The sequence below is a fragment of the Macaca mulatta genome, chromosome 16 (assembly GCF_049350105.2).
Source record: "Macaca mulatta isolate MMU2019108-1 chromosome 16, T2T-MMU8v2.0, whole genome shotgun sequence".
Lineage (NCBI taxonomy): Eukaryota > Metazoa > Chordata > Mammalia > Primates > Cercopithecidae > Macaca > Macaca mulatta.
Genome location: NC_133421.1, coordinates 16,595,506 through 16,667,594, shown reverse-complemented (window position 1 = coordinate 16,667,594; position 72,089 = coordinate 16,595,506). Strand labels below are relative to the sequence as shown.

The window sequence follows — 72,089 nt, the reverse complement described above, 5'->3', positions numbered from 1 at the left end:
AGTTTTAAAAAAGGGCTCCGATGCATTCCCTTTCCTGTTTCATCTCTAGTCACATGAGACACACAGTTCAGCGTCAGCAAGGAAATGACAGAGAGAGATTACAGCCTTATAAGCCCACTCTAGGTGTATAGATTACAGCCTTGTGAGCCCACTCTAGGTGTATAGATTACAGCCTTATGAGCCTACTCTAGGTGTATAGATTACAACTTTACAAGCCCACTCCAGGTGTATAGATTATAGCCTTGCGAGCCCACTCCAGGTGTATAGATTACAGCTTTGCGAGCCCACTCTAGGTGCATAGATTACAGCCTTGTGAGCCCACTCTAGGTGTATAGATTTACAGCCTTGCGAGCCCACTCCAGGTGTATAGATTACAGCCTTGCGAGCCCACTCCAGGTGTATAGATTACAGCCTTGCGAGCCCACTCCAGGTGTATAGATTACAGCCTTGCGAGCCCACTCCAGGTGTATAGATTACAGCCTTGCGAGCCCACTCCAGGTGTATAGATTACAACCTCGTGAGCCGACTCCAGGTGTATAGATTACAACCTTACAAGCCCACTCTAGGTGTATAGATTACAGCCTTTGCAATACCACTCTAGGCATATAGATTACAATCTTGTGAGCTCATTCCAGGTGTATAGATTACAACCTTACAAGCCCACTCTAGGTATACAGATTACAGCCTTGTGAGCCCACTCTAGGTGTATAGATTACAGTCCTACAAGCCCACTCTAGGTGTATAGATTACAGTTTTACATGCCCATTCTAGGTGTATAGATTACAGCCTTGCGAGCCCACTCCAGGTGCATAGATTACAGCCTTGTGAGCCCACTCTAGGTGTATTTGTCTCCTCTGTACATCCTCTCTTCTGCCTTCTTCTCCAGCTTGCTTAGCTTCTGCCTCAAACCCAGGAGGAGAGGAAGCAAAGGAAAAGTAGAGTGCGGTACATAGCTGCATGGAACTATATGTTAATAAACACTAAGTAGTTGTTTTTTTGGTTTATTTGTTTGGAGATAGGGTCTCACTCTGTCACCCAGGCTTGATCCTCTCAGCTTAGCCTCCAAAATGACTGGGACTACAGGCTCATGCCACCACACCTGGCTAATTTTTTGTATTTTTGATAGAGACAGAGTTTTGCCATGTTTCCCAGGCTGGTTTCGAACTCCTGAACTCAACCGATTGACCCATCTCAGCTTCCCGAAGTGCTGGGATTACAGGCGAGAGCCACCACACCTGGCCACACTAGGTGTTTTGTTTCTGTCATGGCTTTCTGTCTCTTGGTTCTTCTCAGCCACAGGATTGTGAATGGAAGAGTTTCAGAGCAGTTCTAGAAATGGGAAGAAGTTAGACACTGAGTGAAGAGAAAGATCTGACAAAAATACATTGTTTAAATTATATGGCGTAGGGGAGGAAAATATCTTTTCTTTCTACCATGCTAAGCTCATTAGCTCAGGCCCTTATAACAAGAGTTTGCTAAGAGAAAAGCATACACATTATTTAATATAAATTTTATATCACTCAGGTGCCTTCAGAAGTAACTGAAAACTCGAAGAAACAGTTGAACCTGAGTATTTTTTATAGTAGGTTTGGTGAAGAGTGGAAAGTTGTGGACAAAGGGGAGTGAGCTAAGTGTAATAAACTGGCAGGAACTTACCAAGACCAGCTTGTGTAGATTCTTCTCTCTGTTTTCGTGTCTTCAGAGAGAAGGACACTCCTGTCCTCTAGTTAGAGGGAGGGCACCTCTCACATGAGGGTCTTTTGACCTGCTTCTGGGGAAAGTCAGAAGATCCTTTGGAGGTTTTATGACCTGCTTCAGGGGAGAAAGACAGCGTGAGGGTGACAGTGACCTTCCTACTTGTGCGGTTTTCTCGAGTTTCTTTATCTGAAAATATTCAAGATGTCAAGGTGCCATATTTTGCGGGTAGTGTGTCCTGAATTCCCCAAATTAAGAAGATGTAAAATGTATATCAATAAACTTACCTTGTTTTTTGATTGAAAGTTAAGATTCATTGGTATGAACATGTGTTGCACTATGCAAATAACTGTTGTAACTTTCAACCCGGGCACCAGAACACTGCTGCACTGGATCCACTTGGTTCAAGAGAGCCAATTGCACGCATCTCTTCCCCAACTCTGACTTCTGTGTCTACATGTTGGTAATCTGAAATCTGCCATGACGTGGGGAGTATTTACACCAAGGACATCAGTAAATACAAGGCTTCCCCCACTCCCGCAAAAGGGCTGAGTTGCTGTTTTTGACAGGCATTATTATCCTTGCTTCTGCCACCAAACCAGTTGTACCAATCTCCCCATTTGTATTTCTTTTACTCCTTTTCTGTGTTCGGGGAGAAGCACAGTGATTTTTCATTTACTGAGTGTCCACTCTGTGCAGAACTGTGCCGGATCCTACGGAGAATTCCAGAAGACATGGACAGTGCTATCAACCACTGCCAGTCAGTTAACTGTAGTCTGAGGCAGAATTAAACGAGTCTCATAGAGAACTGCCTGTCAAATACTGTGAAGGGTTGATCCCCAAGAAAGAGGTGGCATATGAGTTGTTCTTTGAAGAACAAAGTTGGATTTCAATTAGCAGACGAACTGGAGGATGATAGGCAGAGGGAGGAAGGGTATCTGAACAGGGGAGCAGCAAGAACAAATGGGTGAGTTTATGAAATGAAAGTGCTGGAGTGTTCGTGGAAGGATGCAGAGTCATCTGTGGCTAAAATAAACAGCTTGTTATTCATAAAGGGCAGTGGTGAGGGTAGATTTTTCAGAATTTTAGTAGTTTTCACTTTTTATGGTGATTACCACTTTCTCATCTATATAGCTGTTTCTTTTTTCTTTTTCTTCTTCTGTTTTTTTTTTTTTTTTTGACATGGAGTCTTGCTCTTGTCATCCAGGCTGGAGTGCAATGGCACAATCTTGGCTCACTGCAACCTCTGCCTCCTGGGTTCAAGAGATTCTCCTGCCTCAGCCTCCTGAGTAGCTGAGACTACAGGCACATGCCACCATGCCGGGCTAATTTTTTTTTTTTTTTTTTTTTGGTATTTTTAGTACAGACGGGGTTTCACCATGTTGATTAGGCTGGTCTTGAACTCCTGACCTCAGGTGATCTACACACCTCGGACTCCCAATATATAGCTATCTCTTAAGTAAGAAAGTGTTAATTTTGTGATGAACCATTGTGCCAGTTACCAAGTTTTCCAGCACAGAACACTCCCACAATTTGGTTTAATTTTATGAAACTCATTAGCTCAACATAAGCTACAAAAAAGCAAATCATTAAGCCTTTTATTGCTTACAACAAGAGGAATCTTTTGTATATTTTATATTTGATGGTATTCAAAAACCATATCCATAAGGACTATTTCTACCAGTAAGATTCTGGACCAAAGGGAATGTGCATTTTAAACACAGATTGAAACAGCTGCATTTCCCGCTGGAACTTGTGCAGGTATACGTGTAAGAGTACTTCTTTTATCACAATCTAATTCACATGGGGTATTAGCAAAATTTTAAAACGCCAATGTGAATGCTGAAAATTGTATGTAGTTGTATTTTCAACTCACTAATTAGGAATGAGTTAGATCAATTTAAGATCATTATTGGCCACTGTATTTCTTCTTTTCTGTAAGCTCCTGCGTCCCATGCTCATTATTCCATTTGCTTGTTCACCTTGTTATATTGATTTGTATAAATGCTTTGCAAATGAAGGGAATTACCATCTGGCTCTCCTGTGTATTGCTCTTGTTTTTGTTCAGTGTGTTGTGTGCCTTCGATTTTGTTTAGAATGTCATTTTTCTGATGAGAGGAATATTTAAAGACTTTTCTGTCCTCAGTTTTATTCATCTTTTTCTTCCTGGGTCTGCACTTTGTGATCTGCTAGAAATAACTTGAAAATTATAATTTCTTTCCTGATTTGTTATAGAAAACTGATGGCTTCATTACCTTAAAAACTATTTGAATGTCCTTTTAAAAAATTTATAATAGATATTCGTTTCCACAGCAAGTTTGTGACGGGTTCCTTCATTTAATTTGCATGTATTTTAAAACTTAGCTATAGAAACAGAGAGATGGAGAAAACATATCCTAGTCCTCAAAGAGCTCTCATTCTTGTGAGGAGGCATATAGCTAATTGTAACTACATATATTGTATAATTATACATTTTCCAGTTATATATAACTACATTATATAATTCATTTATGAGAAAACTAGGGAGATCCCTCTATGTTAATACATTATACATTACACACACACACACACACACACACACACACACACGATAGAATTCATTCATTAAAAACACACACACACGATAGAATTCATTCATCATAAAAAAAAGAAACAATCAAAACTAGGGAGCCCTTTCATGGGGGAGTGTGGCGGAGAAATGGATGAAAATCTGTTTTAAAAGAAACATTCTGTCTAAGGTGTTTTTAAGTAGTTTAGGGCCCGGGAAGAAGTCCAGGGGCTGAAGTCGCTTCAGGAGCAGATGGGCTGCAGGCCTGTGGGGACTTGGGGGTAGGGGCTGAGCTGCCAATTAGGCGATTCCCTGGGGGTCTGGGCTGCCCCTTTTCATGTTCAGGTGAATTTGAAAACCTCATTTCTTTTTCACAGAAGAAACTGCTCATTGAGGTAGCGAGGATGCTGACAAGTGTGAGGCAAGCAACCTCCTAGAATTATAAAGAGTCCCAGGAGAGTTATCCTTAAGAGGAGACAAAGCTAAGAGATTTTTGAACCCAGAAGCACTAGCCAAAAGCTCCAGAGCTGTAGACAAACAGATAAGCTTTTCCTCGGTCTGGAAAACTGTAGTATTTCTCAAAGCAGGGGCTACAACGTCCAACAACCCCGCAACCTGCATACCCGTAACGGCTTCATTCACTGTGTACGCATAACCGAGTAGGGGCTGAGGGATCTCACTAGGTGAATGTCCATGGCCCCATTTTAAAGAAGAAACTGAGAGTCAGAGAAATTAAATAACCTACCCAACGTAAAATCTCAGTGAAACCAAGACAACAATCGGCAATTTATGAGCTTAGTGATTCCCAGCATCTGGATTTCTGGTATTTTGCTGTGGATGAGTATCCAGTTTAAATATGAAATTCACATACTCTCAGCTCTGTTCCCTTCCCTTGGTTCCGGGCTGACGTTTTTGGCTTCAGCCCTGTGGGCTTAGAACTGAACTCTTCTTTCTATGAAACCTTCCCTGTTGATGGTGGAGTTGGTTCTGCCGATGGCTAAGATTTTAACATTTCTGTTTTGGAAAGCTCCTTCTCAGATCTCGCTGTCTCCAGCTATGCACTCTTCTGGTCTGATGGCTCCAGCCTGCTCCTTCCCATCCCTGCAGCCTTTCTCTGGTCCAGTCCCCCAGGTGCAAAATTATCTGGAGGTCATCTTAAAAGGATCTTGTTCAGACCCCAGAATCTTGAATTCTTTTATTTCTCTTTAAGTAATGAAAAGCTATGGCTTGATCTGAACAATTTCAGTGGGCTGCAAGCTTAAGCGAAGTTATGCTTTGGGCAAAAGGCCTTCTTACTCTTGCTGCTAAAATCATTCCTTGTCAGTGCTTACAGCCATTCTTGAAGCTCAACCTCATGTGTTCCTTGTATGCTATCTCTGGTTGAAGGGGCGTTGGGTACAACAAGTGAGCGCTTGTTCCCTCAGATCCCAAGGGAAAAGAGGTGTTGGCTGCTGCTAGGAGGTTGCCTGTTTGGGGGAACTATTGGAACAGAAGACAGCGTGCCCTGTCTCAGGCCAAGGAGGGGCGATGGGAAGACACAGAGGGACTCCTGGCTGCCCACCTGGCCTTTTAGTACTCTACATGAGGCCACTCCCCATCCATCTTACTCCTCATCGCTCCATCACAACCTGTCATTACCTATGCCCTGGGTATCTCTCCTTCCCGGACATAAGTTCTGTGAGGGTAGAAACCATGCCTACCTGATTTACTGTTGTATCCTCAGCATCTAGCAATGTGTCTGGCTCCTAGTAGACATAATATATATTTGCTGGCTGAATGAATGCAGTGAAGCCATGTGTGTGTGTATATGTGCATGTATATGCATATATGTGTATATGTATACCTATATGTGTGTACTGTGTATGTCTGTGCATATGTGTATATGTATGTGTGTGTGTATGTATGTATATGTATGTGTGTGTCTGGGTATGTATGTGTATGGGTGTATATGTATATGTATGTACATGTATGTGCGTATGTGGGTATATGTATGTGTGTATGCATGTGTGTATGTGTGTAAGTGTATATGTATGTGTATGTGTATATATGTTCATATATGCACTGTGTATGTGTATGTGTGTATACGTATGTGTGTGTGTAGAGAGAGAAAAGTATTCCATGCAATAGGGAGTAAGATGATACTTACAGGGAAAGGGTTCAAATTGCAATACTGATCACTTGAGAATAAAAAGAAAAGAGACAATCTGTAACTATTTGGTTGGGCTACATAAAGGTAACACTTATTGCTAGTGTAATTAGTGGTCTACCAAACAGTCATTTAACAACCCACCCCCCCATTCATAGGCAGGACCCACCTCCTACAACAGGGATACCTGTGGAGTACTTTTCCAACTTCCCTTGCAGCTAAGACAGAGCATGTGACCAATTCTGGCCAATGGGAACTCAGGATGAGTCTGCTGGAGGCTTTTGGGAAAGGTATTCTCTTCTAATAAGAGAGACACAGAGGTGCAAATGTCCCTCTTTTCAGCAGGGCCTTGCTGTGTCTACAAGTGACCATGAGTGTCAAGTTAATATGCTGAGTATGGGGGCTGGAGTAGAAAAAGAAAAAGAGCTTGGGTTCTTAATGACAGTGTTGAGCTAACTTTGAAAACATCCTGCTTCTGGAGCTCTTGTTGTTTGAAATAACAAATGGTCTTACTTTTTAAGCCACTCTTGATTCTTTTGGAAGAAGCCGTCCTCACTGATGAGTTCTTGTACCCATTCACATGAACCATAGACCATTCCTAATGAGCATTGTGTATATTAGTAAATGTAGATGAACTGGTGTGATTTGGGGGAGACTTTAAAATCTATTCATAGATGCTCTATGACATATACTCATATATTGTAATAATCAGTTCACAACTTGAAAGGGGGTGACATTCATGTAAGGTATGTTTTCATCTTCTATCTTTCTACAATATCTATAAATTAAATTTCGTGAAATTCTGAATGATACCAGAGCCACTAAAAACAATCATATAGGCCTGTGTATATCACTGTGTTACCTCTGAGACTATAAACCAATATGGGTTTTTTTTTTTTTTTAAAGCCTTTTTGTTCTGTTTTTAATCCAACTGAGAATCAGGATTCTGGTTGTATGATAAAAATCTGGCTCTGGGAAATGGGGAAATGTGTATGAAGGTCATGGGGTCTGGGGAGATTCCACATGTGGAGCTTAGAGACAGGGGTAGGGATGTAGAGATTCCAAAGCAGTTTCTAAAGAGCATGATTTATAATGAGCAGGTTCTTAGGATGGTTCTCAATGGCCTTTTATGATCCTCATGAAATAAGAGTCATGAATTTTAGGGGGATTTCCCTCTTCCACTTCCTCTGCAATCTCCTTATAATGATAATACTCAAGTTAGGCCGACATGGCTCCATTCACGGACATAGAAAAAAACGTGGGTCAAAATCCACTTGCATAAATATCTTCAAGCCAGTCACAGCCTGCTGCTTGCTGGGGGCTGTTTCATGCCATGCATGCAGTACCAAGCTGCCGCCACAGGGTGGTGGAAATGGCCACAAAATGTGAGCTACTGGCTTGGCCTGGTCCAGACTGAGTGGAAACAGATTTATAGGAAATGTAATTGCTTTGCTTTGCACAGCTCACAATCAATCTGATGTCTTATAAATGTGCAATTTCCTACATTCTTGAGCAAGCTTAGTTCTGCTTATTAACATAGAAAAGAGACAGACTATGAAGTGGCCTTAAGAGATGAGAGATTGAGCCTCGAAATGAAAGGCAGGGTGTGGAAACAGGAGACACGCCAAGGAGGCCAGGAGCCTGGGTTCTACTTGTCCCTCTGGTGTCATCATCTAAGTCACTTTACAGCTCTGGGCTTCGTGGTTTTCTCAGAAGAGGTGAGGAGAAGGGGTGTGATATTGATCAGCTATCAAATTCCCCTCCTATCTGAAGTCCTCTGATTTATGGTAAGGTTATTTACACAGCCTTAATGTGAGGCAAAGATCTGAACCAATATCGTGGTGGTAGGAAAGGAAAAGAAAATTGTAAAAGGTTATTGCTTCAGGATACTTGAAGATAAATAAGTGTCAAAAGTCAAAAAGTCAAATCAAACCAGACCTCCAGGACTCAAGGCCCTTGAGGAGGACAAAGCTTGCAGGAGGCTTACTCTTTTGTGGAATTTACTGTTTTACTCCTGAAAAAACCAGTCAGAGTTAATTTCTCAATTGTGGCATCTAACCAGAGCGCATGTTCGTTTAATTGTCCTGTAGTAGTGAGAAGCAAGGAAAAAAAAAAACCACACAGATCATGTTTAGTGAGTGAATGTTGTTGAGTCACAGAACACTGGGGAGAGCTTTTGGCATTATTCATTTCAAAAATACTGTAATGAGAGGTGAGCAGGAGCTGCATTTCATTCACGCCTTCATTCATTCACTTAGTTTTTGAGACAAAGTTTCGTTCTTATTGCCCAGGCTGGAGCGCAATGGCGCGATCTCAGCTGGGTTCAATTGCTTGAATCTCTGCCTCCCGTGTTCAAGCAATTCTCCTGTCTCAGCCTCTTGAATAGGTGGGATTACAGGCACCTGTCATGACGCCTGGCTGATTTTTGGCATTTTTAGAAGAGACGGGGGTTTCACCATGTTGGCCAGGCTGGTCTCGAACTCCTGACCTCAGGTGATCTACCCACCTCGGCCTCCCAGAGTGTTGGGACTACAGGTGTGAGCCACCGCGCCTAACCTCATTTAGCTTTTATTGAGTGAGAGAAAAGCATCCCTTGTGGTTACAAATCTCCTTATGGACTTTATGGTCAAGTAGGGGAGGCAGAGAGTTGAACTAATGAGCAGGCAGATAAATAAATACGGGATTGCATAGGATGTGGTGAGTGTTCTTCGGGCTGCTACAGAAGCCAGTAAGAGGGTGGTCACTTACCATTGTATCATTGAAATATTACATTGTATCATTTCAATGTATCATTGAAACTGAAGTTTCCTGAAGCTTTTCTGCTTCCTCATCCACATGGTCTTTGTCTTGTTTTGTTAAATGAGTCATGTATGGTTTCCATAAATATATCTTAGATCGCTTCTATGTCTTAGGCAGACTGCTAGGTCCTGGGGCTATAAAGATGATTAAGACTGTGAAGTCGACTACCAGCATTGAGTTGTAGTCAGTGCTTATGCTCTGAAGCCTACTGCTTACCACCCACTAGCCAGCGACTTTGGGCAAATGAATGTATTTCTTTAAAGCTCAGCGTATGCATCTATATAATGGGAATAACGATAGAATCTAAATATAGACTACTGTAAGAATTTATATATAAATATTTTAAGTTGAATGCATGCAGAGTTACATCAAGAATGCAAATATTAGCAATCATCAATATTGTAATAAGTGTAAGAAACATCAAGGGCTTAGCATAGTGGTTAGTGCAATAGAAAGCACTGAATGTGGCCCCTGGTTGCCACTGTTAGTCTTTCAAGAGCTCATGGTCTATTGTGGGGGACAAATGTGCTGGTACAAATAAATAAATAGTAACAAAAGGATAGAACACCTAGGGATAGATTCCGGACTGCCTTGGACAGGAAATGACTCTTGAATCGAGTTTAGGAATTTATCAGACTTCCCAGTGGAAAAAGAGAGAGAGAGAGAAAGAAAAAAAGGAAGTAGTGAGTCAGGGGGAGGAACATTCATTCTTTAGAGAGAAAAAAGCCAGGGCAAGGCCAGGGGTGCTATGGGAAGACCAGCGAGTCTCATCTGCATTTTCAGGCATTAAGATAACTCAGCACCAGGGCAGCAAATTGAACAAATGCTTTCCATTGACATAGAAGCCAGAGGTGGACACAGCTGGAGTGTGTGTGTGTAAGTGGACAAACACGGCCCCCTCTGGCTCTAAGGAAAATGAGTTTACTTCTGTGTCAACATGAAGCCACGCAGCTGGTTTGACTGAATTTTTCACTGCGTTAATGATGTTTGGATATCAGAAAGAAACAACCTAAACGAGATGAATGGGCAGTCCCTTTCTCCTGCGTTATCTCAGGAGCTATCTCTGCAGCAGGCGGCTTGGATGGAAGTGGTGTCTCGGAGAGTTCCTGGGTTGAGACTGGGAAGCTCCGTACATTATGCGTAAAGAGAAGCAAGAGGGACACAGTGGCTAAACTGTAAATAAAGCCAACCGTGGGTATCTGGGTCAGATTAAATCACAAGGTGAGGAAATCTGCTCTCACTACCTCTTTGAAAAATCTGTTATTTCACTTTGGCATTGAGTGACGGATACCATTTGATCAACATCACATTACAGCTGTAGTAAAATAATGAGTCAGCACCTTTCCAAAATTGTTGACTTTTTCTTCCAAATTTCTGCAAAATGAGTTAATTAGAGGTGCTGGAGCACCTTGCTGGCTGGTGACCACGCTCAGTGGAGCTGGGGAGACCCTTCTTCTCCAGAGGACTGCGCGCAATGCTTGTAAAACATTCAACCCTTGCCTCCCATCCCTTTTTAATTTCCTGTTGGATACCATCAGTGGATAGGAGAGAAAAGGCACGGTTGAACCTTTCTAGACAAACCTTCAACACCCTGCTATAGATGCGAGTTTCTGAGACAATGAACACAATCCATGTCCTCATTTAATGTGCATGTTCTTTGGCCTTCAGTTGCATTGAAGCTTTTTTAAGTATCACTGACATTCACGAACCTCAGCTCTTACTTTGAAGAGCTCAGCATCGTTAACAAGTCATTAATTAATTAACTTCTAATTGCAAAAATATCACATGTGAATGATGGAAAGAGTGTAATGTAGGAAAACTCAAAAGAGGAAATAAAAATCCCAGCTCTTCTGTCTTCCAGAAGTAACCTCTGTTAACCTTTTATTATATTTCTTTCCAGCTCATTTGAGTACATGTGTTTATAGCTATTGGAGATTATTCCATACAGATGACTTCCAAAACTCACTGTTCATTTAATTTATCACTACGTTTCATCTTGTCATTAGGTATTCTAGTCCAACAGTGTTTTGTATTTTAAAGCACTCGTTCAGTTAGATTATAAAACTAATCTACAATATTCATTGTAATATGCTGGAACAATACTGAGACTCAAAGGCTATTAGTTCTTTTAGAAACCGTTTTTATACCATTTAGGCATTGAAAAGCATGGAAAATATGGAAAACTTTGCAATTTATTCTACGAGGTTAGCAGGGCATAGCTAAGAAAGCTTGACAAATGTATCCCATAAAAACAGAAAGCCACAGACAAAAGTCATTTTTAAATATATACCAAGGCCGAACCCTAAGACAAACATTGGCAATAGAATCAGCAATACTCTTGAAGAGGTAGGGTTTTTGTTTTTTGGTTTTTTTCAGAAACCAAGAAATGGTTCAGTCTTAAAAATAGATTAATAGTAATGAATGCATTAACAGTTTGGAAAAAAAAAGACCATAAAGGTATTCCTCACATACACTGAAATATTTTTGAATGGTTGCTAGAAAAAAATTGATAATTAGCAACCACAATATACTTCCTGACCAAGAAAACGACATCTTTCTGAAATAAACCACAAACATCAAGGCCGGACGTGGTGGCTCACCCTTGTAATCCCAGCACTTTGGAAGGCTGAGGCGGGTGGATCACGAAGTCGGGAGATCAAGACCATCCTGGCCAATGTGGTGAAACTTCATCTCTACTAAAATACAAAAAACAAACAAATAAACAAAAAAATTAGCCAGGCATGGTGGCACACGCCTGTAGTCCCAGCTATTTGGGAGGTTGAGGCAGGGGAATTGCTTGAACCTGGGAAGCAGAGGTTGCAGTGAACCAAGATCATGCCATTGTACTCCAGCCTGGTGACAGAGTGACACTCCATCTAAATAAATAAATAACCACAAACATCATATTCAAAGGCAAGACACTAAAGGCATCAATGCCAATTACAAAACTAGTATGTCAGGTTCCCTCTAGAGAGCTAGTCTTCTAGAAATGCATTGAATTCAATCCTTTTACTGTATACCAGCAACAACCAGTTGGAAGTTAAAATGAAAAAGTTATAATGAACAACATCAACCAAATATATTAAATATCTATAACTACGTGAAGAAAACTACAAAAGGTATCCGAGATACACTAAATAGGGCTTTACATAGATAAGTTTAATTCCTGCTCATTATCCTATACGGGAAGACTTAATATTGTAAAGATGTCAACTTTTCCCTAAGTTGATCTATTAATATAAAATCCCATTTTTTAATCATGAAAATAGCTTTTGTTTTTTATCATAAAAGAACATGTTTATTGTTCAGAGCTTCAAACAATATGTACAATGATAAAGAAGAAATTGTAATTAATAAAAAAATGCATGAAACTAAAGGCTACTTCTGAAAATATTTGTGAAAAATTCTTTTGAAATTTATGTATACATAATTTGGCAGGATAATGAGGTAAGAAAATTTGCACTTAATTCTTGCTCCATGGCCTTTAGCTCAGTTCCAAGAGCTGGGAGGTTCCTTTGAAAACTTAGTAATCCCAGGGATCAAAGGGATCCTTCCGGTCTCGTTTTCCAAAGGCTAGACTCTGGGAGGGGAGAAAGCTCTGTGCTCTGGGGTAGGGCAAGGGACGTTGCGCTACAGAGGGGAGCCCCCCACTTTGGGATGGAGACAGAGATCCAGATTTACTGCCATTGGAGGGACTCGACTTTTGCCCATCTCCATAAAACTCAATGAGGTGAGTTCTCTCTTTTCTGCACTCTGGAATTGTTTGCATATGCACATCATCTATTTCCTAAAGATACAGTGAACTGAGCTGTAAAATCATTTGAAGCTGGTTCTTTTTTTTTTCAGCAGTTGCTCAATGATGACCTCTCCATTGTATTCTCTGGTACAAGTTCTGTTCCAGTTTTTTCACTCTTCTTGGGTTCATCTCGCAATATTTTATTTTAGTAGGAAAATGTATTTTCTGTAGCTCTTCAATGTTGTTGCAGATTGTCCGCTGTCATCTATTTCTTAATAAATTCTTCAAAGTGGAATTATCGTGTCAGTTTCAGTGTTAAATGTGGTCACATGGCACAGCAGAAATTCTGTGCCCATTTTTAATCCCACCAACACAGGAAGCATCTTTTTTTTTTTTTTTTTGAGATAAGATCTCACTAAGTTGTCCAGGCTTAAACTTCTGGGTTCAAGAGATCCTCTCACCTCAGCCTCCCCAGTCTCTGCGACTGCAGGGGCAGGTTTGTGCCACTGCACCCCACTGGGACCATCCTTTTGACCACAATATTTGTATCTTTCCTGACATAATAAGCAAAGAAACTAGAATACCTTGCTTTTCTTTGTATTTCTTTGATTACCAACGAATTAAATTAGAATTCTGGGTTGAATAGAATCTTTTTCCAAACAGCAAATCATGTTTTAAAATAGCATTTCTGAAACATGTTGTCTTTCTATGCAGAGCTGAAAATTTTCATGTATCACTTACTCAATTTTTTGATCTTGTGCCATTCTGGATTTTCTATTCTCATTCTTTTTTTTTTTTTTGAGACAGAGTCTCGCTCTGTCGCCCAGGCTGGAGTTCAGTGGCCGGATCTCAGCTCACTGCAAGCTCTGCCTCCCGGGTTCATGCCATTCTCCTGCCTCAGCCTCCCGAGTAGCTGGGACTACAGGCGCCCACCACCACGCCCGGCTAGCTTTTTTGTATTTTTTAGTAGAGACGGGGTTTCTCCGTGTTAGCCAGGATGGTCTCATTCTTTACCTGTCTGTGCAATCCTGTACTGAGGTTACATTGATTTTAATTATTTTAAGTACATGTGGCTTTCTGGTGGAATATGTTCCTTTTGCTATTATTCTTTATATATTTTTTAAAGTTCTCATCTATTTCTCCTATGTATTTCTTCTTCTGGTGAATTTAAGAATTTTAGTGATGACCCTTGCCTTCTCCCACTCTCTTGAAAAAACTCTCTGACGATAACAACAAAAAACCTCTTGGATTTTAATCAGTAGTGGATTAACTTTTGCAAGTTATTTAAAAATGGAAATATTTGCATAATTACCTTCATATAGATAGTTACGGTATGCTTATGCATATTTTGATTTTTTTTTTTTTTGAGATGGAGTCTCGCTTCTTCACCCAAGGTGGAGTACAATGGCACAGTCTTGGCTCACTGCCACCTTTGCTTCTTGGGTTCAAGCGATTCTTTTGCCTCAGCCTCCCAAGTAGCTGGGATTACAGGCTTGTGCCAGCATGCCCGGATAATTTTTGTAGTTTTAGTAGAGACAGAGTTTCACCATGTTGGCCAGGCTGGTCTCGAACTCCTGACCTCAAGGGATCCACCCACCTCGGCCTCCCAAAATGCTGTGATTATAGGTGTGAGCCACCATGCCCAGCCGCATATTTTGATTTTATGTTACTTAACCAAATGTTGTGCTACAAGCTTTTATAATCCTGCCATATTGGAAACCAGGCAGGTTACCTAGTTTTCATATTTTATGCTTTTTACTAGATTTTTGTCTCAGAGTCATGCTAACTTCCTAAAATGGGATTTCCCCCACCCTCCTCCACCACAATTTATATAGTAGAGATGTAATCTGTTTTTCAAAGTTTGTTAAAATTCCACCACAATCTATCTGATCCAGGATATTTTAAGAGTTGTATTGAACAATTTTTTTCAGATACTTGCAAATATATTTGTTTATTCAGGTTTTCTACCACTGAAAAGAATGAAGCTGTATGTTTCAACTTTTATAGTAATCAGGTTTTCAAGTAGTGTATATGTGTACTTAATATTTTGTGTATGTGTACACATACATGCATATACTATACTCATAAACTTATTCTTCTTCCTATATTGTTATATCTCCTTTATTTTTCTAAATGTTATCTGTTTGTCTTTTCTTCCTTTCCTTATTTTTTTTAGCTTTTATTTTAGGTTCAGGGGTACATGTGAATGTTTATTATATAGGTAAATTTGTGTCATGGGAGTTTGTTGTACAGACTATTTCATCACCCAGGTACAAAGCGTAGCAGCCAATAGTTATTTTTTCTGCTCCTCTCCCTCTTCCCACCTTCGACCCTCAAGTAGACCCTAGTGTCTGTTGTTCCCTTCTATGCATTCACGAATTCTCATCATTTAGCTCCCACTTATAAGTGAGAACATGTGGTATTTATTTCTCTATAACATGTGGTGTTAGTTTGCTAAGGATAATTGTCTCCAGCTCCATCCATCTTCCTGCAAAAGACATGATCTCATTCTTTTTAATGGCTACATAGTATTCCACGGTGTATGTACCAAATTTTCCTTATCCAGTCTGTCACTGATGGGTGTTCAGGTTGATTTTATGTCTTTGCTATTGTGAATAGTGCTTCAGTGAACATTTACGTGCATGTGTCTTTATGGTAGAACGATTTCTATTCCTCTGGGCATATACGCAATAATGGGATTGTTGGGTTGAATGGTAGTTCTGTTTTTAGCTCTTTGAGGGATTGCCATACTGCTGTCCACAATGCTTGAGCTAATTTACACACCTACCAATAGTATATAAGTGTTCCCTTCTCTCCACAACCTCACCAGCATCTGTTATGTTTTTATTTTTGAATAGTAGCCATTTTGACTGATGTGGGATGGTGTCTCACTGTGGTTTTGATTTGTGTTTCTTTAATGATCAGTGATATTGAGCCTTTTTTCATACGTTTGTTGGCTGCATGCATGTCTTCATTTGAAAGGTGTCTGTTCATGCCCTTTGTCCACTTTTCAATGTTTTTTTTCTTGTAAATTTGTTTAAATTCCTTATATATGCTGGTTATTAGACCTTTGTTATATATTTATCTTTTCTTTCTCTATTTTATTCTATTTGGTAATTTTTTTCTACTTAGTATTATTAAAGAACTATTGTTGGAAAATCATGTGGGCCAATAGATATAGATCTGGCTCTTTCTTTTTAATGCCTGAATAGTATTCCCCAATACAATTGAATCATGCTTGATTTAAGCAGTCCCCTAATTAATGACACTCAGGTTGTTTCCAAGATGTATGTAAAAAAATGATGCTGTAAGTAATGACACTGTAACTCTAATCTCACTGGTGCTTTTATTTTTATAGATTAGATCTCTCAGTGTGAGATTGTGGGGACAAACATCTATATATTCTGATGTTCAGTGGATATTGCCAGAACATTTTGCAAGGATGTTGTACTAATTTATACTCATACCAACAATGTACAAGAGTGCCCATTCAAACTTTCTGCAGCACTGGATCTCATAGCTTATTTAATTTGTGCCAGTTTTGAGGGGGAAAAATGGGAACATCTTGTTGCTTTATTTGTGTTTTCTTGATCACTAGTAAGGTGAGAATCTTTTAATATACCTATTGGTCATTTGTAGTTTTCTGTTCTGTAGCTTGCTTGTTATAGACTTGGCACATTTTTCTGTTACCTTGTCCTTTCCTTTCTGATCTATAGGCCCTTTTTTGATTTTGGGAGATTCACCATTTGTCTGTCATTTGAATTGTCAGGGTTTTACTAGTTCTGTTAGTTTGATTGAAGATGCACTGTCTATTTCCAATGTCTAAGAACAGATTCTATTTTTTCCTGTGAGTGACTTTTATATGTAGAAACTAGACTCACGAGTCTGAGTACAAAAAACAGCAGGCTTCAATGCCATCTTTCTTATTCCTAGTCATACGGGGCGGAAAGGAGAGGATCCCTAACTCTACGCGGAGTAAAGTGTTACAACTTCTCACCATGCTGACGCCGTATTGGAAACTAGGCAGGTTACTAGTTTCATATTTTGTGCTTTTTACCAGATTTTTGTCTCAGAGTCATGCTAGCTTCCTAAAATGGGATTTCCCCCACCCTCCTCCACCACAATTTATATAGCAGAGATGTAATCTGTTTTTCAAAGTTTGTTAAAATTCCACCACAATCTATCTGATCCAGCATATTTTAAGAGTTGTATTGAGCAACTTTTAAGGGCCTTGATTGTGTTTCTCAGAGTCTGTATGTTCCAAGGAATGGATATTTTCCCCCCTCTTATCAATTACTCCCGCAGTTCTCAGCTAGTACAAAAGTCATCAGCAGGAACTTGGTGTGTGTTGGTCATCCCTCTCAGCTCTTGAGATGGGCTGAAGGACCCTGACTTTTGTTAGCTTTTCTAATTTGAAGCTGCATGGAATTCTTCAGAAACTGCTGGGCCTTCAGAGGCAGGACTGCCCAGGCCCAGGTCACCCACTGGGTCTTTGAAATGATCTGGTAAAGGGTAACCGCTGTCTTAAGTTTCAAACACAACATGTATAGATAAATACAGACTGTTGCTAATCAAGGTACAACAGGGATCCCCAACCCCCAGGCTGTGGACTGGTACTGGTCCGTGGACTGTTAGGTACTGAGTTGCACAGTGGGAGGTGAGTGGTGGACAAGTGGGCATTACTACCTGAGCTCCGCTTCCTGTCACATCAGTGGTGCCATTAGATTCTCATAGGAGGCGAACCCCATTGTGAACTGCACATGCGAAGGATCTAGGTCGTGTGCCCCTTATGAGAATCTAATGCCTGATGATCTGTCACTGTCTCCCATCACTCCCAGATGGGACCATCTAGCTGTAGGAAAACAAGCTCAGGCCTCCCACTGATTCTACATTTATGATGAGTTGTATAATTATGTTATCATATATTACAATGTAATAATAATAGAAATAAAGTGCACAATAAATGTAATGCACTTGAATTATCCCCAAACTATCCCCCCACTGACCCCCAGTTCATGGAAAAAATAACTTCCACGAAACCAGTCCCTGGTGCCAAGAAGGCTGGGGACTGCTGGTATACAAGCCTGCTGTATATTTAAGTCTTACAGGTTTCAACTAATTTAAGAAACAATTCAAATTGTTTCTTAACAATTTAATGTGATGAAAGAGAGAAAGTCTCATTGCAATATGGGCTATAAAGGAAGGGCCCAGGCTCACAAGGGGATTTTTCTGGAAACCTTTGCCATTATACCCATTGACATTTGCCTTTTGACTTTGCAACTTTTTGCCATATAAATAGTTAAAAATTTTATGTGGCAAAAAGTGTCTTTATGGATTCTTGATTTCTATAGGCTTGCTTGGAAAGATCCCTAGAGCTACATTCTCCTGAAACTTCTTCTAGTGCTTTTATTTTACATATACATATTTAATCCATGTGCAATTAATTGCTGCATATGTGCTGAGCCTGGCTTTGCTTTTGTCTAGAATGGACAGCAAATCATGCTAGCACCATTTATTAAATATTAGAATGTCTGAAGAACTACTAAAAAGGCAAAGAGAGATTTATTTAAATATGCAATTATTTCTTCTTATAATTGCATTTTGGAAACGGTAAATTTCAAAATGAAAAACGGAAATTCCAATTTCCAAAATGGAAATTTGGAAATTTGCAAATGGAAATTTTAATGTACTCCTTTCAAATTGGACAAATTAAATAGCAAAATATAAGTAGGTTTATCTAGTGTTTGAACAACACAAGCTATAAAGTAATATACAATTAAAATTCGGCTATTCAGTGCACTCACGCTTGCAGAAACACACTGATAGAGACAACATGTCTTTCTATGACAAGAAAAGGTTATTTTTTTCTTATGCTTATGGAACACTTACAAAAGTTCAATGATGTACTTGACCAAAAGAAAACTTTAATAATTTACCCAAAGTGCAAAGTTGATAGACCACATTCTTTTATCATAATTCAGTACAACTAGAAATGAACAATGAAACCAAAATGGACCAAAAGCGATTTTTGCATAAATTAAAAAAACACTCTCACAAATAACCCATTAACCAGATCATATCTAAAAAAACAAGTTTTCTTTTTTTTTGTTTTTTGTTTTTGGAGATGGAGTCTCACTCTGTCACCCAGGCTGGAGTACAGTGGCGCGATCTCTGCTCATGGCAAGCTCCGCCTCCTGGGTTCACGCCATTCTCCTGCCTCAGCCTCCCAAGTAGCTGGGACTACAGGTGCCCTCCACCACGCCCAGCTAATTTTTTTGGATTTTTAGTAGAGGGGGGTTTTATCGTGTTAGGCAGGATGGTCTGGATCTCCTGAACTTGTGATCCGCCCGCCTTGGCCTCCCAAAGTGCTGGGATTACAGGTGTGAGCCACCATGCCCAGCCAACAAGTTTTCTCAAAAATAATAAAAATAAAATATTTCATTAGCAAAATCTGTGGGTCATGACTAAAATACCTAGAAAATTGTATAGTTGTACACGACATTATCTTTAACAAAAATAAAGACACCAAGCTAATGAACAAAGCATATATCTCACAAATTTTAAAAAAATCCAAAATAAACCAAAGGAAAGCAAGAGGTGGGTATTAGGGAAGATAAGCTTATATTGATTCACTAGAAAATGACGGAAGGGTTTGAAGAGATAAATAAAACCAAAAGTTGTTACTTCAAAGGGCTAATAAAATAGTTTTTTCTCTGCTGATTCTGGTGAAATAAAAAGCAAGCAAGCAACATCATGCCATGTTAGTAACAAGAAAGGAGATATAAATATGGAAGAGATTTAAAGAAATATTAGAGACTATTATGTGCAACAATGTGGCAATATATTTTAAGATCTTGAGGGCACAAAAGGGCTCCTATTAAAACATTAACTTCTGAAAAGGATCCAGGAAGAGTTAAAAAACCAGGACAGACACAGAAAGGACTAAAATGATAATTACAGAGCTAGTATTTAAAAAAAGGAAATAGGCTCAAATGGTTTTACAGCTGAGTTCAATATATTACAATGGATAATGCCTATGTTTATTTGAATGATTCCAGACTGTACAAAAGACAGAAGCCTCCTCATTGATGTGTGTATGTATGTGTGTGCATTTATACATATTATACATTACATATATGTAACATAATGAAGGGTAAGAGTGAATACCTATTCTATTTTATGATTGCCTGTGTTTTTTTTTTTTAAATGAAGTAACATTTTCTTAAACATCTTTGAGAATATAAAGTTCTTCAAAAAGTTTTCTCAGTACGAGTTAGTTACACTGATGCTGCTTTGAAGAAAGTAATTTGCTTCGATTCCTCATATTGGTCTTCTTTTACACCATTCACTCTTAGAGAAGTAGGTCTTTGTCTACACGACACTGAGATTTTGTTCGTAGATTCCCTAAGCGTCTATGTGAATCTTTTTGAAATCTTTCAGGACAGGCCAACAGGAAGGGAAATTTTATACTGAAATCTCCTTTGCTAGGTTAGATCCTGTGGTCCCCCGTGGGCTAAGAGAGACCTTCAGGTTGAAGGAGGCTGCCCCGGGTGGGGAGTTTCACCTTCCTGCTGACTGGCCTTCCACAATACCGGCTTTGGAAGCCTGAGCTGGCTTCTTTCTCCGACACATCCTGATGGGGTCTCCTCTGCAGTCAACTCTTGCTCTTCCCAGGTACATAAAATATTGCTTGCTCTTCCCAGGTACATAAAAATATTTGCTGCAAATGACATTACATTTGTTTTTATCAAAATATGTAAAATCTCAATTCTAGGTGATGACATATGTCAAAGAAGTGAACAGTCTACCAGGAAGTCCTGTCAGTCAAAGCTCTTAAATGTATCTTTGGAAGAGACCTCCTTACACGCGCTCTGTTGCCTCCACAATAGCCCCAGCCCCATCGTCTCTGTCCTGGACCCATGATGCGCCCCAATTTCTTACCGTGATTCTACTTCTTTTCCCTTACAATCCCCTTCCCACCCAGCATCTAAAATTGTCTTGGCTAGGTGCGGTGGCTCACACCTGTAATCCCAGCACTTTGGGAGGCTGAGGTGGGTGGATCACGAGGTCAGGAGTTCAATATCAGCCTGGCCAAGATGGTGAAATCCCCCATCTCTACTAAAAATACAAAAATTAGCCAGATATGCTGGTGGACGCCTGTAATCCCAGCTACTTGGGAGGCTGAGGCAGAGAATTCCTTGAACCTGGGAGACAGGGGTTGCAGTGAGCCAAGATCGCGCCACTGTACCCCAGCCTGGGCAACAGAGCGAGACAAAAAAAAAAAACTGTGTTTTAAAAATACAAATCAGATCATACTCTTCCTGAGTTTTAAATGCTTCATTGACTTTTAAGTGTATTAAAAATTAAATCCCAGCTCCTTACCAAGGTCTGCAAATCTCCACACTAACTTGTTTGGACACAACTCTCCAACCTTACGTTGCACCACTCTCTCCCTTGCTGAACTCTCTCCATTGCCAGAATATCCCAAACTTTATTTCATCTCAGGATCTTCTCTTGGTCCGGAACACTCTTCCTGCTGTGCAACTAGCTCATTCTCATATTTTCAGCTCTCTCTATTATAGCAGCCTGTTTATTTCCTTTCTTAAGGCTTCAGAACCAAAAATTATGCTTTTGTTTTCGTGACTGTCTTGCCCATTTTGAGAGGCAGATTTCTAAGAATGACCGTCAGTGACCTTCACCATTATATGCTCCCTCTCCCTTTGAGTGTGGGTGAAAGCTGGGAATATGATGAGATATCATTCCCATGATTATGTTATATTATAGGGCAAAAAAGAGATGATCCGGGTGGGCCTTACAGAATCACAGGAGCCCTTTAAAAGCAGAGGATTTTCTCTAACTGGTCGAGAAGAGGAAGTTAGAGGAAGTCAAAGCATGAGAAGAACGGACGGATCATTGCTGGTTTGAAGATGGAGGAACTATGGGATGAGGAATGCGTGTAGCCTGAAGGAGCTGAGAAAGGCCCTGACAGATAAACAGCATGCGACTGGGGACCTGAGTCCTATAACCATTAGGAGCTAAATTCTGTCAACCACCTGAATGAACTTGAAAGTAGATTCTTCCCCCCAGAGCCTCCTGGTAGGAGCAGTGCTTGGCAGACACCTTAATTTTGGTCTTACGAGGGACCCCAGCTCACCTTTTGACCTAGGGAACTGCATGCTATAAATGAGTTTTGTTTTAGAACTCGAATAATTTGTACAATGACAGAAAGCCAGTATACCCAGGTTGAATGTAAACTCCGTGAGGCCAGGGATCTTGTCTGTCTTGGTGACTACTATATCATTAGTTCCTAGGACAGCCTAGCAGACATCAGACACTGAAAACATATTGATGAATTGGTTTCACAAGTGATTGACTGATGGACAGCAAGTATTGGGTGGAAAGCCAAATAACATGAAGGTCTTCCTGTGCCTGGGTAACTGACCCTTCCCCTACTTACAGCAGTTAACTGTTCACCATTGATACAATCTGTTACACATGCATCTGTTACAAGATTGCATTCACCTTTATGCAGTCTTAGTTTTTCAACCTTAACTCTCCTAATTATCTCTCATAACTTTTGAGGATCAATTGGATCCATTTTATTACGGTATGTTTGTTGTAACAGAGAGGACATTGGATGTCTTTGTTTTACTTCACTGTTATACTCCTTAGGGGGCTTGCCTTGGCCATAACTTGCAAAAGTTATGCAAGCTTTTGGGACCTCAGTTTTTTCATTTGAAAATTAGAGATTATGGGGGTCCATAAGACAGACATAATTAATATTTTTTAAAAATGATCTTGACATTACAGCATAAAGGCGTTATAAGTTTCATTGTTTCCTTTCAAGTACTCATTATTCTTCAAACTACCATCTCGTGAGCTCTATGATCATCTGGAAATAAAATATGCCATTTTACCACAAGGGGGTGTATTTGACCTTTGTAGGCAACAAAGCTTAATACTTAAAGCTTCACTTCATAGAGATGGACTTTTCAGAGGGTTTAATATGCATGAGATCAATTCCAAATGTCATCATCAAATTATTTAGGAAAGTTATTCGTGTGTCTGTGTTGTGTGTGTGTCTGTGTGTGTGTGTGTCTGTGTGTGTGTGTGTGTGTGTCCAGGAAGTGTATATATCCCTCCCATGTGTTTTCTGATGACTATGAAATGGGAACCATATTTTGACAACATTTTCTCCATCAAACAGTAAATCTTTGGCATTAAAACAAAAGATTGTCCCACGAAGAGGACAAGGGTTTTCATTTGGAATTCATTAAAAAAATCTCAACTCAAAAGTATTGCTAAAAAAAAAAAAACATGTCTTGCCTTTGGAGCAAGTTGAATGACTCACAGGTGGAAAGTCCAAGTCAGAGCCTCGAGTCCAAGGACATCTTCCTTTCTAAATTTCTTCTTTTGATAATTCAGATTTTTACTTTCCACTTCTCAAATAAAGTTCTTCCTATTGTCCTTTTCTCTACACCAGGGAAACCCCATTTTACATTCTGTATTCCAAGCGATTAAGCCTGTTTTTTTTGTTTTTGTTTTTTTTTCATCTATTAACAGGCTTCCTGGCTCATGCCATCAAGTCATGACAGATGTCAAGCCTTATACAGTTACTGTCTTCCTCTCCATTTCCCCAAAGCCAGAACAGAAGCTCAAGGGAAGTCAGAGTTTGAACTTAAATCTTTCTTGGTCACTTACTGGTTGAGTTGCCTTGGAAAAGTTATTCAAAGCTTCTTTGTTTCAGTATTTTTTTCTCATCTAAAAGTTGGAGGCTGTATTAATTAACTGCTCACAAGCTTGCTGTGAAGTTTAATGAAATGATATTAGTGTGGCAATATACTTTTTGAGAAATACAGTTATGTTTTGTTTTCCTTTGGTTTTTCTCCTCCCCCACATCCATTCTACCAAAGTAAACAGCTCTTCTATGTTTCTTTGCTTTGAAAAAGAATTTCAATTATAGCAGGAGTTGCCTGCAAACCACTTCCCTTCCCAGCTTCTGCTTTACTAAATCCTGAGCTTATTGATGAAAGTCCACTAAGAAATCCTTTTTGAGGGATACCAGGAGAGAGGGAATGTGGGAGGGAGAGAGAGATTATCAGTTTGTTTTTATAATAAAAGGAGAGCACCGAAGCCAGAGTGGGGTAAGAGCACATACCCACAGAGTTCCTCCTAAAGTCTCAAAACCCAGGGGTAAGTAAGGGGAGTTCTTTTCAGAATGTGCAGGGAAACTGGACTCTGGGTTCTGAGGCTTTCAGCCCAGATGCAGATTCCTGCACTTAACCCACAGGTAGTATGGCAGCAGCGACCCTCTAATCTCAGCACATCACTATAGACTCATTATGATTTCAGCAGGGTTACGACTAACTGTAGACTAGAAGCCCTTCCTATAATCGCTAGATATTGAACAAACCTTCTTGATTCTGTTGCAATTCTTAGAGAAGGGAGGGATTCTGAAATAACTGAATTTTCTTGCAGCCTACTTAGCAGGGTTCAAAGTTCAATTTTATTGAACTGAAAGAAAATACAGAAATAGGTATTTCCTGTATGTCTGAGTTGGTGCACTGAGAGTTACTCCCGATAAATTTGTAAAACTCTTAGGATCAAACACTTGGTTAATAGTAAATCTACCATTTAAAAAAAAATAATTTACTTTGATTTCTTGGACAAGTTGCTTAACTTTCTCTACTGATGGTATGATTTCTGCTCTCCCCTCATGATAGAATGTGACTGTGTGATCTATATATCCCCACAAGCTCTAACATGTTCTCAGATAACAAATATTATTCAGTGCCTACTCCATGCCAGGGACTGTGGCAAGAGACTGGAGAAATCATGGTGAACAAAAATAATCATAGTCTCTGCCAAGATGAATTTTATAGGTCAGAGGGAAGGCAAGATGCTAGTAAAGTAATCCTATATGCAACATAACTTACAATTGTAATGCGAGCTATGAACGAGAGGTACACATAAATCTGAAGCAGGTTGTGTCAAAATAGTTTAAGCCAGATTATTCTGAGAAGTTCTGTTAGGACATTCGATGGCATGGGTCTGCAGGATAAGAGAGAAGAAATGTCAAGAAAATTCTAGGTTTCTGATTTGATTGACTGGATGATGGTGATACCATTCCCCAAGTAGGGAATGATGCAAGAAAACTTGTTTTGATTGGAAGATCATTGATATGGTTTGGCTGTTTGTCCCCTCTAAATCTCATGTAGAAATGTAAGTCCCAATGTTGGAAGTGGGTAGTAGCAGGTGTTTGGGTCATGGGATCAGAACCCTCATGAATAGCTTAGTGCCTTCCCCATGGTAATGAGTGCATTTTTGCTCTATTAATTCATGCAAGAGCTGATTGAGCTGATTGTTTTAAAAGAGCATGGCCTCTCTCTTGCACCCTCTCTCACCATGTGACCCTCTCTCACCATGTGCCACACTGGCTTCCCTTTGTCTTCTGCCGTGAGTAAAAGCTTTCTGAGGCTTCACCAGAAGCAGATGTTGGTGCCATGCTTACACTCTGCAGAATCGTGAGCAAAATAAACCTCTCTTTATAAATTATCCATCAGGTATTCCTTTATAGCAATGCAAACTGGACTAACACAATCATTATGCTGAATATTGTTCATTTGTCCCTTTAGTTCCATTCCCTTTCCACCCTGATCTGAGCCCTAGAAGGTTGACCTCTATGCTTCAACAAGCTTCCATATTTTATAGTGTCTGCTTTAGTTTTGCCAATGGTCAGGAGGTCACAGGGGCAGAGAGGGTGATATCAGAGTATTTATTTCACCAGCTCTCTGTTCCTTGTTGGTTTATTTTAACCATGTCTCCACCTTGGCAAACAGACCTTTTATTAACATATTTTTTTTTTTTGTAAAATTCTTCTTATTTTCAATAGGAGGTGCAATTTCTTCCTGCCAAGATGTCTGACACAGCAGTGAGTTCACTTTTGCTTACGTTGAGCCTCAGGAGATTTTGAGATGTCCATGAGGGTAGATCCAGCAGGTAAATGGAAATAATGGACTGGAACTCAGAGGACAGGTCTGAGCTAGAGATGTAAATGTGTTAGCCATTTACTAACAGGTGATAATTGAAGCCAGAGGCATGGCTGATGGTGCTTTGCAATAGAGAATAGGGTAAGCAAAGAAGACCTAGAACCAGTCTTGAAGAAATCCAACAAATACTGGTTGAATAAAGGAGCAAGATCCTGCAATGGAGCCAGAGAAGAACCAGGAAACCAGAAGGATATCCAGGAAGTGAAAACAGCATTTCAAGACAAAAGAAGAAAGAAGTAATTAGATTAACATTATCAAATACCAATGAGAAATTAAGTAAAATTGAGGATTAAAAAGAGTTTATTGCTTACAGTGACAAACAGTTTTTTGATGACCTTAGGAAGGGCTGCTTTAGGAAGTGGCGGGGACAGAAGCCGTTGAGAATGGCTTGAAAAATCAGGAACTGGAGATAGTAAGTAGGTAACATTATGAGAAGTTGGAATAGAAAGAAGAGAACAAAAGGGTGATGGCTGGAGAGAAGGTAAGAGAGTGAATGATTTTTTTTTTAAATGGGGGAGTTGAGTTGATAATAAATACAGTACTCCAATTTGAGAGATAAATTCAATAAAACTCACCTTTATAATTTCCTCCAAAATCTCTATGTTATGTGATGGCAACATAGCAGAGCAAATAAGATTGGTTTCTCCTTAAAGGTTGATCAGTCTTTGGAGACAAACAGCTCACAGAGTTTAAATAAGTGCTTTACGTACTATTAGCAGTCTATTATAAAGGATACAACTCAGGAATAACCAAATAGATTGGAAGCAAGGAGATGTAAGATATGAGGGGAGGGGTGCAGAGTTTCCCTGCCCTCTCTGTGCACACCATCCTCTCAGAACCTTGATGTGTTCACCAACTTGGAAGCTCTCCAAACCCCACCATTTAGGAGTTTTATGAAAGTTTTATTATGTAGATATAATTAAATAATTGGCCATTGGTGATTAACTCAATTTCCAGCACCTCTTCCCTCCCTGATGGTCAAGGGGTAGGACTCAAAGTTTCAACATTCTAGTAATGTCTTGGCCTTCCTGGTGACCAGCCCTGTCTTGGAGCTAGTAGGGACCCCAAGCGAACAATCATCTAATTAGCTTACAAAGGAACAAAATTACATTCATCACTCTGGAGAGTCTGTGGGTCTGGGGAGCTGAGTGTCAGGAACTGGGGACAGAAACCAAATATTTATTTTGTATTATCACCAGCTGTCATTCACAAGAGGGCCTGAGAAGGGTAGGAGGCCTTGACCCACAGGGTAGCAGTCTTGAAGGTGGGCTTTTACTTTTTGGGGGATATACAAGTCTTAAAAATGTATAGAGAAGAGAGATGATCATGTTGATGAAAGGGAATCTACTTACGAATGTTGCCCATGCCACAGGCCACTTGCTTCTCAGAGACCGGAAAGATAAAGATGATTTAAGGAAGGAAGAGTGATGAAGCTATGAAAAGACTCTGAAACGGAGAGAGAAGAGGGAAGTTGAAAACTTAAGTGTGATGACTTCAGCCTTTTAGAGAGGGAGGTGACGTCCCCAGGAAGAGTGAGACCCCAGCAGGGACCCCCAGCTTCTTTGTGTTCCATCCATTCTTCTTGGAATCAGGGGGAAATATGTTCCTTATTCTTGCCAACCAACCGGTATGGCTGCTTTCATTGCTGTTTCTGCATCTTTGAGACTCAATTCCTTGAGTCTAGGTGAAAAAGGATATTCACTCTCTGCAATCCCAGCCTAAGAGGCTTGCTTGGCTGGAAAGCTTGATTTTCCTGAGCCAGACTATCCCAGTTTCACAGCAATGAGCTCTCAGACAAATACTCCCAAGTGAAAACCAATAGAAGCATCCATCTGTGGATAAAAATTCTCAGCATAAACTAGCGGCCAAAAAACACACTTGTGAGGACAATCCACAAAGTCAAACCCTTCCTGTCTCTGCCTAAGGGCTGCTGCTAAAGAGAAACACTCTCATTCTCACTCCTGGCCAAGAGTGGAAAACATGCATCTCAACTCCAAGCAGAAGTAGCATTCTTGTCTTGCAGAGAGAGGTTCACAGGCAGGTTGGGAGGCAGTGGCATTGATGGTTGGCCAAGGTCCCCTAGGTTAGTGCACAGGCTGGATGGGTTACTTCTGTAGAGAAAGTCTGGGATTTTTTGTTCTACAATTTCCTGTGAAAAGTACTTACTGTATTTTTTATTTTGTATTTTTAAATAATAGCTTTATTACAACATAATTTGATGTTTTGATATACATAGTGATAAAAGAAAACCTTCAGCTGAATTAAATTTAAAGGAATTTAATTAAGCAATGAACTGTTCACCAATGGGGCAGCCTTCTGAGGCAAAGTATACTCAGAGAGTCCATAGCAGCCACATGGTGGAAGATTTATGGGCAGAGAATGGAAAGTAATGTACAGGAAATGGAAGTGAGGTACAGAAACAGCCAGATTGGTTACAGCTTGGCGTTTGCCTTATTTGAACATGGTTTGAACAGTTGGCTACATTTGATTGGCCAAAACTCGATGATTGGCAAAAGTGTAGGCTACAGTCTTTTTACACCTCCAATGGTTATAGTTCATTAGGTACAGAGAAACCTTTAGGCTGAAATTAAAATATGTAAGGGGGCAGCTTTAGGCTAAACTTGATTAAACTATTCCCCACTTTTGGTCATCTTGTTAATTTTGAGAGACTGACCAAAACTTTAGTCATTGATGTCATTATCACTATTGTAAATATACTTATTTGGTCTGGAAACCCACTGGGAAATAGCAGAACAGTGGGTTTATAAGGTGGGGACAAGGACTTCAGTTTATTTATTTTATTTCATTTTTTTTGTAAGAGTTAGTGTAGAGGGTACCTCTTTATGCTGGAATGTCCTGTTTACAGGAGGAAAAAAAAAAAACCTGGTCTGTTCTAGGATCTATGTTTTCTTAAAGTCTTAGTTTGATGTGACGTTTAGCACCAGCAACGCCATATTGGTTTGGTGTGATCTGTTGGGGCCTAGTGCATGTGCTCAGTCCTAAACAATGGCCTCCCATAATTTTGTTTAAAATGTCCTCCTTTTTGGTCAGGTTCTCACTTAGGTGACAGTGTGACCAAAACTTAGGGCCTCAGCACCATTCTCAGTTACCATCATTTTGGGTTTCTGGTGTCAGTGTGTCATTCATAGGTTATGGTGCCCGCATGGCCACACATTTCTTTCAGTTCTTGTCATTCTGGCTGAAGAGAGACCATTTGACATGACAGAGGTGGCTGCATGCAAACATTTAAAACTTTTGAGAGAATACAGTGCACCAGGGAGACTGCTATTGTGACTATTGGGAGGATAACACCAAGAGTTTGGAGTATGCTCCTTACCCAGGGTCTTTATAAATGAAACCACCTAAAATTAAATAGATCAAATAAGGAGCTAAAGAGTTTACTCACTCAACTAACCAGTCTCTTTGTTAATCCCCTACAACTGAATCTCTATAATACCCGATGAGATATATTTCTCCACAGGCCACAAGTGCCAGCTGCTGTACAAATACTTCTGTGTAGCCAGTAAGTAATCTAGAGCAATTCTATTATTTAACATAACTTTCACAAGATAATTTAAAGTCTGTTGTGTAACCATAGGCTTTACAGTAGAATCTGCTATAGAGCCTATCATGAGGGATACATTTCTAATCACTGTCTCTTTTACTCCAAGCCATGGAAAAAAGTCCTAATAAATGATGCCCTTCTAGAAGAGTGAATGCCTCCTGGCAATGTTCTGTTTAACCTATGACGTGGATTAAGAGGAGTGACTAATGCTGTTTCTGACTGATTATGAGGCAATGTATATACCATTACAATTTCTCACCTACCTTGGGTCTTCATCTTTCATCGATCGAGATAGAAGGCTATCCATGTATAAGGCTGTCTGCAAAATCCCTCACAAATAAAAAGTATAACCCGTAAGTGCACACAAAAGACCCCCCTCCCTTTCACTTCTATTGTTCACAGAGGCATAAGCAAGGGAAGACTATTCAAAGATAAGCGTCTCATGATAGTAAAGAAGTCTTGATCTGTGATCTTGGGAAAAGTTGTTCACATCAAGGATGCTATCTCCTTCTGGGGAGAAACTTCTTTGGTTCGCTTTACCTTAAGGATTCTAATGGGTGTACAGTTCCAAGAGTGTGGAGGAACCTTCTCAGGTGTGAGATTATGAACCCAAGGTTCAACGTCCTACAATTTTGTTGCAGTGTGTATGGCAAGGGCATTCTTTCTCTGACATTCTCAGAAGATCCAGTCTTTACATTCTAGATTGTGAAGGGGTTGATTGTCCCGTCAGTGAAGCATAAAAAAGCTTTCTTTACCTGGTGAAAATATACTGTGCCATATATAATAATCTACTGTTATAACATCATCCCTCTTGCATGGGAAAGCTTTTATACGAGCAGAAAACATGCATTGAAAATGACAATGGAATGAAATCCCTCTATAAATATTTAAACAGTTCATCAGGTAGCCAAATGTGCTTGAAGCTTTAACTGTCTTCCCAGGAATATGGGATTGACTAAACCAAACGTTGGCCATAAACTATTTTTGCAATTTAGAAGTCACTACATCAATATATATTTAATTTGGATCATTTTATCCTTTCCATGATGAGTCACAGAGCACAGAACTTTTAAAAAGAAAAGCTTTAAGGACTCAAGAAGGGCAAGGCTGTCATCTTGGTTCTCCATGAGTCCCTGCTTAACATTGGACTTACATCCTCTTGAACACCAGTGATTTCTCCAGTTCAGGTGCATAGAACTGATAACTGATAGGTTTTCATAGGTAATTTGACATAGACCATGGAGTTGATTCAAATTGCATATCTAAACAATTTCAGTATTGGCTGATTTAGCATGAAAATCTGGCAAAGTGTTTTCTTGGTATTCAGTTAATTTTTATTCTACCCGGGTTAACAGTTTTATAAACCAGTCAGTCTTTTCATTGAAGTTCCAGGAATTCTTAGTCCAAATGATATGATTCTAAAGTTACTAGAAATCTGTATTCAAGAATGCTTTTCAAGGTCTTTTCCATCCTTTCAGGAACCTCCTAAAAGACACCATATGCTAGGATTTTGCTTGTAAAGTTTTCAGAAACTGCATCAGCATTAAGCAATGAACTGTGGAAATGACTTTAAATAGTTATAAAGACACAATTGACAAGGAAATTTGGTTATTTCTGTGGTCTACAATAACTTAGCATAATAACCATAATTATGATTGATAACATGTACTCAGACATATTAGAATTTTAGAAATCCCATACAATTTTGGAACATATATTAATATCATTCACTAAAATATAACCTGGAGAAGGTTAAACATTATTTTTTATCTTGACAATGTTTCCCATGTAACTTCACATGTCAAATAATCTGTTGACCTCTCTTGTGGATGTTTCAGGGGACCTCTGCAGCATCCCAAAGTTAGAGGTCAGACAAGACAATTTTGAAGCTGAAATTTGATTTGGGGAAGCTTATCAAGTATGTTAAAGGTTTAGAGTACTTGATATTATGAAACAGAATACAAGTCACCGTAAGTCATTTACTTAGCCAAAATGATGACTCAAAAAACTTTAAAAAGGCAAAAACATTCACTCATTGATAGGAGGAAGACTTCACTTTCCAAACAATCTGTCTCTTGTCTTTCCCTTCTTTTGTCTGTATTTTATTCAAAAGGCAAACACAGTTCTTCTATTATCCTTTAATATCCACAAAAATCTGCTCAATAGAGAAAGTCAGGTCACTCCACTTTAGCGAGGCCAGACAGCCAACATACCTGGTTTTTAAACTTTACCAAATGTAACCTTACAGTTGAAACCAACAAGCCTTAACTAATGTTATGACTTAACCAGAAGTGTACAAGGTATTTTCAAAGAGGTGGTTAGCAGTTTTTATAAGATCTAAAATCTTCAAAGGTAGCTCAGAGAAAGGAAGATTCAAGAAGAGAAGCTGGAAGTTGTTCATGGAGGGCCAAGAATCAATAAACGGTAAAGGTCACAGAGATATCAACCAGAAAGTACTTATTTCCTAAGACAGGATTGAACCCCAGTTGCTGCTGTGAAAAAGCAAAGCCTTAGCCACCAAGCTACAGCACTGGGCAGCCTCCACTGCTCTTCCCGGCAGAAGTCCAGAGCAGCTAATGTTGAGCTTGCAAAGGCTATGACATGAACCCAAAATTCCCGTTCCCTGGATGGGATTGAGAATGGTGGAGAGCAAGAGAAAGTACCGCCACTTGATTACAAGGTCAAGCTCCCAAGGACATAAAACAAGACAAGATGGAAACCTCATCCAGTTGTTGTTTGTTGTTTCAGGGACCTGCAGCAAGGTTTCTTACTGACCAGCTTGCTGGGATGTCTTGAACAGTGAACTAATGGGGTCCCAAGCCCACGTTCTGTCCTAAGGTACTCCTCTTCCTGACAGAAGGATACAAAAAGACAAATTCGTAGCACAAAGTACGCTAGATTTGCTACGGCTTAAGACTAGCTCTATGAATCCTTTTTCTCATTAATTAAAACTTTGCAAGAGGTGATGATTTTTTACCAGTCCCACAACCGGTTTTCACAGAGAGAGACATAGAGAAAAGCATTGCCTGCGGCAGGGTGGGGAAGGTGAAGAGCTCAGGGAGGCCAGAGAAAGACTCACTCATTGCAGCAATACTGAATCGAAAGTTCAGGCAGCCACTTGTCAGTCACAAAGGGATCTTTTCCAGCAGTCCCATCAGCTCTCAAGTTTTCCCCCTTGGGGAAAGAAAGTTCCGTATGTTCCATGGTTCTGTACATGCCTAATCCTGTCACCTATAGCTGTCAGCAAAGACTGCAAGGCAGATTTAAATTTTTTTAAATCAATTAATCACTTAAGCTTTTTATTTGCCTTTTGTAAAGTCTTCAGATAAAAATATTGAAATCTTTTTAGAAGCCTCTGCATATTAATAGGCATCCCTAGATGAGCCTAATTTGGAAGCTTCATTTTCAAATGCACTTCAGTGCAACGTTGTTCATTTGGAATGTTCCACTATGAATTATCTTTAGTAAGATTTCGCTATTTCTATAAGATTTTGCTGCTTCCAGAGCCTAATACTTATGGATATATAAGGCATAAGGAACTCAGTTCTTCAGAAATTAAGGATCCCATTTTTATCTAAAATATTGGTTTTCCTTTCAGGTTTCCTTGATTAACTTAGCCAATGATTTAAAAAAAAAAAAATATTTGAGTGCACAACAAAAATGAAACAAAGGGGTAGAACACGAAAATTCCTGTGAATTTCCAGCAGCCAAGTTTTATACCCTCTGCAACATTGCCATTTACTACTGGTTTCTTTCTGACCCAGATGTAAGAGGCCTCTAACTGGATGCAAGCCAGTTAATTACCAGATCAAATCCAATCCTGAACCCAGTCCAGTTTCTGTCATGACTTCCAAACCCAGTTTGGATCAGAAATTTGCTCAAAGGAACTCCGAGAGCTCAAAACACAAATCTGTGCAGCTTTGGAAATTGAGAGAACTTAACCACGATCCCCGGCTGCTCCGAAAGATCAATGGACACAGTTGAGTTCAGGGGGTACCTTGCTTGGTCACTCAGCACTCCTGGGGGGTCCTTAGAAGCTCTTCTTTGGATCCCATCCTCATCCCCATCTGATAAAAGAAAAACATCAGCTGAATTAAATTTAAAGGCGTTTAACTGAGCAATGAACCATTCACACACAGGGCAGCCCTCAGAGTCAGAGTATGCTCCAGCACAGCCACGTGGTGGAAGAAGATTTATGGACAGAAAAAGGAAAATGACGGACAGAAAATGGAAGTGAGGTACAGAAACAGTTGGATTGGTTATAGCCCAGTGTTTGCCATATTCGAACATGGTTATAACAATTGGCTACAACTGATTGGCCAAAACTTGGTGACTGGCACAAGTGCAGGCTACGGTCTGTTTATACCTCCACTTGTTATAGTTCACCATGTACAGAAAATCCTTTAGGCCGAACTTAAAATACGTAAGGAGGCAGTTGGCCAGGCACGGTGGCTCACGCCTGTAATCCCAGCACTTTGGGAGGCCAAGGCAGGCGGATCACAAGGTCAGGAGATCGAGACCATCCTGGCTAACATGGTGAAACCCAGTTTCTACTGAAAATACAAAAACAATTGGCTGGGCATGGTGGCAGACGCCTGTGGTCCCAGTTACTTGGGAGGCTGAGGCAGGAGAATGGCATGAACCTGGGAGGCGGAGCTTGCAGTGAGCAGAGATCACACAACTGCACTCCAGCCTGGGCGACAGAGTGAGACTCCATCTCAAAAAACAAAACCAAAACCCAAACAAAACAAAAAAGTAAGGAGGCAGTTTTAGGCTAAACTTGATTTAAGCATAATGAGGTGATTACTGCAGTCAAGCTAATTCATACTCATCACCTCACTTGATTACTCTGTGTGTGTGTGTATGTGTGTGTGTGTGTGTGTGTGTGTGTGTGGTGAGAACACTTAAGATCTACTCTTTCAGCATATTTCTAGTATACAATGCAGTAGTATTAACTATTGTCACAATGCTGCACATAAGATCTCTAAGAACTTATTCATTTTCTGTGACTGAAACTCTACCGATTCCATTCCCTACTCCCCAACTCTGCCCAGAGACTGACCATCCTACTCTCTGAAAAAGATATACTGTACTGTAGAAAATAGTTATTCATCCAGGTACAATTTGCAGTAAGACTAGGGCTATCAAAATGTCCCTCTTTGTGGTTCTTTTCTAGAATTGTTATTTTACCTTAATTCTAATTACCAGGTTTGTCAAGGGTCTACTTTTCTTTACTTATAGGATAGATAAGATTTAAGAGCACCTTCCCCAACTGCCCACCCCCCACCATGAGGCTCAAGAAACAGGTTCCATTTTGTACTATATTATCGAATGTAAAGAAAGATTTTGGCCAGGCACAGTGGCTCACGCCTGTAATCCCAGCACTTTGGGAGGCCGAGACAGGCAGATCATGAGGTCAGGAGATTGAGACCATCCTGGCTAACACGGTGAAACCCCCATCTCTACTAAAAGCTCAAAAAATTAGCTGGGTGTGGTGGCGGGCGCCTGTAGTCCCAGCTATTCGGGAGGCTGAGGTGGGAGAATCGCTGGAACCCCGGAGGCAGAGGTTGCAGTGAGCTGAGATCACACCACTACACTCCAGCCTGGGTGACAGAGCGAGACTCCATCTCAAAAAAAAACAAAAAAACAAAACAGAAAAAAAGATTTAAAAATGCAGGTGGAGATTTCTAATCATTTGTCGTAGATCTTACTGAAGAAGTTGGTTCAGTATTTACAGTTACAAAGTAACAATAGATGTGAATTTTGTTAACTTCCTTTTCTACCTTCTACCATAATCCCACCTCCACCCACATTTGAATGATTGTTCTAAAACTTTGGCCACAGAGGGTTTTGATCTCCTTTACCCCACAAACCTCTGTCTCCAGGTCAGCCCTCTTTGGACAGTCTTTCTTCAGGGTCCTTGTGTCTACCACCTGGGAGCGTTGTTCATGTCCTAGCCTGCGTGTTGCAGGCAGGCTCCTTCCCCAAGGTAGATTTTATCAGCACTTGGAACTCTGAAGATCTCAAGTCTTTAGCTCTGAACTTTCTTTCTTTGCTTATAATCTCTTTATCTTCAATGTCTTCCTTGTTCTTGCCCTATTAAATCTTTTCCTTGGCCGGGCGCAGTGGCTCACGCCTGTAATCCCAACACTTTGGGAGGCCGAGGTGGGCAGATCACAAGGTCAGGAGATTGAGACCATCCTGGCTAACGCGGTGCAACCCCATCTCTACTACAAATACAAAAATTAGCTGGGCGTGGTGGTGGATGCCTATAGTCCCAGCTACTCGGGAGGCTGAGGCAGGAGTGAGCTGAGTTCCCCCAACTGCACTCCAGCCTGGGCAACAGCGAGACTCCATCTCAACAACAACAACAACAAAAATCTTTTCCTTTCCCCCTCTGGTTCTTTGGCCTCCTCCTTCATCCTTTGAAGTCACCTTCCTTCATTTTCCACTTCCTTTCTCTACTTGTAGTTAGCCATTTCAATAATGCCTTACATCACACCCAATGGAATAGAATGGAATCTTCCACCATTTCTGCCTCACTAATCTCCATTCCAGACCTGCTCTTGTTCTTTGGTCTTAGACATTATTGAATAAAATTTAACCACATGTGTGTGCACACATGTGTGCTAATCTACCACATTACAGATCTTCTGTTTAATTCAACAAGCATTTATAGAAGACTACTGCAGGCAAGGCACCATAATGGGCTTCCAAGGGATACCTTCAAGTTCCAGTAAGGGCAAAACGTTGTAATGAAAGTAAAAGAAGGGTTTCAAAAGAAGTAAAACTCTGGAAACTCAAAGGAAGAAAAATTTACACCTGCCTTTTGAGTTTTGCCCTTGATTGTCTGTGTTGCTGTGACTTTGTTTTCCTTTTGCTTTGTTATTATCTACCTCAACTATAAATCCTTGAGGATGGTGATTTCTGCTCTAAGAAACCCACGAGCAACATATACGCAATTCCCGAACATCTCTAGCAAGTCCTTGATTGTGACCTTGATCATGAATTCTTTATGCATTAATCCATTGCTTATTGGAGTTAGTTTGCATCTTGCAGAGAACATTGCACTTGGTGAGCTACATATTGGACCATAAAGTGTAAATATGACTTTTTATTTTTTCCTAGTTTCCACAGCCCAAGGATAGGTGGTTGAGGAGCATCCTACCATCTCCTGGTTCTGGGGGAATAAAGAAGTGTGAGTGCTATAGGCATCTTAAATATGGGTAACATATGAACCTAATAAATGTTAATTTTCCAAGTAGAGGTGTTGAGAGGAGGAGGATAATGGGGGCACAGACCAAATCTCCATAACTGGTTGCATGTTCTAATTTTAGTTTGCTTACATTGGATATTTACGGGTGTGTCTTTAGCGACTGAAAAGTACTCTTTTTCCAGCTATGGAATTTATACCTTGTTGGGAAAAAGTACAAACTTGCTCCCACGGTGAGCTAAATCCTCAGAGTGAACTGGATATTATTTGTAGCTGGAGAGAAAGATGAGGTAGTTTACAAAATGTTCAGAGAGCTGAGGGAGGAAATTTACTATCAACTGTTTAAAATTTCTCTGTTAACTTTGGCATGATGGCTTTGGGGGTGAGAGTTTAGAAATTTACGGCATTAACACAAACTATGTGCTCGGTCACTGTGTTTTGCCACTGAACTGGCTTAAAATGGCGTCTCACTAGTTGCTTTTTATGGATCTCTTTTAGTTTCCCATTAAAGCAGTTTTGAACACAGAGTAAGACTAAAGCTCTTCCTGATGAACAACCCAAAGCTGGAACATGGAGCAAGGCAGATGGGGCCGGTGGGAGAACAACTAGGTTTTCCCTCCTGGTGAATTCAGACTCTATGTCATGATGAATAATATTCCCACTGAAATACAGGTAGGGAGATATTTCCTATCTCACCCCAGGCTCTGAGTCTGGGGAGGAATCTATTTACCATATAGTTTTTGCTTTTGTAATTCTTAAAGAAATAACTTTCAGAAAATTAAAAAACAGAAAGAAAGGGAGGAAAGGCTGGAGGGCTTGGCCATGGTGGCTGAAGGGCTCTGGGGCAGTGCGTGCTGGATTGTGGATTCTAAGCACTTGAACACTTTGAGACATCAGAGCATCCGGCAGGAGAGATGAGAGACAAATACCACCTGACTGCATCAGAATGGTATTAGGTGGGTACCTGCTGTACTGGGCCAGGAGCTGAGCATATGAGCCTGCACTCCAGATATGGATTGGAGAAAGGATTCAGATGACTCTGAAGTAGGCAGTGAATAGGGCCAAGACCAGTAGAAAATATTTGCATCTTTTGTAAACCTAGTCTCTTAAAAACCAAAACCAAACCAAAACACAACTCTACTCTTACTCAAATATGCATAAAGAAAAAATAGGAATTCAACGTAGGGAGCAAAAAAAAAAATTACTGAGTCTACTTAGGCTCATGATTTGAAATACCATCTGGATGCTGATGAATCCCAAATGTGTATCTCCAATCCGGCCCTTTCTTCAAAACTCCAGGTTTATATATGTAAATGCTTATTTAGCATCTCCATGTAGCTATTTAATTGGTGCAAAAGTAATTGCGCTTTTTGCCATTAAAAGTAATGACAAAAACTGCAATTACTTTCGTGCCAACCTAATAATGGATGTCTCAAACTCATCACATCTAAAACTGAACTCCTGGTGTCCCCCTTCCCTGAAACCTACTCTACCCATAGCCTTCCACATGTCAGTTGATGGAAGGTTCATTCTTTCAGTTATTCAGAACCCAAGTCTCAGGGTCAAGCCATCTCCTCTCTCATATGTGACATTAAATCCATTAGGAAAATCCTGTTGTCTCCACCCTCAAAGCATATTCAGAAACTCTACTGCTCTCACCCTGACACCAACATCTCCATCTCTTGTTTTGATGATTACAATGGTCTCTTGCCCATTAATTACAATGGCCAGAATTATTTAAAAATGAAAGTTAGAACACCATTCCTCAGCTCAAAACCATTCAATGGCTCTCCTGGGTATTTACAGTAAAAAAGCCCAAATCTTTCAAAAGCTTAAGGAGATCTACCTTATTGGCAACCTATTGGCAACCATTCCTTCTCTAGCATTATCTCTCTGACCTTATCTTCTACTTTTCACTTCCCTTTGGAGATCCCAGAATTTCCTTCTGTAATTTTTTTCATATAAAGGCAATAGGAAGACATTCTCTAAAAGACAAGTTATCACTGACGTGTCCTAATGTGTCTTTCTTGAAGATGATTATTTAAAATAGACTCCAACCACCTGAGAGAAGCAAAAAGAAGCCGTAAGATGGTATACAGTCTGATAAAAAAAGAATGAGTGGATGTGATAAACATATAGCAAATAAACATGAAATCAAGTTTGAATAAGTTGCTTAATATGGTTTCCAAACTAAATACAAATGTCAAAGACTGGCTTTGATATATTTAAGAAAAATTAAATTTAATAATTTAAATAATATGTAATATTTAATAATTTAAACAACATTTAAGATTTAATAAATTAAATAAGATAAATAATATATTTAAGATAAAACAAAATTTAATTATAACAATGTTGGTCTGAAATCCCAGACTTTGCTAACTAAATATAGCAAGGAAGAAGAGGAAGTGAGCAATAAGTAAGTGTGGAATTTGAAAAAATGTTAAACTGCATATTTGGAATAGGAAAGGCTTTAAAATGCCATTTTTATACTTGATTTTGCAGTTAAGGAAAAAGAGGTCAAACATAATTTTTCCAAGTATAAAGCTAACTGCCATTAGAATTAAAAACAGAATATAATGAAAATATGTAGCCAAAGACAGAAAACAAAGAAAATAAAACCAATTAATGTGTTTATAGCTAGAAATCATGTAACAATAGAAAGAAAAATGAGTAATAATAATAGTTATCATACATTTTATATTTAGTATGTGCCAGGACCTGGGCTTAGAAATTTACAGGCATTATCTTTCAACCTTATAAGTACTTTTATTATTATCCTTTTATTAATGAGAAATTTGAGGCTTAATGATATTCTATTATAGATAAGAATTTAACATATGATAAAGGTGACATTTTGAAATGTTAAATAAAATATGAATCCTTAAATAAATGTTCAGAGGAAAATTCATTAAGCATTTACAAAAAAACAAACTTCACAACAGATAACAAAACAAATCCTAAATGAATTTGGATTAAATGACACACACAAACTAAAAGAAAATATGAGTGAGAGTATCAGTGAGATTTTTTTTAATCTACAAGTCATCAGATACCTGAGTCACAGTGTCTTAACACATGAAGGCTTTGCATATATCATATCATAAGCATTCTGGAGGAAGGGGATTGCAGGTTGATTCAGAGGTCTAACAATGTCACCAAGGCTCTTATATTCTTTGATTGTGCTGTCCTCTCATCTGTTTTGACTTTTTGTCTTCAGGCACACCCTCTCATGGAAGCAATAGGACTACCACAGCTCCAAGCATTCTGTTTATATGGGACTTACTCTTCCAAACAAGAAGGAGGGAGCTAACAAGGACAGTAGGAGGCCACTCTTTGGTAGATCTCTCTTTTTATGACCAAAGAAAAATCTTTCCTGGAAGCCCCCCAGAATAGTCTGCTTTCTCTCATTGGCCAGGGCTGAGTCACATGACCACTTTAGCTGCAAAGAAAACTGGGGAAGTGAAAATCTAGCATTTTTACCTTCTGAATTGAGAGACAATTTATAGGGACTGAGTGACAGAGAAATAATTAGAAAATTCCCTACCATAGTGATTTTTTTTAATGGAAAGGGAAAATCCTGTTAAGCATACAATAAGAAACTTAAACATAGCCCTGACTCCAAAAATATTAAACACTCTACTGTTTTAAGTAAAAACATATATAAAGAGGGAAAATTTTTATCAAAAAAGAAATAACAAAAACTCACAAGCAAACATACAAATTAAATGATAAATTGGTAAAATGTATTAGAAGCATCTAACATCAAATGAGTCTGAATATATCAAGATACCCTTAAGATTTTAATCTCTTTGCATTTCTTTCCCTCATTTACTTGTAAGTGACTTGTCCTTTAACCAATCATATATATCAACATGACCTTCAATGGCATTGGAGTTGTTATAGTGGGAATGCCAAAGAGAAATACCAAATGCTCATTCTTAACTTTCAAATTGGCATCAAAGGGGAAAACCCAAGAGAAGCAAAGTGTAAGTCGTAACAATAGACCAGAAGAATACTCTGGAAGGAACCAGGCCACCTGTCATGCCAGAAGAAAGGGATCCGATGTGGGGAGGGGGTAGGACAAGAGATATGGGACTTGGGCTTCATGGAAATTGGAGTGGCTGGTCCAGAGTGCCCAACTGGGGTTAGCATGGCTGGAAGGGCATACTCTCCAGTATCTCCGGGCAGTGCCTTGGAGCCCTGTGGAAGGTGAGCCGTCTCTCACAGACCATTCCTCACCCTTCCAATGAGCATGATGTTCCTGTTGAGGAGTCAAGATGCTGTTAGTCTTGCTGCCACGCAGTGAGGTCTTCCTTCAACAGACGCCTGAACATCTACTGTGCATTGTTCAGCACAGATGCCAGCCTGGGCTTCTCAGCTTTGTCACGCCCATCCAAATTGCCCTGCATGCCCAATTTCCCTCTTACTGCCCCTTTTCAACCATCCAGGATGTTTGTTAAATCCCCTAAAACAGAGAGTAGAAGTCCTTAGCACCCAGCTGAACAATGAAGGTTTACAAAGCAAAACCACAGCACCTGAATTTGGGTGCAAATGGACAGTGGTGAAAGTAGTGAAATATTCCCCAAACAGCTGAAATATTATGTGAAACCTTGTCCATGTCATAAGAAAAGTCAATTTCCTGAAAATGTTTGGTTATCCAGTTTCAAATGATGTAGTTATTTCTTAACCTTTTGAAACCCATGTCCATATTTGATAAGTATATGATATTTTCCATCCACGCTTCCCAGGTTCTGATTAATCCCTACATCTTAAAATCAATTAGAGGCAGATGATAGTCTTCATAGTTGTACCAAATAATATTTGGCTGAGTTTGTAAGAGAAAGTCAATATGCATTTTTTGACTGTAAATCATTTTCAGATTATAAATTCACACCTACACTCAGGAGTAAATCAACTCCAGGGTACACACACACACATACACATTTGCACACACACATTCAAGATAGAAGCTGAGACCAGAACATTCTTATTTTCACACTGTATTAAGTAGAATTCATTGTTAATTACATTTTATGTAGGACCAGTGATGGGACAAGACTAAATGACCAGTTACTTGTACATTATTTCTCAAAACTAAAACTCCTAGACAAGTAGGAGTTTCAGTTTGAATAGGAAAGTAAAATCTTGCTGTGTGGAAACTCAGTGGATAGTGGAAAAGGAAAGTCCATTTAACGAATACTCCTGAAAACACAGGTCTGAGCCCACTGAGCCTGGTACCCTGACCTTCGGTGGGCACCATAGACTCACATTGTCAGAAGAGGCAATGCCAGGGAGCCAGAAGAAACAAGCATGTCATTCCATATCCTCTCATTATCTCATATCCTGCAGACGTAGCAGGATGGGCTCAAAACTTCCAGAGGAAAAGGGTAATGAGAAAACTTGGTTAGCAGAATGGGTTGAGCAATTGTCCTCCTTACAGCAAAGCCCTGGGTGGGCTAAGGCACCCCTGGCATTGTTTAGGGAAAGCAGTAAGGTAAAATTCATGGTTTCCCACACAGGCTGTTCTTTCTGGGCTAAGTGAATTCCTATATGGCTCAAAGGTGAGAAAATCTCATGTCATTTGCAGACTGTTAGAGTTGAAAAGTGCTTGGTTGCCATCTAGCCCAAATCCATCATCGTGTGGCTGCAGGTGATGAAAGCAGTGCCCAGAGAGGTTATGTGAGCTGCCCAAGTCCACAAGACAAGAAAAGAGGAGGGATTCCGACAAGAAGCGCCCAGTTTCACTCCTTTTTGTTACTTTTACCACTGCTGAAGCATCTGCCTCTCCACTGAAATCTGTCTAGTAGGGTTAGTTCAGTTTTCTCAAAATTGATTGTCTTCTCAGTTGAAGACAATAAGGTGGCTTACCAAGACTTACCAGACAGGGCAAGTCTGGTAGAAAATGTTGCTTCCTCTTTTCCTTGCAGGGAACGGAATTTTTCACAGGGCAAGTGGATTCTGTTGACCTTTTTGTTCCTTTGCCTTTGAAGACATGAAGTGACTTTAAATAACCTGCAAGCTTGAAAATGGTATTAGAGCATTCGTCTGCAGAGAGCTAAAGTTCTTTATGCCTAAGACTTCTCTGAGGCATACAGCACAGGCCCTTACCATCTTGCAAAGTAGGAGAGTGAAGGGAAGTGTGCATGGTCCACTGCTAGGTGGGTAAGACCGCTTAATTCTGGGATGTGGTTAGTAGACCCACTGAGCTCTCCAACCAAAAAATGTGCTCCAATGTGGCATTTATCAATAATAACTGTGATATTTTTGGTACTTGTGTTTACTCTTCATTCTACCCAACTTGTTTAGTGCTAAGCTGGGAAGAGTGGATCTATATTTTGAGGACACCGAGACTAGGACAACCCACTGTTTTAGTGACACCGTTTTGCTTGCACGTTGAATTTTACTAATGGAAATGTGTATTCTCATTGGGACATTTTACTGCAAAGGGGTCATTAAAGGTCTTTAAAGAATCAGTAGGTCATTAAAGAATGTGGAAAACAGTGATGTAATACAGAGCAATGGAGACCATGTCTCCTGACTTCCCTCAGCCAGGGCAGCTGGTGTCTAAAGGCCATCAGTGTCGTCCACGTACTTTCTGTCGTTCCACAGAAAGAAGGGGTGGAAGTGTAGCCACTGTTTCTCTCAAATGACTGTTTTCTGTTGCTATGGTTTGCTCTGTCCAGAAATCCTGGCCTCCCTATAACAAAACATTCATTTGGGTTGAGCCAGGGACTGGGACTCAGGTGCTGTTGGTGGGTGGAGACAGCCCTCACCTCTTCCTTTATCTTCTTCATTTTTCTTTAGACCTTAGATGGCAGTGAGACCTGGGTAAGCCCCTGCTCATTCATTATTTGGCTCCATCAGTTTAAGTGTAGGCAGCAGAATGTCTTCCCATAAACGGAACTAAAACCAGGATTATGATCCCTACCATACTTAGGTTATAAAAATATACCAGATGGATCTAGGGTAGTGCTGTCCTAGGCCAGACTGTGCAGGAACAACAGTCCTCGTGAACAATTTATAGAGACAGGACAGGAAGTCAGGCTTAGCAACACAGACCATGCTTCTGGGGGCAGGGCTTGTCCTCAATATGGGGACCATGTCGTTCCCAGCCGGTTAGTGAAAATCCCAGAATCCTGGATTCACTTCTGGCTACACTACAGGAAGATTTGATGCAAAACGAGCAACAGTGCTTGGGGTGTATGTAGGGGCTACAGAGGTAGAAGCCTCAGGCAGCAGCTTGTAAGTGATCATTCATTCATTCATTCTTTTACTTATTCATTCATTCAACTACTCATTTCACAAATACTTATTGAGGTCTAGTACTGTCTTCATAGGTTCAGGAGGTGTGGACAAGCATAAGAGATGCATTTATTCATAGAATTTACAGTCTAATGGGAGAACTTGGACAACAGACAAGGAAACATGTACGAAATACCTAATTGCAGGGTGATAGAGGGATTTTTAATGCCATCACCCCTAGGGGACATTTATACTGTTCAGAGAGGGAAATTCCTGATGGTATGAGGGTGGGACCTCAGAGCGTTTAATTTAGTCTAAATATAGAGCCTCTAGCACCCAGGCGCTTGGGGAGTTTCCCACCTGTGGTTCCTTTAGCATTACACTTGCGTGTTTCTTCATTCTGATCATTTTCTGAAAAGCCATTTATTTATTTACATATTATTTATTTATTTTTAAACACTCCCCCTCCCCTCACTTTTTCCTTTTGCTTTAACTCCCCCACCCCAGCCCTGCTCTATTTATACTTTCTGGGTGTTTAGTTTTGCACTTAAGTCTTTGAAAATTCAAGGTTGAGCCTCAGTTCTGACATCTAGGTGATAGGAAGTGCCCAACTTTGCTCCTTTTTGTTATTTTTTATCAGTGCTGAAACATCTGCTTCTCTGCTTAAGTCTGTCTAGTAGGGTTGGTCCAGTTTTCTCAAAAGTGGTCTCCCCCAAGGGGTCTTCAGGCTTGCTGCATGCTATAGTCTCATGTCTGCTCTCTTCCATTTCCTTCCTGGAAGTTCTCTGGGATGCTCGCAGTGAGAAGAATGTCTGAGGGCAGAGGGACACCACATCCCCCATTCTGTCCAAAGACTCACCAACCAAACTTCCTTTTCTCCTGTAACAACCACAGTGCCTTATGAGAGACAGAACGTACTGGCATTCCATTGCAGGTCATGAAAGTGTTTTGTATGGACATATTATGCCTCCCGGTGTTTGAAAAGGCAAGGGCAGATAATGTTAAAACGAAAACTTTAGACATATTAAACTTAACAAAGTTTAATTGAGCAAAGAACAATTTGTGAACTAAGCAGCTCTCAGAACCAGAAGAGGTTCACAGAGCTCCCTCCAGCAGGCAGAATTTATCGACAGAAAAGGAAGTGAGGTGTATAAACAGCTGGATTGGTTACTGCTGGGTTTGCCTTGTTTGGGTGGGGTGTGATCAGTGCAGCCTGTGATTGGTGAAGCTCAGCTGCTGTGATTGGCTGAGACTCAGCTGGTTGTTACAAAAAAATATACTCCTACTTACACTTTCAGTTTGTTTAACTACTAAGTTAGGCTGCATTTTGTTAAGTAGGAACATGGGTATAGATGCTGCCTGAGGTCAATTAGTTTAATTTAATACTAAGCAAGTGCTCAGCATGGCAGCTTTCTAAGCAGCCTCCTGAGGCCTGTTGTCTAGCACCAGCCAGCTGCTTGGCCCTGTGGGTCTTGAGTTTGCTGGAAGGGTGCGGGGGGCAGGGAGGGTGGGGAGGCAGGGTGGGGTTGGGTGTGCTTGTTTCCAAGCAGGCAAGTGTCTGATTGCTCATCCATTATGAGGCAAGAGAATAGAGTCTGGAGTCAGGGAACCTAAGGCCGATTCGATTTGCAGTGACTTCCTAGAACTGAATCAAAAGGAAAACCCCACCTCTTCACACCCAAGTAACAAAAGGATCAGAGGCTACTTCCTCTCCAACGCCTTCCCTGACTTCTACTGCATTGCAAATGAAAAATGGAAAGTACTTCTGATGGATCCCCTCCCACAACCAGTCTTTGTTGGCATAGGATGTAACTTTGTAGCTTTGCTTCGGCCTCTGATTGGTCCCCTCCTGCAACCAATCAGACTGGTTCAGGCCTTCATTTACCTATAATGTAACCAAGTAACCAATGGGAAACTCTAGAGGGTGTTTAAACCCCAGAAAATTCTGTAACCAGTGCTCTTGAGCCACCCGCTGAAGCTCGCTCCTACTCTGTGGAGTGTACTTTCATTTCATTAATTCTGTGCTTTCGTTGCTTCATCTTTCATTGCTTTGTTTGTGCGTTTTGTCCAATTCTTTGTTCAAAACAGCAAAAATCTGGATACTCATAGTCAGGATCCTCCACTGGTAAAATTGTGTCGTGCAGCCCATTCACTTTGCTGAGAGCTGTGAGACATGCCTCAAGTCCCATGGTAGACAGCAATCAAGTAGAATGGGAAGTGAGTCCTCTTACTTTCCCTCTACCTCTTTTCTATAATCCCCACTGATTCTTGACACTGATCATAAGGAATACATCACGCAAGGCATAGGTGAGATAGGAACACTGGGTGGTCACAGGGGAAATAGAGAATTCCAGGCAGCAGTTTTCACTGACTAACAGAGAAGCCAGCTGTAGGAACAAGGGATGGGAAAAGGACCATAACACCCTGACAAACAGGACGGGGGTGAAACTGGTTTGACTCAAGTTTACCCCAGACTCAACTGTATGCTCTTTTTTATACTAAACCACACACCCACCAGCGCCATGACCATTCCAGGTATACCCATGCTTGGTGTAAAACTGTGTAGCATCCCAATTCCAAGAAATTCCCATCTCTTCCCAGAAATCCTTATGATTATTTTGCACCTTAATTAGAGAAAATGATGCAGGACAGGCAAGCCCCAAAGTTGGGGCTTAGTCCATAAGGGTTCTTGGCTTTCCCCAGAAAAGAATTCAAGTTGATTTTAAACAGCAATCATTTATTGAACCAGAGCTGCTCCACATGAAGCAGGGCTAACTCACAGGCAGTGCACCTGGAGTTAGCACCTATGCACTGTGGGCAACTGCATTTATATTCACCTAAACCCACTTTCAATTATATGCAAATTAAGGGATGGGTCAATTCAAATTGAGGAACAGGTTATTTAGAACTTTATGGGATAGGGGCAGTAACTTCTGGGTTGTTGCCATGGAAAGGGGTGGTGACTGCCAGATGGCTGCCATGGCATTTGTAAACTGTCATAGTACTTGTGTGTGCCTTATGCCAATGAGCAATAAGGGCAGCCAGGAATCGGTTTTGTAGCCACCTACTGGTTCTTGTTGGTTTTCTCACTTTATCTTATCCAGACCAGGTCCTGTTTTGGTCAGCAGGGTTGTGACCAATGAACAAGTCCTGCTGGACCTTAAAACCAAGAGTCAAAGACCCCAAACTCTGTTGAGTGTAACTCACTCTTTGGAGTACATCACACTCCTACCGTTGAGTGTGTACTTTCCAGAGGTGTCAGCATGCTAGCAGCCCTTGCTCTTGGCACCTCCTTGGCCTTGGTGTCCACTCTGGTGGCGCTTGAGGAGTCCTTCTGCCCACCACGGCACTGTGGGAGCCCCTCTCTGGGCTGGCCGAGGCCAGAGCCGCCTCCCTCTGCTTCCTGGGAGGTGTGGAGGGAGAGGCGCGGGTGGGAATCAGGGCTGCGTGTGGTGCTTGGGCTCTGCAGGCCCCACACACGGAGTGGCTGGCTGGCCCAGGGCAGTGAGGGGCCTAGCACCTGGGCCAGCAGCTGCCGAGAGTGCGCCAGGTCCCCCAGCAGTGCCGGCCCATTGGGAGTGTACTGGAGTTCTCACCAGGCCTTAGCTGCCTACCTGTGGGACAGGAGGGCTCAGGACCTGCAGCTCACCATGTCTGAACTCTGCCCCTGTGGGGTGGGCTCCCGTGCGGCCCAAACCTCCCCAACAGGTGCGATCCCCTGCTTTGCCGTGCCTGGTCCCAACAACCGCCCATAGGCTGAGGAGTGCAGGTGCACGGTTCAGGACTGGCAGGTAGTTCCCCGTGCATCCTCTGTGCGAGATCCACTAGGTGAAGCCACCTGGGCTCCTGAGTCTAGTGGGGACTTGGAGAACTTTTATGTCTAGCTGGGGGATTGTAAATGCACCAATCAGCCTCTGTGTCTAGTTCAGGAATTGTAAACGCACCAATCAGCACCCTGTGAATATGGTCCAATCAGCTCTCTGTAAAGTGGACCAATCAGCTCTCTGTAAAATGGACCAGTCAGCAGGATGTGGGTGGGGCCAGATAAGGGAATAAAAGCAGGCTGCTGGTGCTAGCAAACAGCAATTTCTGTTAGGTCGTTTTGCAGATTGTGGAAGGTTTGATCTTTCAGTATTTGCAGTAAATCTTGCTGCTGCAGAGTTTTTGGGTACACGCCGGTGTTACGGATTGTAACACCGCGAAGGTCTGCAGTTTCAGTCCTGAAACCAGCGAGACCACGAACCCACCGGGAAGACTGAACAACTTCAGAGGCGCTGCGTTTGAGAGTTGTAACACTTACCATAAAGGTCTGCAGTTTCGTTATTGTCAGCGAGACCACGAACCCATCAGAAGGAAGAAGCTCCAGACACCTCTGAAAGTCTGAAGGAACAAATTACGAACACATCATTTTTAAGAATTGTAACACTCATCGCCAGGGTATGTGGCTTCATTCTTGAAGTCAGCGAGACCAAAAACCCACCAGTTCCAGCCACACTTTAACTTTGCAATAAAAGCTGTTTATTTTTCTTTGATTTCATTCCTGAATTTCTTTCTGTGACAGTGCTGAGAACGTGGACAAGAAGCTGAGGTGAAGTCTCACCAGCGTTCGGAGACCCCCCAAGTCCACCAGCATCACAGGGACATCTGTTGAGCTTTGTGTGCAGTGCACTGGAGCTTTGGTGGTTGTCCCTTCCTATGGCTGATGCATCGTGTGGCCTTGGTTAAGTTCACTGTTAAAAGACTCCTCTTGTGCAGCTCAGTGACTCTCGTTTCATGGCCTCCTTCCCATTACAGTTGCCATCATGGTTCAGGGCTGGTCCACCGACTGTGAAGGCTCGGTCACCATAATGATCTTCTAAGCCAAATCCGTCATTCTATGGCTGCAGATAGAGAAGCAGATGCCAAGAATATGCAGCTCACACTCACAGAGCAAGTCAGTAACAGAAGATGGGCTAGGCACTGTTTTAAACCCAGAAAAGACATAGGAGCGTGCTCGGTCTTTTTTTGTTTTCTTTTTTAGCAATTCCGGTGTTGGACCATTGGTGGTCACTGGGAATGGGGGAAAACGGGGTTACCTGGACGTGGTAATTCTCAAAACAACTCATTCAGAAAGCCTTGTTCAGTACACTGCTGGCACTGACTTTCATTACCTGGTTGCTGTCTTTAGGAAGATGTACGGCAGGAAGAAACGTGCTGAGCACCCAAATTGATCTTAAAATGCGTGCTTTATTGTCTCATCTTTCCAGGTAACCCCCAAATGAATGCAATGAAATGAATGCTGCCCCTTCCTCTTTCCTATGTGGTCGGGTGATGTTGGAACATTGAGGGAGGAGAATCTTGTGAGCTGCTGGGGGTGCGGCCTCTCAATCTGGCCTTTACACCCTACCTTTCTAGCTCGCTCTGTTTAACCCCTCCGGTCACGATTTCCTAATCCATAAAATGTGTGGGGTCGGGCTCCTCCCACTGCTACAACTTTCTAAGTGGTGGTATCGCACTGTGCCAAATAAATGGAATAAATCAACATTCGCTCTTCAGACACGAGACCTCTCCTCTCTGTGGTGCCTTAGAGGAGAAGTTTAAATATTCATGTTAAGAACGAAGTCCAAAGAGGAGCTAAACGCTAGCTTCTTATATGTGGCCCTGGAACACCGGGAGCAGAGTTTTAAGGCAAGAGTGTGGAGCCATGTTTACTTCTCCACAGCCAGTTGTTTTAACAAGGTGCAGGTCTGAGTAGAGAAAAGGCAAAGCCCAAATTTGGCTACATTTTTTTGGCAGACATTATGAGGTAAACAGTCTTCTAATTGATAGCAGCCCATTACTCAACACCTTGGATTCATTGTAACAAAGTGCTGGGCTGGAAATACAATGCTCTGCCCTGTCTCCCTGTAGCCCCTCTCACTTCCTCCATCTGCTTATGATATTCACTTCTAAGCACATAAAACCCATTAATGTCTCCAGGAGTTGGCTTGTTTTTTAATCAAGATAAATATGGACAACTTCAGAACAATTAAAAAGGTACTGGGTAAAAATGACTTCAACATATAAAATTCATTAATAGTGTATTATAGGCAGAGCCAATCTGTACAGCTATCATATTCTTCAATGACCCACTCCATAAATGCTGGCTTTAGTGTTTTTCTAATGTTGTTAATTTATCTATGGCTGTCACTCCGGGGCTGTTAACTTTGAACAAATGACTGGTATTAATCACGAAGGGCCATTAGATGCCAAGGCCTGGTGTTAAATCAGCCCAGGAGTGGCACGTGTAAGCATCTTCAAAGTAAATTTTAAAAACTGCTCTAGCAATTGAAGTTTGTCATTGCAACTGGGATTTGATCCTTTGGGTGTTATAAACATGAGGGAACCAGGAACAGGCTGGAGAGGTCAATGTTGATGTGAGCCAGGACTGGAGAAGGGGCAGAGCTGGGAACATCATCTCATGCCTGGTACTTGCTGTCTGTGGGATACTCACTATTGAGTGTAGACTCAATACAATGTGATGATGGATTATGAAGTGACAATTCCCATGAAGAATGGAGGAAGCTCAGAGGTGTGGCAGGCCAGGCAGGTGATAGGAATAGGTGTATTAGAGTAGGTGTGCTTCTGAGTGCCAGGGAGGCTGGTGGATTGTGGAGTTCTGACTAGCTTGTAGCCTGTGTAAGGGGCACAGCCAAACCCACACCCAGCGGGCTGTCACCACGGAGTGTGAGCTCGACGGTGCAAGTGGGAGCCTGAAGTCCATTATTTCTGTATGAAAGTTCTCAATTTTAGAAATGCTGGCTGGCTTCAATGTGGGCTTTATGAAACTTGTTTGGGGACAATAACTGGTCCAACGTGTGACCTCCAACATCTCTTGCTTAGGGTCCCGGAAGAGTAGATGCTAACTCAGGAGCACATTTTTTTCTGACTGCTTGACTGAGAGATGTTGCAAAGAGGGGGATAACAGGCTGTTTTACGTAGGATGCGTATTTTCTAAGAGCAGTTCAGATGAATGAATGAGTGCAAAATTTGATTCTCTAATTCCCAGGTTTAGAAACTCAATTATTACCAGTTTACTCAAGAGCTAGTGTGACCAAACTCCACCCACACACATACATACACACTTTCCCCACACACACCAGTATGATATTTACGGCTGTAGTTCTAGGATCCTTTTGCCTGCGCTGTGATTGCAATTTGTGTAACTACAACTGAGTGAACATCAGTGTTTATTAATAACTACACTTGGGTGAACCAAATTCAGGTAAGCATGTGAACAAATATAACTAATTGTCCAGTTCGATACAAAAAATTATAAGGAAACAATATAAGGCTGGAAATACACATAATTATGTATTCAAAATATTATATCTTTCTTTTTTTTTTGAGACGGAGTCTCGCTCTGTCACCCAGGCTAGAGTACAGTGGCATGATTTCAGCTCACTGAAACCTCTGCTTCCCAGGTTCAAGCAATTCTTCTGCCTCAGCCTCCCGAGTAGCTGGGACTACAGGCACGTGCCACCACGCCTGGCTAATTTTTGTATTTTTCGTAGACATGGGGTTTCACCATATTGGCCAGGCTGGTCTCGAACTCCTGACCTCGTGATCCACCTGCCTCGGCCTCCCAAAGTGCTGGGATTACAGGCATGAGCCACCACGCCCGACTGTCAAAATATTATATATATCTATATATATCTGTAGCTTTGTATTGTCTCCTTGGAATTGATTTATGCAAATGTGAATATATTATATACATATGTATATTATCTAGAAGTGTATTTGTAGATTTAAAATATATATGTATTTATAGCCTTACTGGAATTTATGAAAATAGGAATATAATGCACATATATTTACACTTTGAATTTGCACAGAGAATTTCAGAAAGAAAATACCTGTTTAAGTGTGTAGGTGTGTGTGAGAGCAGAAATAGGGTAGATGATCAGGGAGAAAGCAGGACTTTTGTTATATTTTAAAAATCACTTTTATGAAATTTTTTAATAGTATTACCTATTTGAAAAGAATAAAATTATCATTTTAAATGATCAAAAGGTAACAGTGAGCCAAATTCAGTAAGAAGTAGGCAGTGCTTCTCAGCACTGGCTGTTTGGCTCTACATTAGAATCACCTGTGGAGGTTTAAATCCTTATGCCTGATGCCTTCACTACATCCTACACTAATGAAATCAGAATCTTCAGAGCGAGGACCAGGCATCGATATTTTTTTACAGTCCCTCACGTGATTCCAATGTGCACTCAAAGTTGGGAACCATTGAGTAAGACCAAATGTTAAAAAATGTTAGATACTTAAAAAAAAAATTCTTACCCATAACAGTTTAATCAAACCCTGGTTTTTCTTAGCAATACTAAGTACAAAACATATTGAAACTCTTGTTGGAGGCAGAAGCCATTTGTGGAAAATAGCAGTGCTCATACTTGGGAGTTCAGAGGAGCTTAGCTTCAACAATCCACAAAGTCACCGGCCTTTGATTCCCTCATTTCACTAGTTGGTGACAAAATCTTATGCCAAATTCTAAGTCATCTTCTACTCCTTTGAACACAGGGGAAGCTGGCTTGGTAGTCTGCCCACTGCTTCATGCTTCTCATAGCTAGGTCATTGGAGAGCTATGTGCACCATTTATTCCCCTTATTGGTAATGTTCAACTTCTAATGAACCTAAAGATAATCTGAAGAAACTGTTATAAATGCCATTCCCTGTTCAACCTTCGGGATTCTGACTCAGTAGTTCTGGCTTACAGATCCGGAATATGATTTTTTTTTTTTTTTTTTTTTTTGAGATGGAGTCTCGCTCTGTTGTCCAGGCTGGAGTGCAGTGGTGCAATCTTGGCTCACTGCAACTCTGCCTCCCGGGTCCAGGCAATTCTCCTGCCTCAGCCTCCTAAGTAGCTGGGATTACAGGTACGCACCACCACGCCCGGTTAATTTTAGTATTTTTAGCAGAGACGGGGTTTCACCATGTTGACCAGGCTTGTGATCTTCCCGCCTTGGCCTCCCAAAGTTCTGGGATTACAGATGTGGGCCACCGTGCCTGGCCAGGAATATGAATTTTTAAGTTCCTTCAGGTGAGTCTGATACAGGTGGTCCAAGGATCAAATCCAGCTATCAGAAGGCAGTGGTGTGCTGGGATTGTTCGTACTGGCTCCTGAGAGTCAATTCTTACATATGCAGGAATTTTGTGAGCCAGTGGTTATCCTGTGGATAGCTTTAAATTAGCCACCCACCAGTTGGAGGAAGTATTTACACCACGGAAATTGGTAAAGGCTAAGACTCAGGGTGTGTGTGTGTGTTTGTTTCTGAAGAGCAGTATTACCAACACATTAGTAGCATTAAATCATATTATTTTGGTTTTTGGCTTAATTGCTTTTAGATTTAGCTTTCTGGGGTAGCTTTTTATTTTGAAATAATTATGAGTCCACAGGAAGTTACAAAAATATTAGAGTTCTATAACTTCTTCACCCAGCTTTCCTCAATGGTGGCATCTCTTATGGCTGTTAATACAGTATCAAAACCAGGAAATTACCATTGGTACAGTATTGTCAATTAGATTAAAAATATTATTCAGTTTTCACTAGTTTTTGCCTGGGCTCATGTGTGTGTGTAGAACCGTTTCATCACTACAAAGGGATTGACTTATGCTACCTACCCCTCTATCTCTGTCCCTTGGTAAAGGAACACACACATCTGTTCTCTACAATTTTGTCCTTTTGATAAGGTTATATAAATGGAATCATATAGAATATAATTTTGGATACATTTTCCCCTAAGCATGATGCCCTTGAGATCCAACCCAGTAGTGTATATAAATAGTTCCTTTTTTGACTGGGTAGTATTCTCTTATACAAATATACTGGAGTTGGTATCGTCATTCATCTAGTAAGGGACATTTGAGGTTGTTTCTAGTTTTTGTCTACTATGAAGAAAGCTATGGTGAACATTTGTGTACAAGTTCTTGTGTGAACATAACTTTCCATATCTCTGAGATAAATGCCTAGAAGTATGAGTGCTGGGTTGTCCGTTAAGTGCATATTTACTTTGATAAGAAACTGTCAAACTGTCTTCCATAGTGGCTGCACCATTTTTGCATTCTCACCATCAGTGTGTGAGAGAGAGTTTCTCCATGTCCTCACCAGCACTGGGTGTAATCATGTTTTTTTTTTTTTTTTTTTTTTTTTTTTTTTTTTTTACTTTAGCTGTTCTAACAGATGTGTGCTGGTATGGTGTGTTAGGCCATTCTTGTGTTCCTATAAAGAAATACCTGAGACTTAGTAATTTATAGAGAAAAGAGGTTTACTTGGCCTGTGGTTCTGCAGGCTGTGCAAGAAGCATAGCGCCAGCATTTTCTTGGCTTCAGGAGAGTCCTCAGGGAGCTTTGATTCATGGTGGAAGGTAAAGGGGAGAAGGTGCGTCATGTTGCCAGAGCAGGAGCAAGAGACAGAGTGGGACACTTTTACACTGTTGGTGGGACTGTAAACTAGTTCAACCATTGTGGAAAACAGTGTGGCGATTCCTCAAGGATCTAGAACTAGAAATACCATTTGACCCAGCCATTCCATTACTGGGGATATACCCAAAGGATTATAAGTCATGCTGCTATAAAGACGCATGCACACGTATGTTTATTGTGACACTATTCACAATAGCAAAGACTTGGAATCAACCCAAATGTCCATCAGTGACAGACTGGATTAAGAAAATGTGGCACATATACACCATGGAATACTATGCAGCCATAAAAAAGGATGAGTTCATATCCTTTGTAGGGACATGGATGCAGCTGGAAACCATGATTCTCAGCAAACTGTTGCAAGAACAGAAAACCAAATACCGCATGTTCTCACTCATAGGTGGGAATTGGACAATGAGATCACTTAGACACAGGAAGGGGAACATCACACATCAGGTCCTATTGTGGGGAGGGGGGAGGGGGGAGGGTTAGCATTAGGAGATATACCTAATGTAAATGATGAGTTAATGGGTGCAGCCCACCAACATGGCACATGTATACATATGTAACAAACCTGCACGTTGTGCACATGTACCCTAGAACTTAAAGTATAATAATTAAAAAAAAAAAAAAAAGAGAGAGACAGAGTGGGGTTGGGAGGTGCCACATACTTAAACCACAAGATCTCTTGAGAATTCACTCAGCATCAAGCCGTGAGAGATCTGCCCCCATGACCCAGACACCTCCCACCAGGCCTCGCCTCCAACACTGGGGATTATATTTCCACATGAGATTTGGCAGGGACATATTGAAGCTACATCATAAGATATTATGGTTTTAATTTGTATTTCCTTACTGGTTTTTGTGGTTGAACATCGTTTTATGTGCTTATTTGCTTTATATATCTCCCCTTTGGTGAATATCTATTCATATTTTTTGCCTGTTTTTTTTTTTTTTTTTTTTTTTTTTGACATAGAGTCTCGCTCTGTTGCCCAGGTTGGAGTGCAGTGGCGCGATCTCGGCTCACTGCAAGCTCCGCCTCTCGGGTTCACGCCATTCTCCTGCCTCAGCCTCCCGAGTTGCTGGGACTACAGGTGCCCGCCACCATGCCCGGCTAATTTTTTTGTATTTTTACTAGAGACGGGGTTTCACCATGTTAGCCAGGATGGTCTCCATCTCCTGACCTTGTGATCCACCTGCCTCGGCCTCCCAGAGTGCTGGGATTACAGGCATGAGCCACCATGCCCAGGCTTGCCTATTTTCTAATTGGATTTTTTTTTTTTTGTTTTTACCATTGAGTTTTAAGGATTCTTTATATATTCTAGGTACTATTTTTTTTTTTATGTTGGATACACCGTTTCAGGTATTTTCGCCTACACTGCATCCTCTTAACAGGGTCTTTCACAGAGTAAAACTTTTAAATTTTGATGAAGTCCAATTCACCCAATTTTTCTTGTATGAATTGTGCTTCTGGTGTCATGTCTAAGAACTCTTTGCCTTAGGTTTAGTTTTATTATACCTTTTGTCATTTAGAAAATTGCTGTAAAAATCGGACATATTCAGTTACTACATTTGTTGTAAAAAGCTCTGTGGATAGATGGCCTGTTTTATTACTCAAGATCTCCTGTATGACATTCCGGGTGAAGGATGACTTTTAGAACAGTGTTTCTGAAACTTCAGTGTGCACGTGAATCATGTTCTTACAATGCATATTCATATTCAGTAGGTCTGGAGTTGGCTTCAGATTTTTCATATCTGACTACCTTTCCCTGGATGCTAAGGCTGACAGTCCAAGAACCACATTTTGAGCAACCAAGTTTTAGAGTTCAGTACTCCTCTGTCTGATATATCTCATCATGGGAACTAAAAAACAAATCGTTTTCTTTACTTCCCCCCAGGAAAAAGAAGACCTAGATTCGAAGCCATCACTGTAACACATGGATTGACTTCTGCTTGGCATTTTCGTGTTCTTATTTACGTTGGTTCTAGTTATGTACTTTTATTTCTAGATTTTATTTCCATAAATGTATTCTTGTAAATTTCCTCAAGCCTTTTCTAGAACAAGGTAAACTCTAAAAAAAATAAACCATCAAGTTTGAAAGGGAGGTTTTCTTTGTCCCGTGGACTCGGCTTACACGCTGGGATGGTATGTTTCCATTCAGGAAGTGGTTTCTTCCACTTACGCTTTTTATTATGTTTCTGTCAATGTCTTTTTAAGCCATTTTGTACATCTGTGAATGTTCTGCTTCACCAAACTAGGTGATAAGTTTTCTGGGACAGGGACTGTGTGTTTAATTTCTTTTACAATCTCTTACTGATCCTAGAACACGAGTCTGCACATGGGCAGTGCTGGTGGTGGTGGGCAGTGGGGAAACAGGGTTGAATATGGCTCTCTAGAAAACACGTGACGTTGACAAGGCAGCACACGTTCCCACCAGCTTGCAGGACTTGACTCTGACCAGCTGTGTTCTACAGTTGCCTCAAAGCTGCTTGCTTGCAATGATTAGGATTGCTGGCTCAGAAGACCAGTCCTCAAGGCTCTGTGGGCACAGGAGCAGGCGATTACATTATAAGCCCTTTGAGGGGAAATCTTGAACACCCAGGAGGTTTTCATGACAGACATTCCTCTTTGAGGCTCTTCCACCCGTAGAGGCAGGAATTGCGGGGTTAGTGTAGCCAGAAGGAACTGAGTGGTTGGTGTGTTTCTGGATTGCAGGGAACTTGACACCGCAGCCAACACCATGGCCAGATGCCTCAAGGAGACAGGGATATGGCATCCTATAGGCACGGATTCCTAGGGGATGAAGTCAATCTGTGTTGGAGCTGCCATCCCAGAGGCCAGTGTACTGGCTTTCAACTCTACTGAGCCTGTGTCCCGGTGTGCGTGAGCTGGCCAGGAAGAGGCTTGTCCCACCATTAAACTAAGTGAAAAACTTTCTTGGGATTTACACTCCTTATCTCCTCTTCCCCTCTCTCCATTCCCATTGCCCTGCCTTCTGGACCAATGCAATTGTTCTCTTACTGGTCCCTTCATCTTTAATGTCACATCATCCCAATGCATTCTCCAAACTGCTGGCGAGCGATGGACCCAAAGGGCAAGTCTGGCCCTGTCAAATGCTTTAAGTTCTTTGGAAACCCTATGATGAGATCCATACTCCTTAGCTTGACTTACAAGGCCCTTTGGCATTAGGCTCAGCCCTTATGCCTACTTTCCTCTCTTTCCCTCTCATCTTTCTCATACATCCTTTTCTTCAGACCCACTGAGCTGATCATCTGCAGATGTATTAAGCTTTTTCCTCTTTGTTCTCCCATAGGTTCTGTCCTTGGTCTAGAATGTCCTTTCCTCCTTGATTTCCTAGGTGACTCATTATTTTTAACCTGAAACCTGAAACAGAGGTCACCGGTTAGCCCAGATGAGGGGCACAGTGTGCTTCCTCAGCATCCTACGTCAACCTGGATCTTGGCACCCCCACTGTTTTATAGTCTGAGAACTTCTTGGTCTGCACGAGTGACCAGAGTCTATTATCATGCCTTATACGTGCAATCTAACTTTGCACAGGGTTTGTATCCCGGGATATCTCAAACAATAGTGAAATAAACCATTGCCACCTGAGTTGCTGGCTGAGTATGCAATGTCTGAGTTTGCAATGATTCAAGTGAGCCACTACAAAGAAGGGAAGCTACAAAGAAGTTAAGGACAAGGCTTAAGGATCGTCATCTTTACTTCTGTGGATGTGAACAGGGATTATATAGGAAACAAAACAAAACAGAACACAGTCAGCCTCTCCAGCAAGGTCTTCTCTAAAAGTACTTGTCACTCAGTTTATCAAGGAAAAAGTGCTGCTTTTGTATCGCAGACATCTGACGTCTGAGTTGGCTGGGTCTCTGGGATTCCTAGAGGGCGGCTACACTGAGGGACAGGGATATTACTGCAAAATTCTTCTTTCTAGAACAACCATGGTGATGGTACCATAGGTCCTCTACAGCCTTACTCCTTACAATAATACTCATTCCATCACTTTAGGGATGACAGCTGAGGGTGTTGTGAACCTCAAGGACTGGCTGAGGCTAATAGGAAAGGTGAGACCAGTGGTGAGCTGAGGATCTGTTTTGTTTGGATGGTTTGTTTTCCGGATTGATCAAACTCAGGCTTCAAAACAGCTGTGGTCAAGAGGCTGCATCAAAATGTCAACCATGGCTCTTGTCATCCATTCTCTCCAGATGATCCAGTTGCATGCTGACATAAAGAACCAGCACTGCAGTGAAGGGCAGAGCTCCCAAACTGTGGCACCATAGTGATGGGAGAAGCTGGGGCTTTCAAGCAGGAAGGAAAGGATGAGTTTCCGATGTGTTCTGCCTTCAGTGCTCTCCTTCCTCCAGAGAAATGAGGAGTCCTACTCATTGCATGGGTGTTTCTCTAAGCACGTCACTGGAGTTTTAGGCAGGAAATGTTTCAAGTCTATTATGAATAATGATAAGATTTGCATGTGTAGCTCCTTGGCAAAGTGACAGATATAGACCAGGACTTTGAATTACCTACAGAGGTTTGAGACTGTGCCAATCAGTTAGGCTTCTGGAAAAACTGGCTTTGAAAACCTACAGGGTCATGCTTCAAACGAAATGTGAAGTTTGGTAATGTCTTACATGTTTGCTCCTATCCCCTTTCACGATACTCTAATCATCCAGTTCCAATGGCCAAGACAAAATGTGGACTTTGGTTTCTGTCAGTCAAGTAGTGCATTCCTTTTTTTTTTTTTCAAAAGGGGGAAAACTTCTAATTATTTAGCCATATATGTACTCTCTGTCCTCCATAGCCATCTGTTTCCCTCTAGCTCCTTAGACAGGCTCCTTACAGCCCAATGTTAATGGGATCAAGGTTGCTGGCTCACTCCCCAGTTAGCTCACATGGATGAAAACTGTTTCGTGACCGCTGCCTGAGCTCTTAATCCTGGTCAAGAGCTTTGTGACCTAATCCCAGAAACAAACTAAGTCCTGCACCGTTACTGTGCAGTGCACATATGCTTCAAGTTCACTATGGCAGAAAAAGTGCATGATTTCCTCATCATCTATTTCTTCTACTGCAAAGCTCAAAGAACAATTTTTGTTAGCTATGTGCATGAAGTTTAGTGTGGCAGGAATTTCTGATTCAGTTGATTTGGGAGACTGAGGGTAACAGACACTGCATAAGAACAGTCACACCAAAATGTAAAAACTGGATGTTTTAAAAAGTCTTACCCAGTAATACTGTGCAATAATACCCATTCCATCACTTTAGGGATAACAGCTGAGGGGTGTTTTGAACTTCAAGGACAGGCTGAGGCTAATAGGAAAGGTGAGACCAGTGGTGAGTTGAGGATCTGTTTTGATGGCTTGTTTTCCGGATTGATCAAACTCAGGCTTCAAAACAGCTGTGGTCAAGAAGCTGCATCAAAATATCAACCATGGCCCTTGTCATCCCTTCTCTCCAGATGATCCAGTTGCATGCTGACATAGAGAACCAGCATTGCAGTGCAGAGCAGAGTTTCCCAAACTGTAGCACCATGGACATGACCTGTAATCTCAACCAAATGCAGATTCTGATTCAGGAGTTCTGGGTGGTGGGGGTGAGAGGCCGCATTTCTGGTAAGTTCCCAAAGATCCCCATCCTTCCGGTTCAGGGATCACACTTTAAGGAGTAAGGCTGTAGAGGACCTGATGGTAATAATCAAAAGCCTTATAACAGAAAGGAAGGGCCAAACTTTAGACATTACAAAGTATACTGGCTTAACTTGCCCACTAGTTACTATAACTCCAAGTAGCTAACTGCAATTGTCCTCAATGTCTGGGGACTCAGCGTTTGAGCATTATACATGGCCTTAGGACATATATGTCCCCAAGAAATATACGCAATGATCTAAGTCATTGTTTTCTAAACAATATATGTGTAATGATAACCACAGAGGATCTTTGGTTGAGAAAGGCTTGAGCAATGCTGAATTCTATGAGTGCTTCCAGAGACCCACTATGCATGTTGGCAGTAATAAAAGTTTTGGGTAGTCCTGCAGTGAGAACAAAATCTGCTTAACTTGGATTAGGCCATTGTTTCTCAAACTTATTTGACTACACAAATTTTTTTTTTTTTTTCTGAAAATAATATTATCTTCCAAAGCAACAGATTTCAGTGGACTGTGAAAATGGTGGACTTGCCTGGCTTTGGTTAAGGAGACAGTTTATCTGGGTCCAGGCAGAGTTCCTACTCCTCACAGACCCTGCCTTGGTCCTCCCTGCCTTCGTCTATTAGGCGCTTTCTTCCCCGTGAATAAATCTGTTAAATTTCTTGATGTTGCATGTTGGATTAACTTTGTTGTAACATATGTTGGCTGTGCATAAAGATTAGCTAGGCCCTTTGAAAGGTTGCTGAATCATTCATCCAGCAGCATCCTGGTAGGGGATTAATTGTGTGCAGCTGAGGTACTGCCGGCTTCACACGCCTTTATTACAACAAGGAAGCTGCTGAGAGTCACTTAAAAGTTCTTAGAACCAGGAAGAGCCCCTAAGTAGGAGGCTTTAGGCAGCATATTATAACTAAAAGGAGGAATCAGTCTAGGGCAATTAGAAAGGCTATTCTTAATCTATTTTTCATTAGAAAGGCAATATTAATACAGAATTAATGGGCTTCTGCTTAAAATAGTTGTAATTAGTGGAATGAGAGAATGGATTATCAGAAAACGATCAGAAGTCAATTAAGTGTATTAAAATATACTCCTTAAACCTCGGCTGCTGCTTTTTTTTGTTTCTTTGCTTTATATTGATATTTATGTTAAAGGAAATGGGATGTTTTACTTTGTTTTGAAAGCATAATGCATATTTCTATTCCTTCCATGAATCTGTGTTTCCAAGAGTTTTTATTTTTAACTTTTTAATTTTTATTTTTAGAGACAAGGTCTCACTTGGTTGCCCAGCTTGGAACTCCTGGCCTCAAGTGATCCTCCTGCCTCAGCCTCCTGAGTAGCTGGGATTACAGGTGCGTACCACCATGCCCAGCCCGGAGTTTTTATTAACTGCTGGAGTAAAAACCTCTGTAATGACTTTACCACTGTGAGAAAATGCATAGGAGCCCCTTGTGGCCATGATGAAGAAGGAGGGTAACGTGTGTTTTTGCTCCACTCTTCCAATACTGACAGCAACATAAGACATTGTCTTATAGTCTTCCTCCTTTTTCTCCATCTTTCCAAGCCTTACCCATTCCTCAAAGCCCCCATCCAGTCTTGACCTTTGCAGGAAGGTCTCCAGGACAAGTCCTGGCTCTCCTGCAGTGATCTCTAGTCAAATGGCTCGCAACACACAGGAGAACAATTTCAAAATATGTCAGATTTGTTCACCTTTCCTTCCTTCATTGACTGGAAGTTTTTCAAGGGAGAGAGCTTATCTTTGTTTCTTGTTTTTAAATTGCACAAATAAAACCGTGGAAACTTTCTTTCACTTCCCCTGCCAATAGTTTTGGATGTTTATTTTAACATATGTGGGATCATGGTATATATATCATTCTTTAATTTGCATCCCTACTTTGCAAGATATCATAAAGATACGTCCACGTAATAGAGATGGATTCTTTCTTTTAAACCACTACATAAATTCCATTGTATGGGTACCTCAGTTATTTATGTAAAAAATACCTTTTCTATTGAATAGCATTTAAGCTGTTATGAATTCCATCTTTGGCTTCTTTTGTGCTCCCCACAGAGGTAGTTCTGTTCATGGTACTGCCACATGTTAGCTGGCTGCTCCCCGTAAAGTTTTGGTCCATGTCCGTGTTCTACTAAAACAAACCATGAAGCTGGTTAATAACAGTAACTAGTTAACACTGCGTTAACCCATCGAGTGGCCTTTGGAGGACTAGACTGCTTAAATCATGATGACCTTGATGATGATGATGATGATGATGATGATGATGATGATGATGATGATTCCTTGAGCAATATCTCCTCCTCTATGTCTTTGGCATTAGGAAGAGTGGATAAAAAGGACACATCTCCACCTGGACAGGAAGTGAGAAGCAAGGTGAGTGACTGCAGTTTCTTGGGTCCTCCTGTGGTCTCATATGCTGAGTTACAGAATATCTCCCTGGGTTACATCTTAGAAGAGTAGAAGGTGGTCACTTCTTTCTGGCAAAACCAGGCATGGGCATAACGCATGAGAACAGGGGCAAAGAGTTCACAAATTCAAAGGAGAAGAGGCAACCTAGCCCTAGAATTCTGGTTCTGCCAGAGCGAGGGCTACCAGTGGGTATGAGTGGCCTGGGAGGTCCCGCCACTGCAGGGTGCACAGCCTGGTCCTCGCTGCTGTCTCTGTGCTATTGTGTGGCAGCTGCCAAGCTCATCCAAAAGATGACTGGAACCGGATGAAACCTTTTCTGTAAAATAGTACATGCCATGTGTGGGTTAGAGAGGCACTCACACTACCTCTCTAATGAACCAGGGAAGAGAAGGCAGAGGAAGTAGGGAGGGGCACGATGGGTGAACAGCCAACAACAGAGTGCAGACATGGCTGCTCTATCATCCCTGAGGTATGACAGAGGCAGACTGTGCCTGGTGGGACCAACATCAGCAAAAATGTAACACATGTCACTTTGTGTGCTAGGGTGTTAAGCAGGGCTGGACTAGAAGGGAATTATGCCAAGGTGTCTTTTAAATAGTTTGCCTTGTTGATAGTTTATATCTTCTTCCAGCAAAGTATGAATGTGCAGTGATGTGTCTTACTGTGCAGATTTCAAGAGTTCAGTGGTGTCCTAAACAATAGATTTCTCAAATAGGAAACTTCAGCATTTTAAAGTGGCCAGTGGCAATAACTTTGTGGGCTGGCACTGCCCAAAGAACCAATTCTCATAAATCACCCAGATCACACACACACACACACACACACACACCAGCCCATGACTTGTTGCTGTGGGTGATTTTTAAACAACTCTTACAATAACCTCCAAGTGCTGCCAAGCTGGTGTCCTTCCTGTTGGCGTTAAATACCCCCAAAGTTACTTCCTATCATCCTCAACTTTCTTCCTATTTACTGTTAACTTTCTCGATGAACAGCCTAGGGTTAAACAGAAATACAATGAATATACTTTAAATAATGGGATTTTCATGTATACGCTTCTGGGATAATGGCCCCCAATATGCCCCTGGGAACAAATTAAACTGCAAAGGTTTGCATCAGTGATTTGGATTTCCTGCTGAATTTGCTTTGAAAGAGCAAATACGTGTGGAATGAAACTGCTTTGTAGATTTTTCTCTTTGTACAAGTCCTCCCTCTGCCTTAATCACCTGGATTGACTCCGTGAAAACACAAATGGATGTAGTTCACTGAAGAGCATTTCCGAAACATGCGCCTTTTCCTGTGATGATGTATAATTAATCACCTCTGGGCAAGGCAAACAAGTCAAGGTGGCTTTTAAAGACTCCACCAGTCTTTCTTCTTCTTTTCCTGTCTTGTTCTTGTCAGAAGAATCAGCTGCTCGCCTCTGATTTTCTCTGTTTCAGGTCTATTGGGACCATGTACGCTCATGAGAGGCTCCTTCAAAACGCTGTTCTCTCCCCTGAGTGCCAAAGCCAAGTCCACAGGACCGAAGACACATGGATGAAAAAACTACAATGATCTGAATCAGCACACACAAAAATCTCTGCAACTCCCAACCTCTTTCAATTTCCTTCCAGCTTCTTCCAGCTTTTCCTAGTCACCAAGCCTTTCATGCCACAACCCTTTGGTTGTCCTGCACCTACCTGGCCACGACACCTTCTGCCAGGAAACAGCCACTCTTGCACATGTGCATTGCAGTGTGGATTCTCAGGGTGCACCTGCAGGTGAAATCCTCTTTCTTACTGAGCCAAGAAAAGTTTTATTCTCCAATAAAGGAACTATAAACATCAATGAGTAGATTGGGAAGTATTAGAGGAAGGAATGATCACGGCTTCACTATGTTTACTCATAAATAACTGCCTGGCATTGGCATTCTAGACATAAGTATATTTCTATAAGTGGTGGCTGTGGATTGAATTGTGTACTCCAGGAAGATGTTGAATTTTTCTCGGCCCCTTTGCTGGGCCCGCAGCAAGAGCCACCCCACCTCTCTGGGCCCACAGCAAGAGCCACCCCACCTCTTGGGCATGATGGGATGCGTCTGGCTTGTGCTCTGGCCTGCAGCTCCCATGGCTGCCACATCTGTGTGCTCAGCCCCCATGTTCGGTGGGTCCCAAATTCTTGTCCCGTATCCAAGAAGAATGAGGTCACACTGAATATTGAAGGGTTGTGAGAGCAGAGAATTTTATTGAGTGAGGAAACAGCTCTCAGCAGAGAGGGAATGGGAAGGTTGATTTGTCTCTCAGTGTGGCTGAGTCCGGGGTTTTTATGGGCTCAGAATAGGGGAGTGCATGCTGATTGGTACGCGAGTATGCAAAGAAAGGCCAAAGCAAAAACACCACTCAAAGGTGAGCACAGCAGTGTAGAAAAACCGATTAGGAAAGGTTAGGTATATATAATATAGGTAAAGGGGAATCAGAGGAAAGTGCACCAAATAGGAAGACAAGTTCGCAATCCAGTCCATGGATTTGACTTGCAGCTTGGCTTTCAGGCTTTAAACTGTCTTTGGCTTGGAGGTGGGGTTTCACCAGGGGCACTCCCCTATCTGCCTAGCCATTTGTCTACCTTGCGCCACTATCAAAGTGTTAACCCAAGTATCTGTGTATGTGACTGACCTTTTTTGGAAATAGGGTTTTTGCAGATGATCAAATTAAGATGAGGTCATTAGAATTTAGCCATCACAATGTATACATAAAACACTGTGTTGTAGGTTGAGCACGGTGGCTCATGACTGTCATCCCAGCACTTTGGGAGGCCAAGGTGGGCAGATCACCTGAGGTTTGGAGTTCAAGACCAGCCTGACCAATATAGAGAAACCCTAACTCTACTAAAAATACTAAATTAGCCAGGTGTGGTGGTACATGCCTGTAATCCCAGCTACTCGGGAGGCTAAGGCAGGAGAATCACCGGAGGTTGCGGTGAGCCGAGATTGTGCCATTGCACTCTAGCCTGGGCAATAAGAGCGAAACTCTGTCTCAAAAAAACAAACAAAAAAGAAAGAAAAAAAAATGTGTCGTACACTGTAAATATACATTTTTTTGTTCGTCAGTTATACCTCAATAAAAAGAAAGGAGGTCATAATTCAGTATGACAGGTGTTCTGATGAAAGGTGAAATTTGGACTCAGAGACAGACAAGTACACAAGAAGAACACCATGTGAAGACAGAAGTGGAGGCTGGGGGGATGTGTGTGCAATCCAAGGAGCACCAAAATCACTAGTGAACCACCAGGAGCTGGGAGAGAGGCGTGGGCCAGTTTCCCCCTCAGAGCCTCAGAAGGAACCAACCACGCTGGCCCCTTGATCTTGGACTTTCAGCCTCCAGAACTGTGAGGCATTAAATTTCTGTTGTTCTAAGTTGCCCAGGCTGTAGCTTATAACATCCCTAATAATACAATAAATTTTTCAGAAAGGGGCAAAATATTGACCTTTGTAGAGTGGATTCGTTTTGTTAGGCCATACCAAAATATCATAGACTCGGTGGCTGAAACAACAGAAACTTATTTTCTCATAGTTCTGGCAAAGTGCAAGATCAAGATGTGGCCATATTTGGTTTCTCCTGAGACTATGAGCCTCTCTCCTTGGCTTGGGGATGGCCATCCTCTTGCTCTCTGCCCACACAATTGAGCCCGCATGTCTGTTCCCCTAAGGACACCAGTCATATTGGATCAGGGCCTCACTACAACAGCCTCACTTAAACTTAATCACCTCTTTAAGTTTAAGTGGACCTTCTCTCCAAATACAACTACATTCTGAGGAAGTGGGTTGGTATTTCATCATATAAATTTTGGGGGGACACAAGTCAGCCCGTAGCAGAGAGGAAAGGATTGGGGCTATGGCACGTGAAGCCCCTACGTATGGAGGGTCAGGGCATTTGAGAAGAGAGGACACGGAACATCTATCTGAACAAGCGATCAGATAATTCCCAAGGCCCAATGCTTCAGGCCTCAAACATAATGTGCACTAAGATAACATCAGGAACCCAGGTTGCCTCTCCGATTGCCGCCTCACATTACCGAGCAGCCACACACCTGGATTCTGTCAGACTTCAGGTTGTCTCCGGATCTGGCACTGCAGAGGTGGACTGGCCATGCCTGAGGCCCCAGGACAACCTGCTGTCATGGCACCAGGCTGAGAAAAGTGCTCCAAGCCCTGGACTTCCTGCTAAACAATGTTACTATGCTCGCTCCGACTGGTCAAGATTGTTACCCGGTGCACAGCGTGTCCTGTTGGGTCTGGTGCCAGCTCTGTTTAATTCTCCTCGTGTAAGGGAGGCTAAAGACTCAAATGAGGGGAAAGAAGCAAGATGGGGAAAGGGAGGGAGAGCCAGAAAGTGGGGAGGGCGAGGGAAGAAGGTATTGCTCAACAAGAACCAGTCTTGCGCACACCAAGTCAGATGCTGAGGCATAGAAAGGGGTTATCTGTGCATACCTCTTCTTGACAACTTCAGAGAACAAAATTGAGCACATTATTTAAAAATTGCTAGGCTTCCTGCAATTGAGATGGATGTTCAAGGCGTGGGGGGCAGGCGGCGATCAGAGAACTGTCTGAGAATTGCTGTCCTAGGCGAACAAAATTAAACATTGGCTGGTAGGCCAGATGTGAAGGAAGCTGTGCAAACAGACCAACCTCTACCTCCCCTGCCTCCCCATCTCTCCCCTGTGTCTCTGTTTGATTTGGGGCTTATAATAGGATAATGGAATCTAAAAGCATTTTTTTTTTCCTGGTAAGATCTAAACAGTAGCCACCATAATATATTAGGCCAGAGTACAAATGCTGTGTTAAGATAAAGGGGAAATGATGTATTTTTAAAGAGCTCTTATTTAGTTCTAACTTAAAAGCAACCGTGTAAATTTCTTTCAAGTAATGTTTCCTTAATTATTCATTTTCCTTGGCACAAGTTAAAGAGTCCAGTAATGACTTCTGTCTCTTTATATTTAGTCTATTATTGTTTGAAAAAGGCCAGAGGAAGGCCAGAGCAGTGCAAAAATGATATTTGCCTTTTTTTTTTTTTTTTATTACCAACAGCCAATGTAAAGGGTAATATAATCACCGGCAGCTGAGAGACAATGACATTTTTATAGACCTTCTGGCAACGTTGCAGTGTGAAGGAGCCTGACAGGTATTTGGCTTTCCAGCTTGTTCTTTCAACTGTATTTCTCATCAGACTGACTGCTGGGTGAGCAGGCTCAAGGCAGCCCCACATTTCCCTCCACATAGCATTTTAAGAGCTTGAACAGCAGCTGTCTGTTTCAATCTGGCGATTTTATAGATGGGAACCCAGAACACATACCTGCAGGGCCCCCGTTCGTGCAGTCCCCTGGGGCCCTCGCCGTGGCCCCGTGGAACCTCCAGTTGGATTCTCATATTCCTTGCAAACTTCAAAGGCTGGAGAACATTACTGTTACATGGAGACATACACGGTTCATTACAATTTGGAATTTTCTCTTTGATTGTGGTCTTCCTGCGAGATCATCGGAACGCTGGTTCGTGCATGGGAATCCATTGTTGTTCTCTCTTTCCTAAGGAGGACTTAGCATGAGGCTGCTTTCTCTGTACCCCATGATCTGGGTAAGCTCCTGAGTATCTTCCCAGGATCTTCCTAGGCTGTGCAATTTGAGACCCAGGTGAACAGCCTTGGTGCTTAGACCTCTTCAGCCAGGATGGAAAAACAAGCATCAGATTTCTACCTTGATTGAAATGATGCAGGACGACTGAGAGAGGCATGCGTTTCCTTTTTGCTCCTTTTAGCTGTGCAAAGTAGAAGTATGTTCCCTCAAACTTCTAAGGGGATCTAACTTCTTTCTGTGGCACCTGGAGGGGGTATAGATAAAGTCTTGGCCAGATGATCATGGATGTCTTGCTTTGAACTTGCGATCATGGAACATGAAGGACTAAAAGCTAATGGGTGCAATCAGGAGGTGAAAAAATACATGAATAAACAAATAAGTTAAAATCAAGAATACAGGTTTTCATAAGGACTGCCAGTGTACTATAGATTTTTTTTTCCCCATTTCATTCCCTGTGGTTTTTTTTTTTTTTTTCTTTTTGAGACAGTCTTGCTCTCTCGCCCAGGCTGGAGTGCAGTGGCGTGATCTTGGCTCACTGCAACCTCTGCCTCCCGGGTTCAAGCAATTCTCCTGCCTCAGCCTCCCAAGTAGCTGGGATTACAGGCACCCGCCACCACGCCTGGCTAATTTTTGTATTTTTAGTGGAGACAGGGTTTCAACATACTGGCCAGGCTGGTCTCGAACTCCTGACCCCATGATCTGCCCACCTCAGCCTCCCAAAGTGCTGGTATTCCAGGCATGAGCCACCACGCCCGGCCTCCTCTGTCTTTCTTTAACTATTGGCTGGATCCTGTGGGCATTGAGGCTGTTGTGCCTTTGGTGAACTAAATCCCCTTTTGACTTTAGGTGAGGAGTGAGGAAACCGTCTTCTTTATCTTGTCCTAAGCATTCGGGAAGGATTTCCTTCCCACTCCCCTCCTACTGCAGTGATGGCTCCTCTTGAAGCTGGACGGTAAAATCAGCTGAACGGAAGCTGAGCTCCAGTGGGCGTGGCCAGTCTCTAGGTTAATCTTGGGTAGTGAAGACACCTCTGTTAGCATAGTCAGATAAGATTTCTATTTACTCTTGTCCAGGAGATTATTGAGAATTGAGTCTCCAAAGTACATACAGGACCCAGAGACTCTCAGATCAGGAAAAAGCCTACATGGCTCAAAACTAATCCCCTTAGTACAGAGATAAAAACAAACAAAAACAAAACAAAACAAAAAAACAGGCCTGGAGAGGTTAAGTGCCTTGCACAAGGAGCTGGGGGCAATTAGGAGGCAGAACCAGGAAGAACTAAGAGTCTGGTCCCTTCTCAGACCTTTCTAGATGCTTCCCAACATCCCACCCCACCTCCTTCCTTAAGCTAAAGGGTCTGTACAGGACTTCAGTGTTATCCCCTCCCGCTCCTTGGCACTGTCTTTAATGTTTAACTTGATCTTGGAGGGGGCAAAATTTAATTATACTTTTTTTTTTTTTTTGGAGACGGAGTCTTGCTCTGTCACCCAGGCTGGAGCGCAGTGGCCGGATCTCGGCTCACTGCAAGCTCCACCTCCCGGGTTCACGCCATTCTCCTGCCTTAGCCTCCCGAGTAGCTGGGACTACAGGTGTCCGCCACCACGCCTGGCTAACTTTTTTGTATCTTCAGTAGAGATGGGGGTTTCACCGTGTTAGCCAGGATGGTCTCGAACTCCTGAACTTGTGATCTGCCCGCCTCAGCCTCCCTAAGTGCTGGGATTACAGTCGTGAGCCACGGCACCCAGCCCAAAACTAGGAGGTTCCAAAGATGCTTAATTCTTTCAACTCCAATAGCAAGTGAAACCTGGCCCAGTTTTGCTTTTAAGCTGTCAGCAAAAATATGACCAATGGAATTACTTGTTTCTGTCTTGAGACAGTTCCCAGGTGCAAAATAAGAAGTTTTTACCTGTCCAAGAGGCAGTTTGCAGTATCATCTTTGCCGATTAAAACATTTTCCCCAGCTTCCTGTGTACATGTTTAGAAAGAGGTATCTTCCTGTGTGTGAGTAAATACATCCATATAAAATTCAAGCTGTATTGTTACTGTGCAATTGGAGACACCCCAAATATTTGCTTTCTATGAATTCAGCTTTATTGGTGGTATTAAGCAAAAATAAAAATAACTTCCATATGCTTCTAGAAGGAATATAGAACATGTTTATGCTGGTTAGTCTGTTTGTCTCAACCTCCATATCCATTTTCTGCCTTCCCTGCTGGCCTCTTTGCTCCGGGAGACCAACCCCTAAGGGTTATACAGTGAGGCTGTCTTATAGACTGATTTCTAGGTGCCTTCTGCCATTGGGAAATGCCCTTAGGAGATTAGAGGGCAAGAGGAGAGAGAGGTACCATCTTTCTTCTTCTTCTTTGCTGCAGTGGGCTCTGTTTCTGGTCTGTACGCCTCTGTGAACAGTGTTCCTGCTGGGCCTCCCTGACTTCCTCCTCAGCTCCAACTCTCAATGGGCTCCAGTAACACCCAGTTGCCTCAGGCTTGGGTATGGCTACCCGATAAAATATAGGACATCCAGTTAAATTTAATTTCAGTTAAGCAACTAGTAATTTTTTTAGTCTAAGTAAATATAAGTGCAATATTTGGGACATACTTGTACTAAAAAATTATTTGTTGTTTATCTGAAATTCAAATTTAACTGGTATCTGGCATTTTTATTTGCATCTGGTGACCCTAGGCCAGGGGGTTGCAATGGCTTCCCATGTTGCTAGTCTCTGGGTGCCTCACCATCCTTCACTGTTTCTCTTAAATGTGCCCACAGCCCTGTGTGTCATCCCTCACCTTAAGAGAATTACAATCTGAGTTACATGCTGTTTCCTTCTGGGGTGATGACTGACATGCTGCCAGTACATAACAGGCCAAGGTAAGCACTGGGGAAGGTGTTACATTGGGGCTACAGTTTCCAAGATACAGAAACTTCCAGGCATCCTCTGATTGAGCCTGTAAACTTTTTGGAATCAGGATGAGATTGAGGAGATGGGATTAGGCTGAGGGGGCGGGGATTAGGCTTAGCGGGGACAACTTTGGGCAGAGGGGGTGGGGATTAGGCCGAGGAGGTGAGATTAGGCTGAGGGATACTAGGTTGGGCAGAGGGGGTGGGGATTAAGCTGAGGGGGTGGGGATTAGGCTGAGGGGTGGGCATTGGGCAGAGAGATAGCGCAAGGTACAGATGTAACAGCACTCAGCTAAATTTAGAGATTGAATTGCTTCACCTCCTCCTTTGTGCCAGTCTTAGCCTTACAGCCCCGCTGTACTATAAAGCAGTCATAAGAACAAAAGCTTGGTATTTTCTTTAGTCTTTCAACAAATATGTATACAACCTTGCTGCAAGCCTGGTTTTGGCTAAGACACTCTTCAGCCATCCAATCTGTTTCTACTTTTGTGTTAGTAACCTTTGATAGGTTTTCACGGACAGTCCCAGATGACTGAGTGTTGCGACCCTTTGTCCTGGGTCAGGGGGATTGCAGCCTAATGTTTCAGTGCTGTCTCCCCTCCCCCACCCAATAGGTAGTTTTAAAGCTACTAGATTCTGACAGCTTGTGTCAAGTCCCGTTTATTGCTCAGAAATCAAGAGGAAAATCCACTCTGCCAACCCCCTTGGGATTGTTCTCAGTCGGGGGTGGTAATGATTCCTCTTTAAAATGATGCTGGAAAAAGTGGGCTTTATTCCAAATGCAGAAAATTGTGTAGGTCAGCAAAACCTGAGAGAAGAGGCAAGGAACGATATACCCATGTCAAAGGGGCTCTCTGGGCCCTAACTTTTTCAACACCTTATTCTAATGTGTGTTGAGGTTTTAAGAAAATTAGTGCATCTTTTAGCCACTAAATTCATCAAACTATGGGCCTTTCCAAGGGAGAGACTCTATTTCCAAGATGTTTGTATTCTCAGGACTCGGCACAGCGCAGGCACAATGTGTGCTCCTGAGTGAATCTAACGGCCTTATCACCAAGGAACGAGGCCATT

The 72,089-nt window shown here is 41.6% G+C and overlaps 1 long non-coding RNA gene across 1 annotated transcript; it reads left to right on the top strand.

Moving 5' to 3' along the window:
• Nucleotides 1–12,786: 12,786 nt before the first annotated feature.
• On the top strand, nucleotides 12,787–65,257 carry LOC144335343 (uncharacterized). The gene is made up of 4 exons (XR_013406125.1): nucleotides 12,787–12,918; nucleotides 61,355–61,442; nucleotides 62,427–62,479; nucleotides 63,955–65,257. It is a non-coding gene; the product is annotated as an uncharacterized LOC144335343 (long non-coding RNA).
• Nucleotides 65,258–72,089: the final 6,832 nt, after the last annotated feature.